Source organism: Eulemur rufifrons, chromosome 2 (assembly GCF_041146395.1).
Source record: "Eulemur rufifrons isolate Redbay chromosome 2, OSU_ERuf_1, whole genome shotgun sequence".
Lineage (NCBI taxonomy): Eukaryota > Metazoa > Chordata > Mammalia > Primates > Lemuridae > Eulemur > Eulemur rufifrons.
Window position 1 is genome coordinate 6,514,675 of NC_090984.1, and position 53,998 is coordinate 6,568,672.

The 53,998-nt window shown below is 50.4% G+C and overlaps 2 protein-coding genes across 9 annotated transcripts; one reads left to right on the forward strand and one right to left on the reverse strand.

The window, feature by feature from the left end:
* Window positions 1-365: 365 nt before the first annotated feature.
* SUGP2 (SURP and G-patch domain containing 2) lies at window positions 366-31,981 on the reverse strand. Of its 8 annotated transcripts, none has more exons than XM_069477100.1 (10): window positions 30,510-30,644; window positions 24,642-26,249; window positions 21,270-21,390; window positions 15,251-15,738; window positions 14,046-14,157; window positions 11,207-11,679; window positions 8,556-8,617; window positions 3,933-4,069; window positions 3,184-3,304; window positions 366-606 (listed from the first exon to the last, which is right to left on the reverse strand). In XM_069477100.1, the coding sequence occupies exons 1-9, from the start codon at window positions 30,628-30,630 to the stop codon at window positions 3,184-3,186; spliced, it is 3,243 nt and encodes a 1,080-aa protein (XP_069333201.1). In that variant the 5' UTR covers window positions 30,631-30,644; the 3' UTR covers window positions 366-606. The 8 variants fall into 8 exon arrangements, with proteins under 8 accessions (XP_069333201.1, XP_069333211.1, XP_069333230.1 ...); XM_069477110.1 differs by lacking the exon at window positions 366-606 and adding an exon at window positions 613-2,176; XM_069477129.1 differs by lacking the exon at window positions 366-606 and adding an exon at window positions 2,186-2,371.
* A 105-nt stretch (window positions 31,982-32,086) lies between these two features.
* On the forward strand, window positions 32,087-52,950 carry ARMC6 (armadillo repeat containing 6). The gene is made up of 8 exons (XM_069494295.1): window positions 32,087-32,424; window positions 41,003-41,129; window positions 42,462-42,544; window positions 46,295-46,868; window positions 48,811-48,956; window positions 49,992-50,123; window positions 50,516-50,653; window positions 51,935-52,950. The coding sequence occupies exons 2-8, from the start codon at window positions 41,009-41,011 to the stop codon at window positions 52,145-52,147; spliced, it is 1,407 nt and encodes a 468-aa protein (XP_069350396.1). The 5' UTR covers window positions 32,087-32,424; window positions 41,003-41,008; the 3' UTR covers window positions 52,148-52,950.
* Window positions 52,951-53,998: the final 1,048 nt, after the last annotated feature.

Genomic DNA, 53,998 nt, shown 5'->3' on the forward strand with positions numbered 1-53,998 from the left:
CTCCTCAGGCAGGGGAGGCCCAGGCGGGCCGCGGCCTTACTCTGGCAGCTGGAATCCCAGCCCTGGGATGGGGTAAGGCCGGGGGGCCACGGGCTCCTTCTTCCTTCCCACCTTCTCAAAGGCAGGCTTCTGACTCGGTGGTACTGTTCCCCTTCCCCAGGACAGGAACTGCCCTCCTCACCGTGCTTGGCTCTGATCGCTGCCTGCTGTCTGGCATCCTCTGGGCCTTCCCAGTGACGCAGGGACTGGGGTGCGCCAGGCAGGAGAGGCGCGCCCTGGGAGGCCGCACGTCTGCACTGCCCCCTACGTGCGCTCGACTGGTCTGATGTTAAAAAGCACATCAAAGGAGACCATGGAAAATTGTGTTTCCTCTACATTTATTGCAACTGCTAAATGATTAACAACATTCACAACTTCTTAGATTTATAAAACAAAACTTCCATTTTGTAACATCACAAATGTCTTCTAGGTTTTACCAGGGACCAAAAACACTAAGATTCTCTAAGTGATTTCCAGTGATGGAAACAAGCCAGAGACAGTAAGCACCCAAAGTGGCGAGTTAGCACTTTCCGGATGCCTGTCGTCCTCACGGAAGAGACCCTGGAACTAGAACGACAGAAAAGATGCTGTGACTTTGACAAGGCTGTGCCACTGCACATCATGCTTGCACGCAACATCTCTGCACGGCGGCCTCTGCGGGCAGCAAGCACAGCCTTGGTTAAGAGAGATGGGGGAGGAGGACATGGAGGGCCAGCAGCATCTTGTCCCCAGCCAACAGCTCCGCCCCCCACTCTGGCTCCCAGGAACACCTTCACTGCCTTGACACTGCATCCACAAGAAAGGCGTCCTCTGAGGGCTTACAGGACTTTCTGGGCTCAAGAAGTAGGTGTTCCCTTTGATACCTGCCACTGGCTCCCAGAAACCATCTCAGCTTAAACCGGGACGTCCCCAGGAGGAACGGCAGGAGGCTGTGGGGGTCGGTGCCCACACATCAGGAATTCCTAAAGTACTTGGCTTTTTCATAAATAGAAGTGGAGAAAGTCAAGAATGAGCATGATGGGACAAGGCGCACACAGCGCTCGGAGCTGTGCTATAGCGGAAGAACTTGACCCTCGCACTGGTGGTATGTGCCCCTCACTCAGTTCTACCCCTTCGCCTGACCCACAGCCAACATGGAAGCTGTTGGAAGGGCTGGGAAAGAAAGAAGATGAACACCTGTACCTGTGGCTCCCCCCGAACCAGTTTCACCCCAGACCACCAGGCTGGCTCGTTTGAGTGGGGTTGCAAACCCCAAACCCATCCGCAGTGCCGGCAAACGCCAGCACCTCCCAGGGCCATCAAGATCTGCTGGTTGCCAAAGCAACAGAAGAGACCAGAAGCAAGCAGAGCCTCGGGGGCTGCGGAGCTGGGCAGGGTCGGGGGTCAGACAGACCAGAGAGAGCCCGAGGAGCTGGGATGACAGCCTGAGAGGTCTGTGGCTTAAAGAAAGCAAAGATTTCTTCACAGCCAACAAAAGTGGCTCTTTCCACTCAGTTCTGTGGCCGACACCCTACCCCCTTGCTGTGTCCCCCAATCCTGGAGTGTCAGCAGGATCCCAAGTCTTCTAGTTTTAGCAGGTATTTAAGACTTCAATGCTGCTGCTTTATGAAGAAGGGATGAGATTTCCACAGCCTAAGAATTTCACATGTAGTTACAAGCAGTGGGGCTCGGGGACTGTGGGAGGCGGCAGCAATCACACGCCTTGAAATAGCGAGCAGCTGCGGAGCCCACCCCAAGAGGAGCCTTTCTCTTCTTTACAAAGGCTGCAATGACACAAGTCTTTACACGGCCACACGTGCAGAAAATGAAGAGTCTTGGAGGGTTTACAACCCCCACCTCTTTGTAGGGAGACTCCATATGTGGTTTTAAAAAAACTCATACTGTAGTTTGCTTACATTGTGGATTCTAAAGAGGCATAAATCTGAGGAAAGTTTAATTTGTTGAACGATTACTCCCACTGAATACAGCTCTACTATACTGTTGCTAAGATTTCATCAAGTCGCTCAGGATGCATTTAAGAGATGAGACACCGTTCACAGGTTCATCCAATCAAGTATCTCTGACCGCTCAGAGAGCTTCGGAGCTCTGGTGCCAGAGTGCAGACCTGGCACTTACTGATGTCTCCCCCGTGCAAGTTCTGGGGAACAACAAGCAAACACCATCTGTAAGCGTTTCCGCACCAGGCTCGCTAACAGCACTTCTGGAGAGCAACGGCCCTCGGACTGGAAAGCTGGCCAGAGGAGCTGGTCCTCGGCACTTACGGGCCAAGGTCCCTGTCGGGGCAGCACCACCTTCTGAAGAGGACCCAAGACAGATCTGGAGGGATCTGCTGCTAAGCATTTGGAAGAGAAAGGAGAGGCAAAAGCATATTGAAAATGGTGCATTCTTTTTCTTTTTCTTTCTTTCTTTTTTTTTTATTTCAGCATATTACGGGGGTACAAATGTTTAGGTTACGTGTATTGCCCTTGCCCCCCGGTGCGTTCTTTTTCTTTAAGAGAAAGAAAAGCCAGCGAAACCTGGGCCCCAGAGACCGCAGAGATGTTTGTTTTCATGTACACACCAAGCCGTACTTGGGCACCAGCTCCGGGCAGGTCCGGGTTGGGGAGGACGTTTTAAGGGTAATTGCTGCTTCAAGGCTTATCTTTCTCACCAGTGATTTTGATCTATTCAGGGAGAGAACAACTCTTCAAAACCGTGAGAAGGGCAACTAAAAAAGGGTAGGAAGATGAGGATATAGGCCCGGGGCCCTTCACAACGAAAAAGGACTTGAAGACCCTCAGAAAGGTGGGCAGCCAATTGCCGTCCTTTGTAGCGGTGGCTTCCGTGTCCACCCTCACGCTGGCACAGATGGCAAGCCCACTCTTGACTAGGGAATGGTCTGTTTGGCCGTCCTACGTGGGAGAAAACTCGAGCAAGAGAGGAGCCAGGTAAAGGGCTGCTGCTGGGGCAGGCTGGGCAGCCGGCACAGATGCGCCCGGCCAGCTGGGGGCTCGCTCCTTCGGCGGACCTGGAAGGTGAGAAGTGGGACACATCCACAGCCAAAGACCCTTCTGTTTCCCTCACACAATCTTGTGATTGTTTTTTTTGGTAGTGTTTTGACGTTTGTTTTTAGGGGAGTGCTCATGCGTGGGCTCGTGAACATACCTATTTGTTGGCCCGTTTGTGCCTGTACATCTGCATCATCCTCTGTCGGAACACGTCGAACGTGTCTTCTTTGTGCTCCTGCCCGTCGGCACCCAAGCCCTCCCCTTCCGAGGCGGTCCCCCTGAGGAGCGAAATGGACAGTCAGTTGTGGACCCGAGTGCAGGGCCTGGCACATCGTGAGATGCAGGGACTCGAGACACACAACACAGACATCCGAGAAAGGGAACAGCAAGACGGGATTCACACGGAAAACAAGGGGTACTCACCGCAGAGAAGCACTGGCTTTCTGAGGGGTGCCCAGGAAGCCAGGATCACGGCAGAATGCCTCACCCGTAAGGGCTAAGCTCAGTTTTAATGACAAGCCTGCTGGATGCTACTAATAGGGTTTCATCAACTCCGGGCCTGTGTTCCCTACCCTGGCCGCCTGCTTATGGATTCCTGGAAAAGGGAAAGTGGTTCTAAGCTAAAACTACCCAGAAATACCACTGGCTTTTATGACGATGATAAACGGGCCGAAATGAGCAGGGCCAAGAAGCTGGCTAAATGGTCTACCCAAGTGCAGAAAGGAGCCGTGTAAACACCTGCATATGTAAACGACCAGCTTCTCATCTGAAGACTCCTTTTGTTAAAAAAACAACCCAATTGCCAGCTTTAAGCCATCTTCAATGTGAGGGGAACCAAGACTCAGGCAGCAGGTCAAAGGACAGGCCAGAACCCGCCCGCCCAGGCCACAAATGCCTGCTGCGTACACGCTGACGGGCTCCCGGATGCCTTTCCCGAGGGAGCCCAGGCCGTGGCCCTCCTTCCAGCCCATCTTCTGCAGCATCTGGAAGCCCAGGTTCTTGTCAGTCAGCTTCTGCTGGGTGAAGTCAAAGTCCTTGGGTTTCTGCGGAGAGAGGAGAGTCCAGGCACACGGGCCGCAAAGAAGTGCCTGGAGCAAGGGTCTGTCCTGGGAGGCACCTGGACAAGACCCCGGCAAATGCCCTCCTTACTTCCCGATGCTCAGGATCCAGCCTTGGTTATTTCCCTGGTTCCCTGAAACATCCCCGGGTCGGGGGGCACGTCTAAAGGTCAGAGGCCCCCAGCCTGAGGTTCACCCCTAAGGCTGGAACCCGACGACTGGCCCTTGGTCCTGCCTCTCAGGTACACTACAGCCCTGCGCTAGGACTGTGAGAAAAACTGGGTATGGACTGGCAGGTCCTGGGGCCAGGGGACCAGTAGGAAGATCCCTGAGCGGAGACTGGATAAAGAAGGATGGCCCTATGACAATCAGAGGGTACAGCCCGGGGCTGGGGACACCAGGGCACAGGCCTGGAGGCAGTATAGCAGAGGGGCCAGACAGACGGTAGGTGAGAATTAGTTGGTAGAGCCCTTCCTGAGCCTTCATTCGTTGCTTCATCCACTCCCTGGCTGCCTTCCATGTCTGTCTGTCTGTCTGTTCCAGAACTGGGTTCTACTTGGTTGCTGGGGTCCGTGTCTAGCACAGAGCAGACCTTGATGAGGCTGCTGTGGCTGAGAAGGGGCCTGCAGGTGGTGGGGAAGCTCAGCACCCTCTGGAGGAGGAGCCTGCACAGCTCCAGCAGAAGGACTGTCCATTCACTTATAAATGTGTATGAGCACCCCCACCCCCCATGTGAGGGAACCTAGCTGGGCAGCCCAGCACCCCGCCCTGTGTTTCTTTCTTTTTCTGGCTCCTCAGGAAGTTTCTCTCTTTCTTTCTCTGTAGAGATGGGGTCTTGCTATGTTGCCCAGGCTGGCCTCGAATTCCTAGGCTCAAACGATCCTCCTGCCTCAGCCTCCTGAGTAGCTGGGACTACAGGTGCACACTACCATGCTGGCTTTTGATATTTTTCTTTGAGACATTAACTAAACTATTTGGGGAGACTGAGAGAGCCTCACATGCTTGTTAGTGTGAGGGAGGGAGGCACTGAGGAGGATCAAGCAAGGCAGCCGATGCTGGGGGTCTGAGCAGGGGACAAGTGTGGGCACAACTAGGAGAGGGCTGGATGACCCTGTGTGCAGGAACCAGGGGGAGGAGGACGTGCTGAGCACTGTGAGCTCAGGGCCTGGGGCGGCCAGCCCTCACCAACTCAGCGACCTGCCCCATCATGTCCTGCAGGCCTCATGAGGCATGATTCAAGCAAAGGACAAGCCTCCCTCCACCTGCATTGAGGTGCCCAGGAAACAGCTTCCCCAACACCAAGGGCACATGGGGGAGGCACTCTGGAGACAAAGGAGCTCAGAGGAGACAAGGCAGAAAAGGCCGGGCCTGGGGGGCCCAGCACCCACCCCTGAGCATGGGACAACAGGGAGAAGGGAGGTGAGCACAGGAACTCATGACAGAGGGAGGGAAGAGGGAGTGAGTGCTCCCACGAGGAGGGTCTGGGCCCCCGAGTTTGCTGCAGCCTCAGTGTCCTCACCCTGGAAAGGGACAAAACAGCCTGGAAAGGTGCTGAGAGTTCACTGACATGAAGTGAGGTGTTAGGGCTCAGAAATCGATACCCCAAAATACAGTGCTTTAACATGTGGGACTCAAGAAGCAGCCTCAAGTTCCCTCTGACACCCACCTCCTGCCTCTCCCCAGGCATGGGGGAGGCTGCTCTCTGAAATTCCCTTGGCTACCTAGAAACAATGCAATCGCCTTCAGGTCCTTCCCTGGGATTTCATTAACCAGAGATTAAAACTCACATCACAGAGGTGGCGGCTGAACATTAACCACCACACCCAGAACCCGGCGTGGCTGCTCTCCCATCCCATTCGATTCTCAGAGAGAATCATTTATAAGACATTTGCCTCCAGGGTCCGTTCCCCTCTCCTAAAATCATTTGCTTCTCCTCTGCAATTGTCCACAGCCCCCACCTGCCCTCTCCCCTACGAAAAGGACAGTTTAGCTTCAACCTTTTTTGAGTTTTCATATTGTTTTATTATTTTTTCTTTTTTATAAAATATATGGCTCAATTCATATTGTTTTATGTGGCTTCTATGCTTATGCACATTAATAATTTTTTTCCTGTTAACCTATTGTCAATTCATTTTGACAGACTTAGACTCTAAGTTTCAGAGAAGAGAAATTCTCTTTGCCCCTTCAGAGGTGTCCAAGGTATAAAGCAGCTGTGTGTCCGTACGGATCTCCGTGTACATGTGCATCTGTGCGCATGCACCTGTGCACACATGTGCAGCTGTGTGTGTATGCATCTGTGTGTATCTGTGTGTCTGCATCTCTGTGTGTACGTGTGCATCTGTGTGTGCATGCAGGAATTACTCAACACAGGCAGCCCCTTCACAGTGGCACGTGGTGGGCTTGCCAAGGTGGTATGGGCAGAGGAGGGGAGGCAGACAGCAATTCAAAGACATCTTGGCAGGCCAGGGGAACACCAGACAGGAGCTGCCACAATGGGAGGCCCCTTACCAACAGAAGTGGCCTGGAGAACAGAGGAGGCAGAACCCACGAACTGAGATGAAAAATGGCGATCTGTCAGGCCGTCCTGGGAGATACACACGGCCTGGGCCCCGCGATGGAGGGTGGGGAAGGTAGGGGAATGGCTGGCCATTGGGGGCCAGGGGTCCCCAAACAGCAGGCCTGTACCCCTTCCCCTTCAGGAAGGTTGCTTGGGGATGCAGTGGGAGGAACATGGCCCGACTTGGCCTGGAAGGATTTTTGTGAACGTTTGATTTGTGTTTAACAATATTGATGTCTGGAGGAAAGCAGTGCCCCACGTGTCAGGGTGAGGTGTACACAGAGGAGAGCTGCAGCCACCACGGCCTCCTCCCTACCTGCAGTCCCCTTGCAAAACAGGACAGGTGCAGAGCCCCAAGGAAAGAACAGTGTTTGTGGGACACCAGCCAGGACCTGGGTTCAGTTTAATCTCACAGTACCTCCTACCTGCAGGGTAGGTGTGGCACCCCACTTTACACACGAAAACCTGTGGCTCAGGAGTTACACGCCAAGCTTATAAAACTGCTAGGTGGCAAGGCTGAGCTTGAATCCATTTGTGAATGACTCCAAGGCCCAGCTGCCCCCTCACCTGGCTATGCCCTTACCCAGGCTACACAAAAGGGTATTGGGTGCCGGCTCAGCTTAAACCCAGCACACCAGTCAAGATCATGAGCTTTTGACTCAGGAAGGTCACTCCTACCTGCTGTGACTGGGGTCAGAATGACCTCTTCTGAGGGGCACTTGGAAGGGGTCTGAAACACCACAGCACTGCCCAATACCAGCAGAGAAACCTCTCCTGGCTCCCCACCCTTCTCCCTGACCGCTAAGGACTGCAAAGTCTCTCTACATGTGTCCCAGGTCACCTTGCCCAGCCTCAACTGCCCCGCTACCCACCAATGTATGCCCCTGTTCATCTGGAGTGCACCCGTCCCCTTCCGATTACCTGCCCCCATGTCAGCAAACCGTAGCTCTGTCCTCTAACTGCCCAGGCTGATGACCCTGGGGCCGCCTGGACTCTTGGTGTTCACTCTTCCACACTCAGCCCACCAGTGAGTTCCACGGACTTCACCTTCAGCCCTTCTCGTTGCCTCCCCATGCCCTGGTCCAACTGCCCCAAGTCTGAGCCTCTTCCTGGTCCCCTGCTCTGCTTGGACCCCACCCCACAGGCTGCTCTCCACCAGAGTGGCCACATCTTCGGCCCAAACCCCTGCCATGGGTCCCTGAGGACCTCCCTAGGAGATGGGGCTGACTTCTGTCTAGTCCCTCCAATTCCATTCTTGTCACAAAGGCCTCTTGCTGTCCCGGGCCTCTGCCCAGGCCATGCCTTCCCCAGATCCCCATACAGCTCTTTCTCACCTCTTCCAGGCCTGTGTCAACATCACTTGCCAGGGAGACCTTCCTTCGCCTCAGCGGCACCCCCACTCCGCCTCTCCCCCGCTCCCCTTGCTTTGCTTCTTTGCCCACAGCACCCCCATGACCGAGTCACACCCTTTTCTTCTCGCTGTCAGCCCTGCTCACTGCTGCCTCCTGGTGGGCAGCTGGGGCCTGGCGCATAGGCGGTGCTGATGGATGAATGAACACACACCATGCTCTGCTTGCTAGCAGATTAGTACACACCCTTAACCACAATTAGGGGCCGCTAAGCTTGAACTTCTTAATGGCCAAGACATTATCTCGTTCATCTCTCAAACCCCACTGCACACATCAGCCCACAATTTTGTGTTTAATGGACTAATCACTACCCTCCTATGTTCTGGACAAGGGCCAATTTTAAAAAGTCCCCTGAGGGAAAAGTCTCTGCTTACTGCATTTTGTACATTAAACCTCAGTTTGAAATACAAGTATAGCTTAATCATATGCTGCAGCATCCTTTAAAACTCCAACAAATTCTGACCAACTATATCCTGAGTGAGGGCTTACAAATGATTAAGCTCACCTTCTTTTTGGACATGGGACGACCCCGAGGCCTGTCATAAGCGATTCGAACTGGTTCATGGACTGGAAGACAAAAGAAAGGTATACGCGTACAGACACACATTCCCCAGATTGTTCAGAGAGAGACTGGAGGCGCTGCAGAGTTGTGGCTAACAGTCTCTCTGATGGCAGAAGGTGCCCTGCGCCCTGCACAGCAGCCATTGGGCCACGGCTCCTCTCATGAATGGCTGTGACCTACGGAGCAAGCAGAGAGGCTAGACATGCCCAGACTAGGTAGCTTGGGCCACGGTGAAGGGCTCACTGAGGTGTGCCTTGCTTTGGGAAAGCCCATCCAAACCTAAGACTTGCCACATTTATAACAAACCACAGGCCGGGCGCGGTGGCTCACGCCTGTAAGCCCAACACTCTGGGAGGCCGAGGCAGGAGGATCACTCGAGGTCAGCAGTTCGAGACCAGCCTAAGCAAGAGTGAGACTCCGTCTCTACTAAAAAATAGAAAGAAATTAACCAGACAACTAAAAATATATAGAAAAAGTTAGCCGGGCATGGTGGCACATGCCTGTAGTCTCACCTACTCAGGAGGCTGAGACAGGAGGATCGCTTGAGCCCAGGAGTTTCAGGTTGCTGTGAGCTAGGCCGATGCCACAGCACTCTAGCCCGGGCAACAGAGTGAGACTCTGTCTCAAAAAAAAAAAAAAAAAAAAAATATATATATATATATATATATATATATATAAATAAAACAAAGGACCCAATACACAGATTAATTTCCATGACCACAAGAATATATTTTGTTTCAACAAATGAACTACTTACAATGCCTCACCCTCCTAGTTTATCTGTAGCTAATTCACTGGTAAAGAATTAAAGTCCATCCAGATCTTTCTTTTTATTTTATTTTTTTGAGACAGGGTCTCGCTCTGTCGTCCGGGCTAGAGAGCCGTAGTGTCATCATAGCTCACTGCAGCCTCAAACTCCTGGGCTCAAAGGATCCTCCTGCCTCAGCCTCCCAAGTAGCTAGGACTTTAGGTGCCACCACCCCTGGCTAATTTTTCTAATTTTTGTAGAGATGTGGTCTTGCTACGTTGCTCAGGCTGGCGAACTTTCTCATAAAAAACCATGCTTCCCATACAGAGTACTGAATCACATTATTATTGATATTATTTTTTTGTTTTGATGAAGGGGGAGATCAGCAGGGCTTATTTTTGTCTCATCAACCACCCAATCAAAGAACTGGGAGCTTCCAACATAGAAATAAAGAAATCCACTTCCCCCGAAGGACATATGTGACAAGCACTTGATAAGCCATCTGCCGTTTAGGAGAAGTTCTGAAGGACGGAAGGGTTACGGCAGGACAGTCAGCAATTCATTGCAGCCCCAAGGTTTCTAAACACCAATCCCGAGGACCACTCCAAAGCAGGAGAAACTATAAGGACATTGTTGCCTGTGAATATGAGCGTCTTAGTGACGGAGAACACACAGGTGACTATTTAATGCAGTCCTATCACGGGCGCCGTTCACTCCAACAACTTCATACACACATTTGCAGCAGCAGCATATGAGAAGCACAGCCTGGGCCTGACCTTGTGGAGACACGCTGGTTGGACGGGGGGCACAAGGAGCAACCTGGGCCATGGCCAGCCCATCAAGAGGCTGCATGCGGTACGATTCCACCACATTTGCTAGGAAAAGCAGAAACTCAGGCCTAGAAAACAGTCAGTGGTTGCCAGGGCTGGATGGGGGCAGGGGACCGCAAAGAGACAAGAGAAATTTTCTGGGAGTGGGCTTTAGCTCTGCTGGACTGGGAGGTTCCTGCTTACGCACATTTGCCAAAATGCCTCAGACTGGCCACTTGAAAAGGGTGCATTTCACTGCTGGTAAATTGTACCTTAAGAACGCTGATTCTTCCCATAAGAGAGCTGGGGACGGCCTCCATAGTCAAGGCAGGCAGAGCACAGAGCCCACAGGTCCCACTGACAGCTGCCTGCGACCACCCCCTCTGTGTCCCCCCGCCTCACTGTCGTGACATGAAGCAGGTGTCACTATCCTGGGCCTTTCAGGGGCTCAGAAGGCTGCCTGTCCCACAAGGTGGCGGCAGGAAACAGCCGAGATGACCCAGGTCTACCCACTCCAAGGTTAGGGCCTTCCGGAATCTGGGCAGTAAGAGGAATGCCTAACAGCATGTGGAGACTACAGGCCACAGACTACCCAAGAAGCATCTCCTTAGTGCAATGATTTCAGATCAACTAGACACGTGAGTCTTACACTGACATTTTGGAGCGGTGTGCAAAACTATTTTAGAACTATTTAAGATTAAACCACAAGACCAGAGAACCCCATGCTGTTTTGGCCACTCTGGGGACACACCCACCCACAGACTCCTGGGGGTATGGTTCTTGGTTGGTGGGCCATGGAAAGTAGTAAAGGGATTTTGGGGAGGTGTCATCCTACCAGAACACTGAGGTCACCTACACGGCTGGTGGGTGTGATGAGAGGCAGGAAGGATGACCAGGGCACAGGGTCAATCGTGTGGCTGAGCTAGGGCCAAGGGCAGGTGCATTCTTCATCTGGTCAGGCCATGTCTCACTACCTTCCATGGCCCACCAACCAAGAAGCTTGCTGGGGGTGGCTGTGCTGACAGGCGGCCACTCACCTTTTGGCTCCTGGATGAGACACACTCTCTTGGGAGCTGGAATCATGCCAACCTTCAATGACTTGCTGCTGATCCTCTTCCGGGGGAAGCAGATGCCTGAGGAGGCCTGTGACAAGGCAGGCACTCCAGCTGGGTCGTCCTCGGCAGCCTCGCCGGGGAGGCCATCGGCCGGGGGGCTGCCCTTGGACTTGCCGGCCCCTCCGTGAAGAGGGCCCTCCTCTGCCCCGTCCCCGTCATCGTCGTCGTCGTCCTCCTCAGGCATCGGGCTCTCCAGCTCAACCTGCTGCTGAGCGGCCTCATCCTCAAATTCTGCTTCCCCTTCCATGTGGCCCAAGGGGCTCTCCTGAGAATCTGCACTCTCGCCGCCGGCATGGAGGTTGAGTGGAGATGACGTGAAACGGATTGATGGGCACAGTTCAAACACTTTCTTCCGGTAGAATTTGAAAGCAGCACTATTTTGGTCATGGAGAAACCTGGGAAGTAGACAAAATACACTGATTAACCAGAGGGAATCTCTAAACATGTTTTTTTTGCTGAAACTGCGTGGGATGGCTCTAATGAGGCTGGGGGTGAAAGAGTAAAATGAATAACCTGATCTCTTTCTGCACAGCTATGGTGTGATGGTGCAGCTTCTCAACGAGATAGTATGTTTGAGGAGCAACTTAACAAGGAATTGGAACAGAAGAGGCCTAACTGCTTTTCTGGTGGAGAGAGGTGGAGGAATAAGGTATACAGGATAACCCGGGAACATGCTGGAACAGAGATCTGGCCTGGGCCCCACCTCACCGCTTCTGGTTACTTCACTGGCCTATGGGCCTCCATGTGCCCATTTTGGTTCCCTGGTTCGTTGTACACTCCCAGGGGTGAGACACATGGAGGCAGTGCACAGCTACTGCTGGAACCCTAGCCCCGAGGAGCAGTGAGGCACCCCCAGAGGCATGCAAGGTAGCTCACTGCCTGCTGCTACATGAAGGCGGCAGTGAGGCCTCTCTGTCCCTCAGGATTCTGGTGACCTCCTTGACTCCTAACCACAGCTGTGGGGCTGTGGCTGGTCTGAGAAACTAAAACTCTCCTGAAGTCCCAAGTCCACCTGGACCAAAGGAAAGACGGCCCTTGTTCTTGGATAGGGCAACTCAACCTCATATGGGTGCCAATTCCTCCCTAATTAGCATATAAACATAATTATTTATTAGCAATAAAAGCAATTTTTTCTGGATTAGGACAAGATGATTCTGAAGTTTATTAAAAAAAATAAATATACGTGAGTATTTGGGAAAACTCAGGTGCCATAAAGCCTCTAGAGTTAAACAGCGTAGTGGTCCATAAGGCAGACCAAGAGAATGGAACAGAAACACCAGAAACACTGCATTTGATGATGGTGGCTTCTTAAATCACTGCAAAAAAGGTGGTGTTTTGGGGGAATGGTATTGGAACAACTGGACAGCTTTTTAGAAAAATAAATGAGATCAGGCCATACCTTCTGCACCTCAATTAACCCTTACATAGACTATGGGTCTAAATGTACAAAGCAAAACCATACACGTTCTAGAAGAAAATATGTAAATCTCTTTATAAACTGAGTTTGTGGAAATTCTAACTATTACTCAATATCCAGGTGCAATAAAAGAACAAAATGATAAATGTAACTACATAAAATATTTCTGTACTGCAAAACACACCAAAAGCAAGTGAAAGATAAATGACAAAGTAGAAGGAAATATAGGCAACCACGTTACAGATAAGAGCTCCTAAAAATCAAGGAAGAAAAAGTCCAAAAACCCAACAGAGAAAAGGTCAAAGATTATAAACTTCTGCCTTCCAAAAGACATTGCTATAATGAGAAGTCACAGGCTGGGAGAAAATATAAATCACACATCTCTAAAGGACGAGAATATGTACTAAACTCTCAAAATTAATTAATGAGTAAATAAAAGACCCAATAATAAAACTGAGAAAGACCTGACTAGACAGTTCATTAAAGAAATACAGAAAGCACACAAACACATGCAAAGATGGTCAGCGCCATTAGACCTCAGAGAAACACAGATGAAGGCCACAGTGAGGATCCTCGCCCACCCGCCAAACATACACACTGGGATGGCTACAGAGGAGGACAGTGCTCAGCTCACACAGTCAGGTCCCAAATGCTCCATCATTTCCCATAAATGCTCAGAAATGTAAGTTTTCAACTATATTTTTAATTAGACTAAAGTACAACTCTCCAGCAAGTTGGGAACAGCACACGGAGTCCAGAGGCCCCCAGCAGGGCTATGGCTCAGTAACAGGAACACATGGGCCCCCAGGCAGCCTCTCTCTGAGGGGGCACTTCCACGTCACCCTTGGGAAGAACCCCAGGGACAGAGCTGGCTCCCAGCCCCGGTTCTCTTGTCTACAGGCTACATGCTGACACCCCCACTCATTGGAGGAGTGGAAAGGGCAAGGGTGTCCCCTCCCAGCATGAGGCCGCCACACCACCACTGTGTGGAAGTACCTGCTGTCCAGACCTAGGCAAGGACCGATTATCGCCACATGAGCAACAAATCCTCATCTCTTTCTCTTCCCCTGGACAACTCTGACTGGGCCTTTGGATGTAGATGAAATGTCCCTCTAGGGAGGCTTTTCCTGATGCCCCAGATGAGGGCAGGTCCCCCCTGGTCCCTCAGAACAGACGCTTCTCCCTCACAGCCCTGGCTCAGCTGAAGTGAAGCTGTGACTTATCCCTGGTGTCCTCCCGAGGCAGGAGTGCATGGGCCAGGCCGCCCTGCAGGCTCTCAGGACATGCCTGTGGGGTGAATACACTCAAATCAAAAGGGTGTGATGAGACCCAGGGGGTACGTACCACAGTTCGGGGTTATCGATGCTGTTTTCTATGCTGAATTGTTCTATCTCTGGTCCCACCTGAGCAACAAATCTGGCCAGTTTCTCTGCAGTCTCCACCGTTTTCATGTCAACTACAAAACATAAAGCATCTGTCATGCATCACTTCTGAGCTGCTGCTTCTTGCATGAATGTTGTGGGGCTGTGGAGACTGACTGTAAAGATGGCCCTGAGTGTCTCCCCCCTGCAGCCTCACCCAACACCGTGTGACTCTGCAGCTCTGTCCAGCAAGAGGTGGACTCTGTTTGCCCCCTTGAATCAGGGCTGGCCATGGAACTTGAACTGGCCATAGAATGTGGTGGAAGCGCCAGTTGCCAGTTCGAAGCCTGGGCCTCAGTGGCCTCAAGCACCTCGACTGCCTTTTCCAGAGCCCCAACCCCGACCCTGACCGTCAGGTGAACAACCCTGGGGTGACTGCTGTGGGTGGAGACAGGCTCATGGCTCAGCCACCCCCATTACCTCAGCTGACAGACCCAGAGAACCTGCCACGGCCCACAGACACATGTGCGGCCCAGATCAGCAGATGCCCCCGCCGTCAGCAGGCTCAGAGCAGTACCAGACACCTCCTGTTTTAAGCCTCGGCTTGGAGTGGCTTGCGACACAGCAACAGCTAGAGAATGCAGCCACTGTGGAGATTTCTTTGCCGTCTCCATTCCCACCTAGTACTGAGTGGGAAGGGCTGGTCAGAGGTCAGAGGGCAGGCCTACTGTACCGAGGGAAGGTAATGGCTAAGGTGACCAGGAGAAACGGAAGGGGTAAGTCAGTTCAGAAGAAGTGGTGCAGGTCAACTAACCCTGAAGAGACCTTGGGGCAGAGGAGGTAGAACCTGAGAAATGTCAAGGGAGGCAAAGCCAAGGTGAGACATGGGATCCCAAGCACAGGCACAAGGCATGACTGTCCCAGCACCAGGACCCTGTCCGGGAGCACAGAGGCTGGGGGCAGCACCTCATGCCAGCTTCACGCACAAGAGAGGAGGAAGGCACAGCAGGACTCACATGTGACCCTCTCAAGGAGGGAAGAGAGAAAGTGTCTCCACATGCACCTATCCTGGCCAGGTCCCTGTAGCTGCTGCCTCACCCAGACTGCTGAGCCCTGGGCTTCTGGAGAGACCCTGGACACAGGAGAGTTGGGACTGGGGCCCAGAGCGGGGCAGGAGTGAGCACCCACCGTCAGCAGATGGGCAGGGAGAGGAGGTCCGAGGGGCTTCAGAGATGTCCACTCCTGCTGGCTTGGGGGATGGGCCTGAGGTTTCTGGGGTGGGGTCACAAGGAGAGGGTCTGGCAGGGTCTGGTGGGCAATCCTTCACAGCTTCGTTCCTGTCTGACAGTGACGGCTTTGCACGCAAGGGGCCTGGAGCCTGCCGGCTGTGGTGCTTCAGCCTTGTGCCCAAGGACAAAGGGGTCTGGGTCCCGGTGCTCGTTCTCCTTGCCTTCCACCCCCGGAGACCTTGAGCACGGAGGAGCCCCCGACGCTGCCACGGAAGCAGTCTCTTCTTGAGGCTGCGGACTGCCCGGGCATACAGCATGGCCCGCACTGCACACTCCGCTGAGGTTGGCTTCCGATCGACTCCTGGTAAGGCCTGGCTTATCCGCTGCATTTCTGCCAATTTCAGCTTGTAATATTTATACTCCAGACTATTTTCATCAGACAAAAACCTATGTGACAAAATAGGCATAACAGGACATTTGTGAAAATTACTACCGTGTACCAAGTCGTTACTGCAATCACAAAGCCGTTCTAAGTGGTGGTCTCCCCACTGTCCTCTGCTGCCCACTGAGGACCCAGAACGCCCACCTTGCCGAGAGTGGCTGCAGTGCAATCAGGAGTTCTGACTGAGCAGTACTTGAGTTCCTCCTTGATTTCCATCAGCAGCAGCCATGAGGGAATGTACAGCTCAGCTCATGGTCACCTCGTAGCACAAACCAGTCACCTTGGAGCCACAGCACTCTGGCATGCAGAAATGACGCCCTTCAAACGGCCCAGTCAGGCGGAGCACTTGGTGAGCTTTCAACTGCTTCATTGAGGCAGGTGTGATGGGACCCATAAGACAATGGTAACCGAGGAGCCTGTGCCCAGGCATGAAATCTTATGACAGAGTCGTCATGATGAGAACCATACAGAAAAGAGAAGGTTGAGCTGTGTCTCCTGATGTAAAAAATCCATAATATAGCCAGAGAAAACAGCAAGCAAGGAGACCTACATTGATATGTATCATCTGAAACTGCTCTGTGTACACACCCACTCCAGGTATATTTGCTTTTTTCACATAGATTGACAGAAAATAAGGCAAACTTAATAATTAGCTGTGGAGAATGGAATAGAAAGAGGTGTGGAGGGAGATTTTCATGTTATTTATATAGGTGTATACATTTTTTCTCAAACAACATTAGTTACTTTGTTTTTAATTTTATTAACATCTTCTTTTATCTGTTAATCCTTCCCCTTCTTGTGTCTTTGAACTTCTGTCATCATTTTTCTTCTACCTTCCAGAGTTGAATGCTTTTTACCTCCATTCTATTTCTAATAAATGCACCTAACTCACTTTTCCTCCTAAGTGTTGTTACAGAGGCATCTGGTATGTAGTGTTCTCCCTCCTACTTCCCTCTAAATTGTTTCTAATTTCAGCTCTAATTACCTTTCACGCAAAAGTTATTTATTAGAAGCGCCTTTTATTTTGGTTGTTGCTGGTTTCTAGTTTGTTGCATTGCACAATGTGGCCCCAATCGGGGATGTGCTATGATTTTCTCTGTGTTTTTACACATAACAGACTTTTGTGAATGTTTCATTTCAGTTTGTTAAAGAAGGACTATTGTTTGGTGAGTATGGCAGTATTTCAGGTGGGTGATGTTAAGTGACCACATATTAGGTATTAAATGAGCTTCCAGATTACAAATGACACCGAAGCCGAATGGAACGAGGTGGCCATGTGTTGCAGGGTGCTGGCAGCGCTGTGTGATGCTGGTGTCCCTGGCAGGCAGCTCCATACTAAAGCTCCTGCTGACATTATCAAGATCTGGCTGAACCTGAGAAAATGGGATGTGGCTGGCTCCACGGCTGCCCTGGCCACTCTGTTAGACTGACAGCAGCCTCCTGCAAGATTGCACCCAAACAAGCAATAGTTCCTGATTAAGAGAATGCTGATCAACATTGGTGCTCTGGTTCTCAAGTCAAGTGCAGGCCCAGCTAGGGCCAGCAAACTTCTCATCAAGGGCAGACAGCAGAGTCAGTGCCAGGTGACCTCACATCCCCAGTCACCCATGGCTCTGACAGATTCCTTCTCCCCTGGATGGCTCTGATGCTAAATGCAGTCTGAGAATGTCAGCCTCAAATCTATGTCCCCAAGTTCTAGTGGAATATAACATCACAAGAACACTCACAAGCCAGCCGGCTGGGTTCAAATCTCAGCATAGCCACTTAAGCTGTGAACCTGTCTGTGCCTCAGTTTCTTCATCTGTAAGATGCAGAGGATGACAAGAAGCAGCTACTTCATCATGTTGTTGTGAGACTTGAGTTATATGCTTTCACCACGAGGCAAATGCTGTGAACACTTCCTAGCAGTCATTAATTGTTCAACAAATATTAGCACGTTATCTCTGTTTATGCTCTTTCACTGTGTCATTAAATCCTCCACAGCCTTATTTGGATTACATCATCTATCCATTCCAGAGAAACACTCACATCTCCTACTATGGTAATGGACTCATCTGTTCTTCTTTGCATGGTTTTTGGATTTAAACTATTTCTAAACGTTGTTTATCTACATAGTTCTAAAATGTGAAGTGCAAGCATCAAGAGTCATTATTTATGTTTGTGATGACTTTTTCTTTTATCAAAAACCTCTTTTGCCCGTTTTAATGCTTTTCTCCTTGATGTCTATTTTGTGTGAACTAGTATTTCTTTTTTTTTGAGACAGAGTCTCGCTCTGTTGCCCTGGCTAGAGTGCCATGGTGTCATCATAGCTCACTACAACCTCAAACTCCGGGGTTCAAGCGATTTTCCTGCCTCAGCCTCTTGAGTAGCTGGGACTACAGGTATATGCCACTGCACCTGGTGAATTTTTCTATTTTTAGTAGAGACAGAGTCTCACTCTTATTCAGGCCAGTCTTGAACTCCTGAGCTCAAGCAATCCTCTCACCTCAGCCTTCCAGAGTGCTAGGATTATAGGCATGAGCTACCACACCTGGCCTGAACTAATATTTCTCTATCTCCTTTCTTTTTGGTAGCATTCACCTGCTATGTAATTTACAAGGATTCAGCCAGCCAGTGCTTAAATGAGTAACATGCTAAGAATACTACCAAGTACACAGAAAGCATAAATATTTGTTAAATTAAAAGTATTCAATAAATGATGCTGGCACAATTAGGTTATCTGGGGGATTTTTAACTTTTAAGTTATATGTCTACCTCATTTAATATGTGAAAATTATCCAGATAAACTCAAGAATTTTGTAAAAATAAGCCGGGCGAGGTGGCTCACGCCTGTAATCCTAGCACTCTGGGAGGCCGAAGCGGGCAGATGGTTTGAGCTCAGGAGTTCGAGACCAGCCTGAGCAAGAGCAAGATCCCATCTCTACTAAAAATAGAAAGAAATTAGCCAGACAACTAAAAATATATAGAAAAAATTAGCTGGGCACGGTGGTGCATGCCTGTAGTCCCAGCTACTCGGGAGGCTGAGGCAGGAGGATTGCTTGAGCCCAGGAGTTTGAGGTTGCTGTGAGCTAGGCTGACGCCACAGCACTCGAGCCCGGGCAACAGAGTGAGACTCTGTCTCAAAAAAAAAAAAAGAATTTTGTAAAAATAAAACTATAACAAACTCTAACCCTCCCCCTGGTAAATCACATTGGGTAGGAATAAAGCTCTGCTACTTTTACATGGATATTTATGCCTTTCAAGCATCTTTAGTAATTATTAACAGCAAAACTACTGAATCCACTATGGGTACAATTTTGAACCTGCTGAGTGGCAGCAAGAGTGTCAATTGGTACAAATTACCCATGGAAAATATCTGATGGTAAAGATCAACAGTCTCGGCCAGGTGCGGTGGCTCATGCATGTAATTATAGAACTTTGGGAGACAAAGGCGGGAGGATCACTTGAGGTTAGGAGTTGAGACCAGCCTGAGCAAGACCCTGTGTCTACAAAAAAATAGAAAAATTAGCTGGGCATGGTGGTCTGTGCCTGTAGGCCCAGCTACTTGGGAGGCTGAAGCAGGAGGATCCCTTGAGCCCAGGAGTTTGAGCTTGCAGTGAGCTATGATTGATGCCATTGTACTCTAGCTGGGGCAACAAAGTAAGACTTGGTTTCTAAAAAAAAAAAAAGAGATCAATGGTCCCACTGGGGGCAACGCTGAGCCCCCTAGGGGACATCAGGCAATGGCTGGAGGTATTTCTGGTTGTTACAAGTAGAGGAGTCTACTAGCATCTGATGGATAGAAGCCAGGGATGCTGCTACACAGCCTATGTCCAGGATGGCTATGCCATGACAGAGAGTGATCCAGTCCCAAATATCAATAATGCTGCAGCTGAGAAATACTGATGCAGATCAAAAGCCTCTAATAAGAGCTTTAACCCACCAATTTCAATCCCAGATATTACCCTAATAAACCACCAGAAATGTGGACAGAAATACAAGCAAAACATTGATCATCATAATGTGATTTATAGTAGGGAAAAACTGGATATGACCTAGGAATCCACGAATGGGCAATGGTTGAGTAAGGTATGGTACCTGTATACAATGGAATATTATGCAACCATTGATAATAAAGACAATTATAATAAATGACAATCACAGGACACAACTCTAAAGTACACACTGTGGGGGGAAATGGCAGAGCTCTGAGTGATTACATCTTTGCCTTTTTACTTTCCTCTATTTTTACAAAGGGCACATGCCACTTTTATAATTTAAAAAAGTTAAATTTTTAATTTTCCACTCCTGGCCATCTAATCTAGAGATAATCCTAAACATGCAAGAAAATGTGATGCATTAAGCTATTTACTGATGCAGTTTAAAACAGCATACAATTAAAAACATTCTAAAAGTCTAGCAAGAGAGAAATGGATAAGTAAACTGACCACCTACCCTATGGACTAGTGTTTGTGGCTGTCTAAAATTACGTTTACAAAGAGTAAGTAATACAAGCATTTCCTCACATTACTAAAAAGAGTAGGATCTTTTATATCATAGTATAATCACAATTATGTTAAAAACAAAAAACCAGGATGAGCGCAGTGGCTCATGCCTGTAATCCTTGCACTTTGGGAGGCCAACGCAGGAGGATTGCTTAAAGCCAGGAGATCAAAACCAGCCCGGGGAACATAGAGAGACCCCATCTCTACAAAAAATTGTTAAAATTAGCTGGGCGTGGTGGTGTGCACCTATAGTCCCAGCTACTCAGAAGGCTAAGGGGAGAGGATCCCTTGAGCCCAGGAGTTCAAGGCTTCAGTGAGCTATGATCACACCACTACACTCCAGCCTGGGTAATAGAGCAAGACTCTATCTCTAAAAAAGGGAAAAAATCCAAACAGCCCATGGTGAGCAGGAAGACTAGAAGCAAATACATGAAACTGTCAGCAGACGTCAGCAAACAGGAGAGTTCCTTTACTTTCTGTTCTTCTTTACATGCTCTAATAATCAGGTATTATATTTAGGATGTCAACAGTAATTTTAAAAAGTTGTTCTATTCACAGGAAGAGGTAGTAAAGCAAAAGACAACAGTTTAACAATATTAGACATAAACACCAAACGGCGGTGACGCATTACTTATCTTATTCCTCTCACTCCCTGCTCTTTGCATGCACATTTCATTGCACCTTAAAATAGCACAGTAGGGACTCTGAGACACATTTTCACCGGAGAGAGCTGGCCTGCCACTGGTCTGCAGCAGAAATTTATGGAAATTTATAGAAATTATCTAGAAATTTACCAAAAAAAATTTCTAATTAAAGAAAAAAGGTCCATAGTCCCAAGTTAGGTGTTCACAGAAAATATCTGCTGAATATATAAAAAGAAAAGATTGACCTGAACTCAGGCAAATCTGACCCACCCTTTTGTTCTTCCTGCCAGAAAACACTACTACTCCAAATAAATATCCCACCCTCTGCTCTCAACAGCATCAGTACAACCCACACTTCCCCACATGCTCTGTGGGAGGGGTTTGTGGATTGGACATTTAAAGACCTACCAGTAAGCAGGGTCCTCCTTGAGAATGGCTCTCTCTTTGGGAGACAGGCTGCCTTCGACGACACGTGTGACAAGCTGGTCAATGGTGTCCACCACCTTGTGATCCGCTCGCTGGGGGATCGCTGGAACACATGGAATGGCTTTACTGAAAAACATGCCAAACTCGGGTCCTGGGAAGACCAGAACAGTGCGTTCGGGGCTTAGCACTGAACCCAACCAGGCGCCAACAGCTGAAATCCTCATTCGCAAGACACCAGTGTTGAAAAGAGGAAAACGATATTTTATTCTAGAAACAAATATGCAAAATCTCCTCCTAAAAAATATAATGGCATGACCACAGGACAAACAGTCACAGCTTATAACTGGATAGAGCAATTTATGTATATATTCTAGAAAAGGAAATGATATATAGCAATTTGATATCATTTTCATGTATCACTGTATGTAATAACCTGAATGTTCATAGTATTAAAGTGGAAAATATAAAGGTATAAAATGTATCTAGATATAAATACATTAAAAAAGTATCTGGATTATTACTCTCAATATAAAGGTGGGAAGACAAGATACATAAATGCAGATACATAGAAAAAAAAAATTAGAAGAACACATACCACAATGGTAACAGAGTTTATCTATAGGAGATAGATTTAATCATGGATTTCATTCTCTTTGTGCTTTATCTTTAAAAAATAAACATACATGTGTTTTATAATCAGAAAATATATATATATATGCCAGGCACAGTGGCTCATGCCTGTAATCCTAGTGCTTTGGGAGGCTGAGGTAGGAGGATTGCTTGAGGCCAGGAGTTTGAGACCAGTCTGAGCAAGAGCAAGACCCTGTCTGTCCAAAAAAAAAAAGAAAGAAAGAAAAATTAGCCAGGTGTGCTAGTGCACACCTGTAGTCCTAGCTACTTGGGTGGCCACTGCAACTCCAGTCCAAGTGACAGAACAAGACCCTGCCTCCAAAAAAAAAAAGGAGGAAATTACCAAAAAATTTTTCTCATTAAAAAAAAAAAAAAGTCAATAGTCCCAAGTTAGGAGTTCACAGAAAATATCTGTTGAATACATAAAAAGAAAAACCCCTCCAATATGACTGTTTAAATTTATATTACCAGCAACACAAAGAGCATGTTTCCTCAAGTGATAAGATTATTTAGTTTCCTGATATTTGCTAGTTTTAATAGCACAGAATGGTCTATTTGTTCAGTCACTCAATTAAAATTATCGTTGAAGAGACTCTCCGTTGAAGTGAAGAGATTCTCCAGTTTGTTCTGTGAATGACTGCGTGATCCCGTCCCGGCCCATGTCTGCGATGCAGCATTGAGCTTATTTTAAACACCAGCGTGAGCTCCTCCCACAGGGTAAGTCAATCCTTCGTCTGTCATGTTATTACAAGTATGTGCCCTATGAAATCGCCGTTTTTTTCCCCTTGGGTCTCTTTTTATACACCTGCTAGTCTTACACAATTATACAAAAGAATCTAAGTTTCAAAGTTAGATGCGTTCCAAGATAATGAAATTTGGGGATCCCTGCAAATTTGGTCATTTCTAGCTAGGATGACCAAAAGTAAGGACCAAAAATGGTCACAGCTTCGGCCCAGCAAGTCTACTCTTGAGGCTATATCCTTTAAAGGAGAATTTTAAAAGAAAAAATAAAACTAACGGTAATAACCAATAGACTCAACCAAAGACATCGACCGTCCTAGTGTCTCTAACAGGAATGGCAGCAGTGGTGGGGGGGAGGGAGACAGCCCCATGAGATGCGGGCCCTGTTGCAAGCTAACCAGACACAGAGCCGAGGCCTGTAGATGCCAATTACGTGTGAACCCAGCTCTGTTTGGCTTCAGAAGCCTCTTGTAAAAGGCAGCATGAGTCCAACATCAAGGGAAAGGTGAGGTAATTTATGTTAGGGCGCTATCATAATGTAGCAAATGCTGTAGAAACCCAGAAGAGGGACTCTGGACAATCATCTAAAAGAACAGACGGTAGCATTTTCAGTCTAGCACACCAGGATCTGCAGGAACATCTGGGAACATCACAAGATTGTGGGAGGGTGGGGAGCCACTTTAGGTTAGGGGTGATGTTTTCCTCCACCATACAACATTCTTCAGCACCCTATCACTTTGCAGGGTGTAGGGAGGAGGGTCCTAAAGCCCTGAGCCTGCTTCTGGAAGGAACCCTCTCTGAGAAGAGGTGTGCCCACCCGTATGCAATGGGACCTATCCAGTGCCTGGTGTAGTCGGGGCTCCATGAGGGTGGTGAATGAGCCAAGAACGTCAGAGATAAATGAGCTTCCCCACCGGGCTGGGGGCAAACTAAAAACCATGCTGGGGGAAATCAAGTAAGAGAGACGGAACATGGCTACTGTGTGCTCATGAGCTCTGGGATATCTGGGCTGTGAGAGCATCCATTCTGGGAGCTAAGGGGGAGGAAAAAGGGAAACCAAACAGCCCATTGTTTCTAGTCCTCTTCCTTGGCCTTTTCTCTTCTCCAGAAAGTCCACAAAATGTACCTAAGTAATCTGTCGACTTTAGCCAATCTAGACAAGTAAGTGGTCCCAAGTCAGTGTAAAGGGAAGAGGAAAAAAAAAAAGAAAAGAAAAGTAAGTGGGGTGAAAAGGTGCCTCCACCTCCTGGAATGACCTGGCTGGTCCCTGCACATCCTCAGCACAACTCAAACATGGCCTCCCCAACTCCCTAGGCTTGGCTGGGGCCTCCCAGTGTCCCCCTGATTCTAGCACAGGGTCGACTGTTTTGTTTTTAAGAGACAGGGTCTTACTATGTTGCCCAGGCTGAGGTGCAGTGGCTACTCACAGGCACCATTAGAGCACACCACAGCCCAAACTTCTAGCCTGGAGGGATCCTCCTGAGTCTGTCTCCCGAGCACCTGGGCTCATAGGCACGCACCGCCACACTTAGCTCAGGAATGACTGGTTTTTGTGATTTCTTTCGGATGCTGAAGACTGCTCAGAGAGTGTCCAGTGTTTCTTCTCCCTTGTAATGGCTTGGGGACATGTTGGAACAGGGGTTCTTAACCTTGGCTGCAGGAAGGCACAGCCCCCCAAGAAAATGGAGGTAAAATTGTACACGAAGATATGTGCATTTTTCCTGGCAAAGGCCACAGCTTTCTGTCAGATTCCCTAAGGGGTCTGTAACGTCAAAGTGTCTAAAGACTTCTGTGGTAAACAGAAGATTCCTAATATACACTCACAAAATGAATGGCAGACATACATACTGGCCAATGTGAGTTTTCTACTAAAATCCTGACTTGTTCCAAATTGGCTAAAGAACCTCTATGTAAAAAATCTCAAATAGGAGACATTACCAACAAACACGAAAAACAAATAGAAACTTTTGCTGCTTTCCTTACCTTCACTCAGACCACTCAGAGGCTTGGCCTGAATTTCTAGTTTCACAGGAGGAATCATTTTCGCTTCGTCTCGTGTGGGCCCTGGTTCGGCTTTCTTGACCTGGAGGGGACACCCGCTGCTAACCAGCCAGGCCTTCAGGTGATCTATGTATTCTCTACCAAACAAAGTGGAGTCCTCAAAGTTTGGAAAAGCGGCAGGAGAGGGAGCTATATCTTGGAGGCCGACGGCTTCTAAGATTTTCTCTTGCCTGAATGAAGAGGCCAAGGAGAATGTCTGTCCCAAAAGGGCCAAAGACTTCCGGCAGAGAGAATTGGTGGTCTCTAGGGCAATAGCCAAGTCCAGGGGGTTACTGAGGGTCTTCATCTTGACACTCAGCTCATAGGCATTGCAGGCCATGAGCAGAGGAGTGACACTCTTCAGAAGACGGTCTTGAAGTCTCATTATATACTTATCAAAGGGCTTTATGATTTCAAAAAAGCAATTTTTGGTCTTCACAGCACCTTTGTCTAGAAGCATGTTTAAAAATTCATTATCAACTCTGGGTGTTTTCAAAGCAGAGTGCTTTAAAAATTTGATAGTAAAAAAGCAAAAATCTCTGTGCTCTGGTTTTAAGGAGCATTTGAACGAGGCAAGCATTTTAGCACAAGTTTCAGTTTCAAGTTCAAAGAGAGTCTGGAAAAGCTGGGAAAACTTAACATCATCTTTTATGGTATGAAATCCTGCCCATTTGATTATTTCTATACCAAATCTTGAAAAAACATCAGACTTATCTATGAGGTCAAAGCTCATCTTTCTTCTGGGGAGGCGAAGATTCTTCAGATCCAGCCCCAAAGGGATCTTCTGAATGGGAAACTGGATGTCTTCGGTCCCTGGATTTGTCCCCAGGGTCACATCAGGACTTGGGGTGGTTTTCTGGATTTGGTTAGTGCCCTGAGTTTTGGGAGTAATACGATTTATAGCAGGTACTTTTTTTGTGCTCACACTTCTCAGTGTGACAAGTTTCCCGACACCGCCCTTAGCTGTGAGCAGGCCCTGAGTCTCCCCCTTTCCTAGGAGGGCACCTTCCTGATCAACGATGTTTAGAGCTCGGCCTCTGGCCTGGACTTGACCACTGCCCCTGAGCACAGAGTCACCCTCCCCTGGATGGTCCACGTCATAATCCCGACTCTCCTTCTCCAAACACTCTTTCTCAATCAGCCTGGAGGAGCCAAAGTCCCCCAATACTGCAGAAGGGCCAAAGCTATATTCCTGTGACCAAGAGGACTCTTGAGAAACTGACTGGCCAAAGTCTTGCTCCCAAGAGCCACGGAGCACAAATTTCCAGTCCTGAGAACGGAAATGTCCCAATTTCCGGTGGCCAATAACCTGGTCCCGGGAGTCAGGGTGGGAAAATTCTAGATCCCGGCCACATTCTTTGCGAAAGTAGTTGTCATCGCTGATGGAAGGGTTGCTCGATCTGAAGGAAGGCCCTGGAAATACATCACCTCTCAAGCTTTCTCTCCCCGTGTCTCGAGAGTGAGCTACAGATCCGCTGAGGGAGTATCTGCTGTCGCTGTGAACGTCGTCATACATATCTGCTCTGGATCTTGGGACCACCCTTAAGAGATCTGAAATAAACCATCCAAAAAAAAAAAAAACATATAAAAGGTACTTTAAGTCAGTGGTTGCAAACAGCTGGTCCATGAACTATCAGCCAGCAGAAATGCTTTATATGCCTGAGTGCTTTTTGCCAATTCGTATTTGTTGCCAACATTTAAAATGTGTGTACTGTCACTTAAAAATCTGGATTGACTTCTTATTAAAACTGAAGACTGGATGGGCGCAGTGGCTCACACCTGTAATCCCAGCACTCTGGGAGATGGAGGGGGAGGATCATTTGAGGCCAAGAATTAGAAACCAGCCTGGGCAACATAGCAAAGCCCCATCTCTATAAAAAAAAAATTTAAAAATGGACCAGGCGTGGTGGCACGTGCCTGGTGTCATAGCTACTTAGGAATTGGAAGCAGAGGATCATGTGAGCTCCTCTCTTTAAAAAAAAAAAGAAAACAAACAAGCAGAACTATAAGCACTGGGCCTACCTTTGCCCTGATTGACAGTCCACCCAAGCTGGGCAACGGCTGCCCTAACAGGTGAGACATGCACTCTCCAACTTGTCACCAGTGTCCCTCACCCATTCAGATCCCCTACCCTGACTTTACAGCCATCTGAGTTTACAATTCTTTTCTTTTTTTTAGAGACAGGGTCTCACTGTAGCCCAGGCTGGAGGGCAGTGGCACAATCATAGCTCACAGCAGCCTCGAACTCCTGGGCTCAAACAATCCTGTCTCAGCCTCCTGAATAGCTGAGACTACAAGCATGCACCACCATGCCTGGCTAATTATTTTGTTATTTTTTGTAGAGATGGAGGCTCGCTATGTTGCCCAGTCTGGTATTGAATTCCTGGCCTCAAGCGATCCTCTTCCCTCAGCTTCCCAAAGTGGTGGGATTATAGGTGTGAGCCACCGCACCTGGCCTATAATCCCTTTGTTAGACTGAGGGAAAGGTGTGTTTGGTCCCCAAATAACCTGGACTTTACTGCAACTGGAATCCTTCTATGTTTCTACTTCTATCTCACAGTAGACAGGTTTTACGCAGGCTGTCACCTCCAACTCCCTGCCCACAGTGCCTCCATGAGGCTGGAGCCACGCTGACAGTACTCACCACAGCAGACCCCCTCTCTGGAGCTGAAAAAACAGAGACTCAGGCAGACAGGAGGGAAGGCAGGAGCTAAAGAAACCATATCAAGGGAGGCCATGATGGAAATTGAACAGTGTCTACTTTTGTCATTGGTGTAGAAAACGGGAAACATACTTGCATTTGCTTATTTACATACAAAAAAAAATGTAAGAAGCTAGAAACAGAACTGAAGTATGGGCCTATGGGAGCAGTAGGCCTCAGGGAGACTTCTCATGGAGTGCCCTTCTAACTTTCTAGCTTCTGAATCAGAATCTATGACCCAGTTAAAAAAAATCAAATAAAAAGGGAAAGAGGCCGGGCGCGGTGGCTCACGCCTGTAATCCTAGCACTCTGGGAGGCCGAGGTGGGCGGATCGTTTGAGCTCAGGAGTTCGAGACCAGCCTGAGCAAGAGCGAGACCCCACCTCTACTAAAAAAATAGAAAGAAATTATATGGACAGCTAAAAATATATATAGAAAAAATTAGCCGGGCATGGTGGCGCATGCCTGTAGTCCCAGCTACTCGGGAGGCTGAGACAGGAGGATCGCTTGAGCTCAGGAGTTTGAGGTTGCTGTGAGCTAGGCTGATGCCACGGCACTCACTCTAGCCTGGGCAACAGAGTGAGACTCTGTCTCAAAAAAAAAAAAAAAAAAAAAAAAGGGAAAGAGAGGTGCCAGGAGGCAGTAATGGGTTAGGAGGCCAAAGGAAACCAACGTCCTGTGCAAATGCAAGTTCATTTCTTCAACAAGTACTTACTGAGCACGTACTTTGTGCAGGCAACTTTAGACACTAGGCAATGAAATTACAGCAAGGAAAGGAGACCTCTCCCAGACTTCTCAGTTGAGGGAGACAGATATAAAAATATATCAGGTGCAAGTAAGTGCCAAGAAGAAAATTCAAGCAGGTGGAAATGTGAGATGGGAATGTCATTTTTTTATTTTTTAGAGAGACAGGGTCTCACTATGGTGCCCAGGCTGAAGTGCAGTGGCTATTCACAAGCATGATCATACCACACTGCAACCTCGAACTCCTAGGCTCAAGTGATCCTCCTGAGTCAGCCTCCTGTAGCTGCGATTACAGGCACGCACCACCGCGTGTACCACTGCACCCAGCTGATGCCAATTTTAGACAGACTGGTCAAGGACAGTAGCTCTGACAATATGGCAGCAGCAGCCTGATGTGAGGGGCCAGACCATGTGGTTGTGGGGGGAAGCCTTCCAGGCAGAGAGGACATGAAGACAAGGCCCTCAATTAGGACCAGGAGGTGGCCAATGTGGCCAGAAGGGAACAGAAGGAACGAGAAGCAAAATGGTAGGAAGGTGGCTCCCAAACTCTGTTACTGGAGTCCCCAGGGGACCCTCTCCCCAGACTTTATCAATTAATTAGGATGGAGAGTGACCTGGACATCAGGATTTCAAAGAGGTATTGAAACTCTCCTGTCCTGGCCCTTGGACGATGCTACTGCGCATTCTGGGTGAGACAGAAAGCCACTGAAGGGTTCTGAGCAGAGGGATGACCTCACTGGCTACAGTGTAGGGAACAGATTGCAGGAAGGAGAGTGGATGTGGATGTTCCAGCAAGGAATCCACTGTGATAATCCAGGTATTGATTATTGGCACTGATGGTATAATTAGGGTGGGAGCATTAGAGACAGACAGTGGTGGCTGGATTCTGCACAACAGAATTTTCCAATACCCTGGTTTAAGAGGAAAAGGGAAAGTTCAAAGTGGATCAGACACAGAAAAAGGCTGACCAATAGACCATGCAGCTTTGTGACAAAGAGATGTTCTACAATCACCTAGCTTCCTGCTAGGTTTCTAGTTCCCCATTCCTTCCCCCTAATCTTTCTTGAGGTAACTAAGATATGTTACCTCTTGAGTCTCTAGGTAAAGTTAAACCAAGATTTAAATCTTCATCTACATAAACACCTAAGTATTCCGAATTATGCAAATGCATCATAAAAGAACTGAAAAATGCACAAAACACCACAGATACAGTTACCTCTGAGGGATAAGAAAGCAATTAAGACAACTTTTAATTTCCTCTTCTTAATTGTTTCGATCTTTTATAATGAGAATGTTTACATGTGGTATTCGGGTAATTTTTGAAAACTCAAAATCTAGAGACAACTTCTGAGCTTTGGTTTCTCCAGGTCCAAGGTATGTTTATTATTCCTACTCCAAAAACTTAGACTTACTCAGCTAACACTGAGGAAATCTCTACCCCAAGGCTGGTGCAGCTGGGAGCAGCACTGCATAGAGGAGGCAGGCCCAGGACAGAGAAGTAAATGGTATACAGTGTACTTCCCTGGAGTGGGGAAGTGCAATTAAATCAACCTCAAGGTCTGCTGAGGCTTCCTAGGGAAAGGCACTTGTGAGTCTGAGTCTTGGCACCTGAGAGAATTAACCAGGCAGAGCTGGGACAGGAGGGATTCAAAACACAGACAACAGGCAGCACAGTAGTACTGAAAGGTGAGTCCCAAGGCAGGAGGTAAGGGACCTTCACGTCATCCTGCAATCTGCATAGGCATCGTTTTTGATTCTGCTGGCATGGTGTGTCAAAACTTTCCAAAGAGAATGTTTGCAGGCAGCACCTACGCTCAGCAGCTGTACAGGCTCCCCATGCCCTTCTGTCTTGCACATACCCTATGACCTGGCTGCTCCTGTACTCATCTAAGGATGTAACCCTGCAATGGGGAGCTCCAAGAACCCAAGAAGGGCAGTGGCCCAGTGAGGTTGGCACTAATAAATCTGGAGAGCAACTATATGAAGGGCAGATTTGAGGGCAATGAAGCCAGAAGCAGAGAGACCCTGCAGGAGGAAATTGTTGCAATAATCCAGGCGAGAACTGGTAAGAGTTTAATACTGCACAGTAGTGGTGGGATGGAGCCAGGAGAGCAATTCAAGAATCTCTCTTTAGGTGGGGAGGATGCCTGGCTAGGAGACGCTCCAGATAATGACAATACCACATTCTATACCACGATGTGACAGACAGGTGGGCCCAGAGAAAACATTATTACAAAATCCTTATTACAAATAAGGAAAGTAAGGATCAGAGGAGGATCAGAGGAGTTGCATAGTTTGCCCAAGGTATTGAACTCCTCCTGCCCTGGCCCCTAAACATCCTCCCCTCCCTCTGAAAAAAAATTTTACCTTGAGCTTTAAACTGAAGAGTTTCACCTATAGCCTCACCACTGGGGTCTATGTGATATCGTTTAGCTTTTTCTTGTAAAACAGAATCAAAAGTCTCCTGAGCAATTCGCCTTGCTGCCATGTTTCTTTGACCTGTAGTTAGAGAAAAAACAGACAGACAAACAAACACACACCACACTAAGAATTACAACTCATGCTCATAGAGCCCGATCACTCTATTTTACCTAGTCCTCAAAGTAACAAGGCAGTCATCCATATCCTGGCAAGGTACTTCAGAGGCAAGCTGACTCTTTTAAGGGGGCCTCTGCCCACATGAAGTTCACAGGTGTGTTGGCTGAGAAGGAGCAAGACAAACCTCTGAGTCCGTGTCCTCAGAATCCATTAAAAGAGGCCCCGTAAAAGCAATCCTGAGCCAACACACAGTAACTGAGCGTAATAGCAAAGGAAGAGTGGGAGCACAATCCTCGCAAATGGTGGGTAGGAAAGACATGATCATTCTTTTCCCATTTCACAGACTGGGCAAAGAGGCTCTAAAAAGGGAGGGAAGCCTCTTGACCAGTGAGTGGAGGAATCCCAGACCAGTGACAGAGCCCACTCTGCGCTAGGTCCTTGCATGATCTCCTTTGCTTCTTGCAACACCCCCCTGAAAAGGGGGATCCTATTATGAATGACATTATACAAAAGAGGAAAAAGGGAGACTCAGGATAAGTGAGCCACCCAAGGTCAGACAGTCTGGACTTGAACCTGGCGACAAGGCACTGGTAGTGGAGACAAAGCCCTGAAGAATGAGTAGGAAAAGACTACGAAGCAACATTTAGGAGTCCAGTGGCCTGTCACCTCCAACTTCAAGATGCAGGCCTGTCCCCACCTTACAGTCATGCCCTATAACCATCTCCCCCATCAGCCCTTTTCCCGGGGCGCCCCCTTGTTCTCTGCTGGCGAAGGGCAGGGTCTCCGAGTCAGGTGACCCGGGTTCAAATCAAATGACCTAACCTTTCTGCGCCTCTGTTCCCCACCTAAGGAATGGGAAGCTAACAGTGGGGACTGAACCAGTTCCTAAGAGGTAAAGGGCCCGATGCGGCCGTTATCACCCCAAGAGCGGAGGCCGCTCGGGGCTGAGGCCGAATGAATGAACAGGTGAACCAATGAGCCCTTTGCGGATGTGGCTCGCCTTCTCTCGGCCTCCGAGGACGAAGAAATGGGGGTGCCGGGCCCTGGAGGCCGCAGCCCGCCCCTCAGGCCAGCCCAGCCGGGACGCGTCCGTCGCCGCAGCCTGAGGGCCGAGTCCGCGACGCCATCACCAAGCCCGGGGCACCCAGGGCTGAGCCCGAGCCCCCACCCCAGGGCTCACCCGCCGACGACGCCAGCTCCCGAGCCTCACCCCGAGCCCACCGCGCGCGGAGCCGCCCCCGCCGCCACCTCAGGCTCCTCACCCGCTGTCGCTGTCGCTGTCGCCGCCGCCGCCGCCGCCGCCGCCGCCGCGCGAGGCGGGGACATGGAAATGAGCCAACGGTCTCCGCAGCGCCGCGTCGCGCAGGCGCAAGCCGCCGCCGAGCCCTGGTGCGCAGGCGCAAGCCGCCGCTGCCGAGCTCTCTTGCGCAGGCGTGCTGCCGGCTTCTTCTGGGCAGACGCTCCCAAGGCGAAAAATTTCCCTGCTGGGGGTGGCGACAACAGTGAGAGGTCCGGAAAGGGCGGCAAAAAATGCCTCCGACGCGCACCAGGTGGCTCTCTTGGCTTTACTTGTGTTCGCGGTCACCCTTGGTTGCCCACGGAGCCGTCCGGGGCCGCTGAGGGAAGCCGAGACGAGGAGACGCCACGGCGCTTGCGCGCGTACGGCGGCCGGTAGGGGTGAGCGGCCGCGCCGGGGGTGACAGCCGCGAACCCCACCCTTTCCTCACGTGGCCGCGGAGACTCGGTGAGCAGCGGCGGCCACCGAGCCCCGTCGCACGCGGAGAGGGGAGTGGACACCGCGGGGTCGGGGTGGTGGCTGTGGCGCGACCCAAGGGGACTTGGTTTTGGGGAATGAAAGAATCTTACAGAAGCCGCCCGGGAACAAAAATCACCCGCTTCCTGGGCCTCCGCTTTCATTTTATTCATTCGTTCAATACCTGTGTGCTGAGCGCCTGCTGCATGTTGGGCCCGTCCTAGGCAGTGGAGGCAAGGAGGCTAGACGATACAAATAAGTAAACGACGTAAGAGAGTGATGGGATTGGAGCGCAGGGGCTGCGTTAGCCTGAGTGGTGTCGAAGGGTGTTCCTTGGGTAGCTGGGGAGGATGGGGATGAGGCAGGGAAGCACAGGTGGGAAAGTCTACATAGGGAAAGTGCTGGAAAGGAGACTGGGTTTTGTTCTGAGTGGGTTAGGAAGCCACTGCACGGTTTTGAGCAGGCGAGTGAGGTGGTGTCTGCGGGTTTTCAAGGCTGCTGTGTGGGAAATGGAGGTGCAGGGTGCGACAGGGAGGAGGCTGGTGCATGAACCAGAGTGGGTGTGGCTGGTAAAGGGAGATGAGGTCATTAATTCAGGGTCCCCGCATGTCATGTCACTGTTTTGTTAATGAGCAGAACTGTGGCTTAGGGAGGGAAACTGGCTGCCAGCTGGGGGTCTTGCTAATCTTTCATCTTACCCCCAGCACACCCTGGATGCATTCTGGGGACTGATAATGCGGTTTCCCCCCCTCTCCTGGCCTGGGCTGTTCCCCAGGTGGGTCCCACGTGACCATCCCCAGGTACCATCTTTCTCATATGTTCCAGATCTGTACTTTCCTCTTCCCACCCAGCCCTGTGCCGAACATAGGAGGATTCTCTTCAGGGGTGATTACAGAGCCGGACCTCCCCAACTCAGTGAGCTCAACACTGGGCAAAGAGAGGTTTGTGGGGCGGAGCTGGGGCCAGAGAGCATGGGATGGCTCTGTCTGAGTGATCAGGGAAGGTAGCAGCCTGGAAGGGCTGGTGGAAGCTCCTCAGAGGACCCAGGACAGGGATGATGTTACTGAGGCTGTACAGAGTGATGAGGTCCTGGGCTTCAGATTCTTCATCAGTAAAGTAGGTGTGATGACATTCCGCTGTAGTGTTATAGTCCAACAGCGTTGTGTTGCGTGCTGCACAGAGAAGAGCCGCTACACTGAGACAGCCAGAGTTGCAGCAGAGAACAAGGTTAATATCACAGAGCACCAAGTGAGGAGATGGGAAGAATTTCTCAAATCTGTCTCCCTGAGAATTTGGGAGGAAGGGTTTTTGAAGATAGTTTGCTGGGCAAAGGGCTAGGCCATTAGGTCTGCTGATTGGCTGGGTTCGGGGTGGAACCATAGGTGTGTAGAAATTCTCTTTGCTGAGTTGTTTCTTGAGCAGGGGGCAGGGGGTTGCAATACCAGTTGAGTCAGTTCATTGTTATAGGCCACTGGTCTGGGTGGGTCAGCTGTAATGCAAGGCCTGGAGGGTATCTCAAAAGCTAGCCTTAGGTTTCACAAAGGCGATGATGATCTATGGAGAGAGTTAAGAATCCTTATGACCGTCAGCTATGTGACTCCTGAGGAGCAATTATAGGCCAGCAAACTAGGGGACAGTGGTTGGTTGTTATTATTTTTAACTATGCCTGTGCCTTTGTAGAATTTAGGCCCCTACCACAAATCTCACCTTGCACCCCATTATTAATGGGCAGTTTCAGTCACCCCTGGGCTTGATTCCACCTCATCCCTGAGGTGTGGGCTAATTGTGTGGAAAAGAGCAGAGACCAGTCTGGCTTCTTTCTGCTAAGAGAACAAGGGGCATAGTTGGGGTTGAGGCCAGGGTGAGAGGAATGAAGCCATTTTGTAGTTGTCTGCAAGTATTCATGGGTGCTGGGTTTCAGATCTAAAATTTGCATGACAAGAACATTAGTACTTTCATTTACAGTGTTAGTGCAGTACTTAAGTGAACGGGGACGATAAGATAGATAATGAGCCTTAGGATAAGAAGTGAGAGTCCTGGCTTCTGGGGTCCCTGCAGAACTGATCTGAAGTTCTGAGGAATCCAAGTGAATAATCCCAAAAACCGGTCAGGTGTGGTGTCACTAGTAGAGACCTGTTATAGCCACACAGCTTGTTGGGAAGTTTTTCTATTCCGGTTTCAACTTCTGAGGTATTTGTATAGTTACAACAGGTAGTGTTTAACACTGTACAGACTCTCCCTTGTTTAGCCAACAGGAAGTCTAGTGCTGCCCGATTATCTAGGACTGCCTGAGCTAGCAAGTTGAGGGAGCTTTGTTGAGCCCTAAGGCTTTTTGTAGTTTCTTCTGTGATCAGTCATAGAGTCGCAGACAGACAGACTTCTAATCAGGTCTCTGTTGGCATGTACTCTGTAAATAGGGACCAGTATTCCCAGTAGGCTTTGCCACCAGGGGTCCTGGTATCCTCTGACAGCCCTCTCTTAAGTCTGTGGGGCAGGGGGAAGAGACTCTGATTGTTAGGGAGGGTAGTAAAAGGGCTTGTGAAGTGACCTAGCAGGCAAGAGCCTCTGTGCAGGCTGTCTGCATAACAGTGGGCCCACCCCAGTGACGGAGGGTCAGACCCCATGCCACAGACAAAAATGTATCCCAGGCCCGCGCATGTAATGTCTCCGAGGGAGTATTCATTTATGGGTTTATTTATAGAGAGTTTAGCCAGCACAGAATCAAACCAAGGGTCATGATATTCATAAGCTTTCTAAAATCTATCTACATGTTATTTCAGGGGTATTCCCTGTTGGCATAAAGCTGACAATTCCCTGTCCAATCTCGGTTACATTTGTTAGTCTAATAAGCTGAGGATCGAGGCGGTCCCGTGGACCACTGTTCTCTGTCGATCTTGAGGAGTTGGGACAAGTCAAAACATAGAGGTAGGGATATCCTGATGGGTGACCAACTGAACTTGAAAAGTAGTTAAGGACAGAGGAAGATCTAAGTGGATGGTCAGGTCAGGGACGTCTACAGAGTCAATCATAGGGGTCACTGATGGCAGATGTTTGTCTTGGTTGGATTTGGGAAGATGCCAACAAATCCAACAATCAGATTTCCCCCTGTGCGATATTTTGGGATAGTTTAATTACTGTGTTGTCGTGCCATTCTAGGCCATGTGACAAAAGAAGGAGGGATAAAAAGGTGGCTAAGGTCGCAGCCCCAAAAGGTGGCATCCTTGATAAGCCTAAGTGTTCAGGATGTCTAAGCAAAGGTAAGCAGGGAACCATTACGGCGTGGCATAGACTAACCCACATACAGATAATCCCCATAATAATGATAATTAGGGTGACAATAAAATAACCGTATGAATTGATCATCTTTTTCTCGGGATTCAAGCAGCACAGGCTTTTTTCCATCATTACCTACTGAATCATAACTTTACACCTTTTCTGCATTGACTTATTTTGCCAGAGTAACATAAAACACTGCACATAGCGGATCTCATCCCATTTTTCTTCCCTTCTGCAGTATAAATCTAACTGTTCTCCTGATCCCAGCAAGGAGTGTGGCCAGTGTTGCAAAGAAAAACTGTTTGCGGGGCAATGGGGAAAAGCTGAAGCACTTCCAGCTTTTGAGAAGGCGTCCTAGCGGGCTACCTTCTGGCATGGCGGGTGCCTGGTTCCCCATACTGTTGTTCTGGTACAAATTCGTCTCCAGCTCTCAAAAGGGAGTCTCCAGTAGTTTGTAGGGGCACCCAATCTGCTGGATTGGACCCAAATCAGACTTTCAATTTTCTTGGCCTCATAGGAAGCCCAAAGTGGCAGAGAGAAAACAGTACCATAGGCAGAAGTGCAGCCCCGCAAGATGGATCAAGGCGCCCCGCTCCTGCTGAGTAATGCCACGAGATAATGCTTGCCAAAGCAAAGCTCAGTGGCATTTTAGAACCCATGCTCCCACTGTGATACAGAGTCCTGTGATCCCTGCATAGACCCCTTCGCTGTCCAGCAGTTGTGAAAAGGCTGAGGTGACCTGGGAGCAAAGGTGCACTTCACTCAACCCTTTACGTTTGAGCTGAGCAAGCCCAGACAGCCTCCGCTATAGTGGAAACGGGGCCTATGGGGGTTCCACTGGTCTCCCGGTGGTATAGAACGAACACTGCCACAGTTTCCCAAGCCCTTCCCCTCAGCTCTGGAGGGGTGAGTGGGAAGATACCCAAGATGAAGTGCAGGGGAGGTGCAAGGACACAGAAGGGAGCCACGATCAAAGTAAAGTGGGTATCACACACGCACACACACACCCGTCAAAAGTTCAAGACTGTTCTTCTAGACAGAACTCCTATGAAATGAGACTCTTCCAATAATATAGGGACAGCCAGCCAAGACCTGCAAAGGAGCCAAAGTGCCTCCAGCGAAGCCAGTATTCAGGAGAATGAAGGGGGTGCAGGATGTATTTCCAACACCCACCAGAGACATCTTCTCGTTCCAGAAACTATTTCTCCACTGCAAACAGTTCCAAGCACTGTGGGTCAACAATGTCCCACTGGTAGGGACGGTGCCAGAGATGGCCTTCAGTCCAAGAGAACTGAGCGGCCACTAAGGCGCATCTCTAAATCTGTGCCACTGGTGAGAGGCTGCTAAACCATGGGAAAGTGCCCACAAGGGCTATCCCAGATGAGGCCCCAGTGTTTTACAGCCCAACCGGGTTGTATTGCCCGCTGCACAGAGAAGAGCCAGTACGCTGAGACAGCTGGGGTTGCAGCAGAGAAAGAGTTTTACGTAGCAGAGTGCCAAGCGAGGAGACAGGAGGAATTTCTCAAATCTGTCTCCATGAGAATTTGGCTGGGTTTGGGGTGGAACCATAGGTATATAGAAATTGAGTCGGTTCTTGGGTGGCGGGTGCAAGACCAGTTGAGTCAGTTCCTTGGTGTGGGGCCACTGGTCTGGGTGGGTCAGCAGTTCCACTGGCATTCAGGGCCTGGCAGCTATCTCAAAATCTAGCCTTAGGTTTCACAAGGGTCATGTTATCTGTGGGAGCAATGAAGAAAGCTAAGAATCTTTGTGACTCCTAAGGTGTAAGCAATTATACGAAAGTAAGCTAGGGAACAGTGGCTGGTTATAGATATATTTTCCCTACCAGAGTTCTTACCTTGTGTCCCTGTATTAATTTTATAAAGGGCCGTTTCACCAGGACATAATTAATTAAGAGGTAATTTGGCCAGTTTATGCAAGGGGGTTAGGGCACCAAACCCCACACCTCAATCTTTTGCAGATAGGTCCTCTCCTCTCTGCCCCTGAAGAACAGGGAGCCCTTTAAGGGTTGCTAAGGATTTCAAGGTCAAAGGTCAGGGAAAAGAGTAACAGAATTTCGGCTGGGCCCCGTTGCTCATGCTTGTAATCCCAGCACTTTGGGAGGCTAAGGCAGGAGGATTGCTTGAGGTCAGGAGTTCAAGAGCAGCCTGGGCAACATAGCAAAACTATCTCTACAGATATAAAAATTTAAAAAATTTCTCAGTGGGGTGCTCAGGGTGGTACTGGGAGGGGTGCCCTGGCCAGGTCTGAAGGGCAGGAGCTTCTTCTGGGCTGGGTGCTACAGGACGAACTCTACTCCCACCACCCGGGCCAGGCTTCCACTCAAGTGTGTGAATGGGGAGTGGCCGCCCTGTCACAGCGGCACAGTCCTACTGAAACCGCCCTTTATAAATTAATAACGAGGTGCAAGGTGAGAACCGTGGTAGGGGCCTAAACTCTACAAAGGCACAGGCATAGCTAAAAATAATAACCAGCCACGGTCCCCTAGTTTGCTGGCCTATAATTGCTCCTCAGGAGTCACATAGCTGACGGTCATAAAGATTCTTAACTCTCTCCATAGATACCATCACCTTGTGACACCTAAGGCCAGTTTTTGAGATATGCTCCAGGGCCTGCATTCCGGTGGAACAGCTGACCCACCCAGATCAGTGGTCCCACACCGAGGAACTGACTCAACTGGTCTTGTGACCCTTCCGTAAGAACCAACTCAGCAAAGAGAATTTCTACACACCTATGGTTCCACCCCGAACCAGTTAGCAGACCCAGTTGCCTAGTCCTTTGCCTACCAAACTATCTTTAAAAACTCTTCCTCCCAAATTCTCGGGGAGATGGATTTGATAACTTCCTTTTGTCCCCTCGAGTGGCGGCTGCAATATTAACCTCTCTCTCTGCCGTAACGCCTGCTGTCTCAGTGTATTGGCTTCCTCTTGAGCAGCAGGCCTGGGCGGTGAACCTGGCTGGGCGGTCACGCTGGTATTACTGAATTACCTCTTAAGCAGTAAAGGAAAGGAACAAAGAGCTAATGTTTACTGAACTCCTGCTCTGTGCAAATCCTGTTCTAAAGGCTTTATGGGAGTTAGTTGAATTTTCACTAGTGTGTGAGATGGGTTCTGTGTTTTTAGCCGTTTCCCGCATGAGGGAATTGAGGAAGAGTGGAGGGCCTGGGACTGGAGATCCGCAGGCTGGCCGGGGCGCCGGTCCTGCCCGCCCAGGGCGGTGTGCGGTGCAGTGTGTGCCGAGTGTCTGCGGGGACACCGGTGGAATGCTCTCCACGGCCTGTGCTGCCTCCCGCCAAGAGAAGCGTGGGCTAGAGTGCCCTGTTTTCCACGTGGCCCAAACTTACCCTGGGGGTTTTATGTTTTTGTTATTTTTTTTTTTTTTTTTTTTTTTTGAGACAGAGTCTCGCTTTGTTGCCTGGGCTACAGTGAGTGCCGTGGCATCAGCCTAGCTCACAGCAACCTCAAACTCCTGGGCTTAAGCGATCCTACTGCCTCAGCCTCCCAAGTAGCTGGGACTACAGGCATGTGCCACCATGCCCGGCTAATTTTTTCTATATATATTTTAGTTGTCCAGATAATTTCTTTCTATTTTTAGTAGAGACGGGGTCTCGCTGTTGGTCAGGCTGGTCTCGAACCCCTGACCTTGAGCAATCCACCCGCCTCGGCCTCCCAGAGTGCTAGGATTACAGGCGTGAGCCACCGCGCCCGGCCTGTTTTTGTTATTTTTAATTTTTAAATTTTGTTGGAGATGGGGCGTCACCACATTGCGCAGGCTGGAGTGCAGTGGTTGTTCACAGGTACAGTCCTTGAGCACTGCAGCCTCAAACTTCTGGGCTCAAGCGATGCTCCCACCTCAATTTCCCAGGTACACACTGGGATTTTGCCAGATCCCTGTACCACTGTCCTAGTGCTCCCTGTGCCTTTTTCTACCCTCCTCCATACTTTTCATGTGATAGGTGATTCTAGAATGGATAAAGGACAATATTAAGACAAATGAGAAAGTTGATCATGGACCGTATGTTGGGACTGTTTATTGTCTCAGTGTTAAATTCCATTTATGTTATGGTTGTGTAAAAGACTGTCCTTTTCATGGGAGATTCATGCTGACGTCTTTAGGAAAGAAGGGGTCCAGTGCCTGGAACACACTCAGAGGGCACACATGCACACACACACCCCCACAGATAAATGCGGCCAAGTGTTAACAGTTGATGATGCTAGGTGACGGGGCATACCGGTGTTCTTGCAACTTTACTGTGCATCTACAAAGTGATGTATTTTCAGCCGGGTGCAGTGGCTTACACCTGCAGTCCCAGCTACTCAGGAGGCAGAGGTGGGAGGATCACTTGAGGCCAGGAGTTCTAGTCTAGCCTGGGCAACATAGTTAGGGCCCATCTCAAAGCAAAACAAAAAAAAAGTGACATATTTTAAATGGAAACTTGATATCAATTCCAGAATGGAAGTTTGGTATTACTGTAATAAACATTGTAGATATAATAAAACAATTAAAATGAAAAAAGTTGTTAACCTTTGTTAGGCTCTGGGCCTGAGGCCTGTTTCTCCCTTTGTTACAAAGGAAGGTTGGCAAACTTTAGGTGTTAGTGACCCGCTTGCACCCTGTAGGACCTTCCCGTTGAGATCCTATACACCGTGGAAAGGGAATTGCTGTTTTTACTGAGGGCTTTGTCTTGTTTAACATGACCTGTCCCCAACCCTCCAGAAGGGAAGGCTCTACCCAAAGTTAATGGGCCATCTAATTACTGCAACCCTTTGCCTGGTTTCCAGAGTTTGCCTTTACTGCATACTGGGTTTTATTTGCTTCTTTTTTATGAAGTTTTTTTTTTTTTTTATGTGTGTGTATACACACATACACACACACACACACATATTTTTTTTAGAGATGGGGTCTTGCTATGGGCTAGACTCGAACTTTTGGGTTCAAGTGATCCTCCCGCCTCAGCCTCCTGAGTAGGTAGGACTATAAGTGCACACCACCGCGCCCCGCTAATTTTTTTATGTTTTGTGCAGACAAGATCTCCCTATGTTTCCCAGGCTGGTCTTGAACTCTTGGCCTCAAGTGGTCCTCCTACCTCGGCCTCCCAAAGTGCTAGGATTACAGGCGTGAGCCACCGTGCCTGGTCCCTTCTGTACTTTTGGAAGCTCTAAGGATATTGGGATGTCACACTTTCCTGTGATCTAGGTGGTGAGAATTTTCCAGAGTGGTCACAAATTTTCAGTTCCTGGTAGATGCATCCTAAGTGGTGTTTTCATCTCCGCAGGGGACGATGGCCTCCAGGTGTATCACCCAGGAGACCTTTGACACAGCTGTGCTTGAGAACATTGAGGAGTTTGCGATGGGGCCCGACGAGGCAGTGAAAGAAGCCGTGGAGCAGTTTGAATCACAAGGTAGGGTGGTGTGACTGTCACCTGCCATGCCTGGCTCTTAGATGCAGGAGAGAGGGGGCCCTCCCTCCCTGGTGGGGCCTGCCACAGCCCTGCCGTGCCTGGCATGGCAGCCGGGCACTTGCTGGTCCCCACCCCCTGCCCACACTGCCCCAGGCAGACCTGCCACCCTGCTCCCACCTCATTCCCACCCCCTCTTTGCTGTCACCTCACCCAGGTATTTATGGGGCTGGAGCCTTCCTGTGGGTCTCATTTTATCTGTGACTTCCTTGGAGAAGCTTTCCCTGACCCTGGCTTGGGAAGCAGGACCACCTGCCTCCCTGCCCCAGCTGCACCCCACCTTGGGCTTACGGAGGCAAAAGGGAGTGTCAGTCACCAGCCGGTGGAAATAGGTGGCATCCCCACACCGGGCCATGGAGGAGAGTGGTCACGAGGAGGCTGTTTGCAATGGTGTGTGCAGGGTTAGGAGACCCCCGCTGGCCACAATAGGGACCCCAAGGGCCATGGCAGAGAGCAGGAGCTCTGAGCAAGGGTTACCTGACAGGTGACAGCCCCTCAAGTAGAGGCAGGGAGCAGGGAACAGACACCCACATTCCCCTCCTTCTGTCTCCGATCTCAAGTCCAGCTCCCCACTGCAAAAGCCCGATAGCCAGAGAGCAAGGGTGTCAGGGGTCAGAAGTCAGAGGTCAGCCTGCCAGGCACAGAATGGGATGTAGGCCCTGGACAGGGGCTGGTGGGGTGACCGGAAGCGTCCAGCATAGTGGGGGCTTCCCGTGGGGGGTCCCAGCAGGGGCAAGAATGCAGCCAGGACCAGGAGGGATATAGTTCCAAGGGAGAAGGCTATGGGATCCCCTCCCCGCTCTCAGCCCACCAGGCTGAATGTGCCGCCTCACCACACAGACATGGCATGTGATGATGCAGCCTTGGTTGGCAATGGCCTCATTACCACTCTGTTCCTGTTGGCTGGCCCAGTGACTCACGCCTGTAATCCTAACACTCTGGGAGGCCAAGGCAGAAGGCTTGCTTAAGGCCAAGAGTTCGAGACCAGCCTGAACAAGAGCAGTAGCACATGTCTGTAATCCTAACTATTTGGGAGGCTGAGGCAGGAGGATCGCTTGAGCCCAGGAGTTTGAGGTTTCAGTGAGCTGTGATGACACCATTGCACTCTAGCCCCGACAATAGAGCAAGACTCCATCTCAAAAAAAAAAAAAAAATGGGCTTCCAGAGTAAAGTGTTCCCAGCAGAAGGGACATGAGTCGTGACTCCAGCAAGCCCACAAGGTTGACAATTGTCACTTGTTTTCTGACCACCCCCCTGCCCCCTGACCCCTGACAGGGGTTGATCTGAGGAACATTGTAAAGATGGCACCTAAAGTCTCCGCTGACGGACTCCAGCAGCCCACGCACGACATCCTGCAGGTAGGAGCGGGTAGCCCGTGCAGCAAGTCCTGTGTCACCACTTAACAGTCTGTGTGGGGGCACCTCTTCCCTGTTTCCCAGATGACAGAACCCAGGCTCCGAAGGTCAGAGGACAGCCCGGCATGCACAGGCAAGCTTAAGTTTGCAGCCAGGTCTTCCTGAGTCCATGCGTGAGGGCAGCACACCTTGCGGGGCGTGGTTGGGGGGAGCGCCGAGCTCCATGTGCCGCATACATTCTGAGATGGGAGTGGGCGGCATGCTCTTGGTTGTCCCCGGCACTGGGAGTCTGGGGTCAAGGGCACCATAGAGAAGCCTCTCGGGCCTCCCAGAGAGAGAGGAATCCCAGGAAGAGAGAGTGGATTGCAGTAAAGCGTCACGTATTGAGGGCTAGCTGTTCACTGGCACTTGGTAGCGGGTTAGTTAACATTAAACTCACCTGACTTAGTGGTGCAGAAATGGAGGCCGGGAGCTGGTCACCTCTCCAGTGACCCAAACAAGGGAGGTACAGCTCGCAGAAGTTCAGTGCTTTCCTTACGGTCATCCACCAAACTTGGTCATGTGGTGGGAGGCTCTAGCACTTGTTGAGAACTGACTGTGGGCCCAGTTCTGCGTAGGCACTTTGTTCCCGCCATCTCAGTCATTCTCCAAACATCGCCTACAAGGTTGGGATTATGATTCTCATTTTACATATGGGGAAATTGAGATCCTAAGAGAAAAAAATGACTCCCCTGGGAACTAGGGAGTATAGCATAGAAGAGGAAGTTGGAGGAGGCAGCCCTGAGCATGAACCCAACTCTGCCTATGGTGAGGAGCTTACTACTCCCTGCCTTGAAGAGGTCTTAGGAAAATTGCCAGGCCGGGCGCGGTGGCTCACGCCTGTAATCCTAGCACTCTGGGAGGCCGAGGTGGGCGGATCGTTTGAGCTCAGGAGTTCGAGACCAGCCTGAGCAAGAGCGAGACCCCACCTCTACTAAAAATAGAAAGAAATTATATGGACAGCTAAAAATATATATATAGAAAAAATTAGCCGGGCATGGTGGCGCATGCCTGTAGTCCCAGCTACTCGGGAGGCTGAGACAGGAGGATCGCTTGAGCTCAGGAGTTTGAGGTTGCTGTGAGCTAGGCTGACGCCACGGCACTCACTCTAGCCTGGGCAACAGAGTGAGATTCTGTCTCAAAAAAAAAAAAAAAAGGAAAATTGCCTCCTTAGGGTTAGGGTTTTTTGAGGGTTTTTTTGTTGCTGTTGTTGTTTTTGCTTTTCTTTGCGTGTAAGGATGAATGTATTTTAAAATGAATTTGTCTTCTCGTCCTTTTGTATTGGGTTATTCATCTTTTCCCTATTGATTTGTAGATGAACTTTATATGTGAAGGATCTCAATAACATAGTCTCTCATGCTCATCGCATAAGTACTTAAGTGCTCAGCATTGTGCTAAATTCTTAAAATGTGTTCTGTCAATCTGTGATTAACTCGTTTTGCTGATGAGGAATCTGAGACTTCCCAAGGATCAGTGACTCACCAAAGGTCACAGTCAGAGATCTAGGTCCCAAGGAAGCCACGTGTTGAAGGACTATGCCATATTCTACCAGTAGTACAAGAAAGTCCTTGTTTGTTTACAACCTTTGCTCTTTTTTCTTACTAATTCTACTTTTTATTTATTTTTTATTTTTTGAGATAGAGCCTCACTCTGTTGCCCAGGCTAGAGTGCCGTGGCGTCAGCCTAGCTCACAGCAACCTCAAACTCCTGGGCTAATTTCTTTCTATTTTTAGTAGAGACGCGGTCTCGCTCTTGCTCAGGCTGGTCTTGAACTCCTGAGCTCAAACGATCTTCCCACCTCGGCCTCCCAGAGTGCTAGGATTACAGGTGTGAGCCCAGCCTGCATTTTTAAATGTGGACTTTAGTGGCATTAAGAGCATTCACACTGTTGCGCAGCCATCACCACCATCCGTCTCCAGAACTCTTTTCATCTTGCAGAACTGAATCTAACTTACAATTCTTCTTCCCCTCAGCCCCTGGCACCCACCATTCTATTTTCTGTCTCCATAAATTTGACTACTCCAGGGTGGAATCTTACAGTATTTGTCCTTTTCTGACTGGTTTATTTCACTTAGTATAATGTCCTCGAGGTTCATCCGTGTTGTACCATATGTCTGAATTTACTTCCTTTTTAAGGCCGAATAATATTCCATTGTGTGGATGGACCACATTTTGTTTATCCATTCATTTTGTTGATGGATACTTGGGTTACTTCTACCTTTTGGCTATTATGAATAATGCTGCTATGAATGTGGGTGCACAAATATCTCTTTGAGACTCTGCTTTCAATTCTTTTGGGTATATACCCAGAAGTGGAACTGCTGAATCACATGGTAATTCTACGTTTAATGTTTTTTAGAGATGGGGGTCTCACTGTATTACCCAGGCTGGTCTCAAACTCCTAGACTCAGGCTATCCTCCCGCCTTAGCCTCCCAAGTAGCTAGAACGACAGGCACACACTACTGCACCCAGCAATTCGATATTTAATTGAGGAACCTCCAAACTATTTTCGACAGCAGCTCCAGCATTTTACATTCCTACCAATAGTGCACAAGGGTTCCAATTTTTCTGTATCCTTTGCCAACAGACTTGTTATTTCCTGATTTTTTGACAGTGGCCACCTTAATGGTTGTGAGATAGTATCTTGCTATAGTTTTGATATGCATTTTCCTAATGACTAATGACCTTGAACATTTTTTGTTTAGTGGCCATTTGTATGTCTTCTTTGGAGAAATGTTTATTCAAGTCACCGTGCTCTGGTGTTAACTTGTTTTTTTTTTGTTTTTTTTTTTTGAGACAGAGTCTCACTTTGTTGCCCAGGCTAGAGTGAGTGCCGTGGCATTAACTTGTTTTTTGATATTCTGTTGCATCATAACATATGCTTGGTTAAGTCCACAAATCTGAGCTCAGCGAGGGTTGGCCAACAGGCACCTTTGTTTTTCATGGCAGTCTAGGCCAAATCAAAGCTCTTTGGGCTGATGGTTTGTGCGGAACCACCCTTACGGGAGCTGGGTGCAAGTGATTTCATAAGCTCCGGGCATGCGGATTCATCTTTGGCTCACGCCAAGGCACATCCTAAGGTCATGTAGGTGAATGGCAGCTAAACTGGTCTGCCCTGTTCAAATTGTTTTCTCTCATTATTTTTTCCTCTAGAGCTTAGAGTTGAATTTAGGTAAATCAGCTGTGTGTATAGTATAGTTTTATTTGGAGGATGCTCAGAAAATATTTGTGGAATGAATTAGGGAGACAAAAAGGAGACATCCAGGATGAGCAGGTCTGGTGAAGGTGGCTTTTCTTTCCCTGGTTTTGCCTGTTAGTTTCGGCTGCATAACAAACCGCTTAAAACAATGGCTGTTTTGTTTCCTATGATTCTGCCTAGTTGACTGGGCTCAGCTGAATGGTTCTTCTGTTGGTTTCACTTGGGGCCTCTTGATAGCAGATAGGGCTGGAATGTTTCATATGTCTGCACTTGTGTATGCAGCTCCTTGGCAAGGACACTGAGACGGCTGGGTCTCTCTCTCTCTCTCTCTCTGTGGCCTCTAAAGTTCAAGGCTTCTAGAAGCACAGCTGTGGAAGCTGCCAGGGATGGAACGGGCCCCACATCACTTCCACCACAGGCCTAGGTCCCAGGGGAGGGAAGCCCAAAGGGGTGCAGATGCTGTCATCAAAGCCCTGGGCTGAGCTGACACTGAGGTTTCTCTTGTGTCTCCCAGGCCTTGGATGACCTTCAGGAGTCCGTGGATTGCTCTCGCCCCCAGGAGGTATTGGCACACCTCATCCGCTTCTGTGACCAATGCAAGCACGACAAGGCCTGCCGCTTCCTGGCGGCCCAGAAGGGCGCCTACCCCATCATCCTCTCCGCTTGGAAGCTTGCTGCAGCGGGTGACCAGGGCCTCCTGCTCCAGGCCCTCAATGCCCTGTCAGCACTAACCGATGGCCAGCCAGACCTCCTGGATACCCAGGGCCTACAGTTGCTGGTAGCCACACTGGCCCAGAACACCAGTGCAGCCAATCTGACCTGCTCTGGGATCCGCTGCGTGCGTCACGCCTGCCTGAAACATGAACAGAATCGGCAGGGCCTGGTGAAGGCCGGTGTGCTGCCCTTACTGACTGGCGCCATCACCCAGCACGGCCGCCACGCCGATGTGGTCAGGGAGGCTTGCTGGGCTTTGCGCATCATGACCTTTGACGATGACATCCGTGTGCCCTTTGGCCATGCCCACGACCATGCCAAGATGATTGTGCAGGAGAACAGAGGCTTGAAGGTGCTCATTGAGGCCACTAAAGGTAGGAGCTGGGGGCCAACATGAGCTCGTGAAAGTAAAGTGGGCAGACAAGCTGTGGCAAGAGTGAGAGTTGGGGCCTAGGACTGCTTCAGGTATGGCTGGCTCCAGGCTCCACTTGCAGTCCCACCTACGTAGCAGCTCTATTGGAAAAGCATCCTGATGCTCCCCACTGGCTCCAGGAGAGTTCCAGGCCAGCACTCATTGGCCAGGAACAGGTCCCATTCCTATCTCTGGAGCTGTTTGGGGAAGGTTCTCATTGTGTCCAACCACACAGAGTGAGAGTGTGGCAGGGAGAACTCCTCAAAGGGAAATAAGAGGAACGGGGGAGTTTGGCTTGTACTCACCAAAGCAATCTTCCATGGAGGTTTACACTTTTGATCACATTCAGCTACAAATGCTTGTGCATGTACATGCGCCTGGCTCCAGGGTGACCACCGTTAGCCATCCAAGGGAGATCACACCCTGACCCTTGGACCCTAAAGCCTCTGTCCCTACCCCCACCCTGTCCATTGCACCCACCAGAAAAGGTCTGCCTGAGTTTCAGCACACAAAAGGTGCTAAAAGAATGAGTTCCCCTTCCTGCCTGTAGCTCTTGCTCCATGGCCAGGCCTGTGTGTGGGATGCCAGCTCTGTCTGCCAGGGAGGTGGGCCTGCCTCAGTCTCCCTTCCATACCTCCAGAGAAGCTGGAAGTGGGGCCCAGCTATCTTCAAAGTCAGGCTGCTTTTCTGGGAGGCAGTTTGCATCTTTCCTATTTATTTATAGGCGCTCCAAGAGCTAGGGTTTCACTAGAGAGACAGGATATGTATATATGAAGGGACTTTTTTGTTTTGTTTTGTTGTTTTGTTTTTTTTTTTAAGAGACAGGGTCTCACTCTGTCACCCAGGCTGGACGCAGTGGCGTGACCATAGCTCACTATGACCCCAAACTCCTGCGCTTGAATGATCCTCCCACCTCAGCCTCCGAAGTAGCTAGGACTACAGGCCTGTGCCACCGTACCCAACTAATTTTTTTATTTTTTTGAGAGACGGAGTCTCGCTATGTTGCCCAGGCTGGTCTCTAACTCCTGGCCTCAAGTGATCCTCCCTCTGTGGGCTCCCAAAGTACTGGGATTATAGGTGTGAGCCACTGTACCCGGCCTCGAAGGGATTTTTTTGTAAGGAATGGGCTCATGCGGTTGTGGGCAGGCAAGACTACAATCTACAGAGCAGGCTGGAAACTCCTGGGCAGTCCCAGGTGGAGTTTCTTTCTCAGGGAAACCTCTGTTTCCTGCTAAGCCTTGAGCTGAGTGGGTGAGTCCCCCACATTGTTCAGGGTCATCTCTTTTACTGAAGGACAGCTGGCTGTGGACACACAGACAGAACACCTCCCTGGCAGCACCCAGATGAGCACTGGGTGGAATTGCAGAAGGCCGCAGCCCAGCCAAGTGGACACATGAACTGACCATCACAGGGCTCTGTATAAATTATGGATATTTGCTTAGTTGGTTTCAGCGCAGGCATCTACTTCCTGGTGCAGTGCCTCTGAGCTCCGTCTGTTATTCCTGTATTCAGTTTTGCCCACGTCAACCCGGTCCATATGTTTCAGAGTTTCCTGTTGCCCTTAGAAAAGCCATTCCTACCCCAGATCATAAAAATAGTCTTGGATGTTTTATTTTGGTGCTATTACGGTTCTCTTTTTTTAGGTGCAACCATCAGTTGGTCTGGAATTTATTTGGGGCATGTTGGAGGAGGGAGGGCACATTGTCCGGTCTTCCCCAGCAACCAGCAGGGGGCACCACAGGCCCAGGCAGTGCTCCCTGGTTCCTGGTGCAGGTGCAGAGGGCTGGACTCCCCCAGTGCAGCAGGATCCACATGAAACCCAAGGGTGCTGGGCTGGGTCTCTCCACTCTCCCTGCTCTCCGGGTCCCCCTCACCCTTGACTGTGCACTTCCTCCCGCCCGCAGCCTTCCCTGACAACCCCAGCGTCCTCAGCGAGCTCTGCAGCACCCTGTCCCGCCTGGCTGTCCGCAACGAGTTCTGCCAGGAGATTGTCGACCTTGGGGGCCTGAGTGTCCTGGTGACCCTGCTGGCCAACTGCAATGACCACCAGGTGGGGGTCGAGAGCCGTCTTTGGGTGCAAAGCCCCCCTGGCCCTATGTACTCTGCCCCCTGGGTCCCGGCCAGCAGGACAAGTCGCAGGCTGAACAAGCTGGCCCTGTCTGCCAAGCCCAGAACCAAAGTACAGTCTTCTCACTGACCCGTGTACAGGAACCAAAGTTGAGAGGAAAGCAAACCCACCCACCCTGCCGTAGTGTCTTTCTGTACTAGGAGTGGGAGGAACAGGGCTAGGGGTGTCGGCCAGCTCTGGGCCCTGACCCTGGCACATAATGCATGGGTGAGGCCCCACCCTACCCTGCCTCAGTTTCCCCATCTGCAGAACAGGGTGAGGTCCTCTACTTAGCTCCTTCATTTAGCAGCCACTTATCAAACTCCTCTCCATGTACCCTGCTCAGGGCAGGCAACAAGCCAACACATACCTGTGCAGGTGTGACTGCAGGAAAGGCCCCCGGGGGCACCATGGTCTTCTGCCCCCAAGCCCAGCCATGGACACCAGCCAGGGGCCTGTGCAGGTGGCAGGGAGCTGAATTTGAACTGGCTTCAGCAAATGGGGGAATGATTTTGCTTGCAGTCCTGGACAGTTGGGGGTGTGGGCCTCAGTTTCCTTCCCTCCCTCTGCTCTGCCCCCGACTGGGGTGGTCAGCAGTTCCAGCAGCATCTCCTTGGGTGTCCCCAGTTCAGGCCAGTCCGTGCCCACCCTGAGCCTGCAGCCATAGACAGGGGCCCCTGTGCTCTGATGCTTGCCCGAGTCACATGTCCCCTCTGTCCCTACAGCAGATGGGGGTCAGGTCGCCCAAATGGCACATCCTAGACAAAGGCGGCCTGAACTACAGGCATCTACCTCTCCTTCCTTCTCTGCGCAATGGGTAGCAACTCTGCAGTCACACCTCACCTGTGGGTCAAACAGCACAGCAGCCCCAGGCCCTTCCTCTGACCCCTACCACAGTCCAGGAGACAAGTGGCCTGTGCCCAGCACAGCACGGGAAAGAAACGCTGGCTGGGGTGACCATGCTTTGCCTTCATGCAGGACCTCGTGAAGCAAGTGCTGGGCACCTTGCGTGCCATCGCAGGCAACGATGACGTGAAGGATGCCATCGTCCGTGCTGGTGGGCCAGAGTCCATCGTGGCCACCATGACCCAGCACCTGGCCAGCCCCCAGGTAACCACCTCAGGGGCCACACAGGGTGGAGGATGGCTGGAGTCCAGGCTCAGTTTCCATCTCTGCATGAAGCTCTGTTCTCAGGGCCAGGAGGTGGGCGAGGTGCCTGCACCGGCTCCCAGATGCCGACCCTGCGTGTGCGTAACCCTGGTGTCCTGCAGTTATCGCCAACACCTAGCAAAGATCTGACCAGGACCGGTGCCTTCAGCACCCCTAAGAGTTCGGTCAATGTTTTTGTCACCCAGCTGTCATGCTGTTACTACACATGAGCTGACAGAGACCCATTGAAGGGAAGTCACAGGGCACTCACCAGGGGATGGTGGCCACAGCAGGCTGACGGGATGTGGGGGTCGTCTACTGCAACTCAGCTGTCCCGTGACTGACCCCTGCAGGTGTGTGAGCAGAGCTGTGCGGCCCTGTGTGTCCTGGCCCTGCGCAAGCCGGAGAACAGCCGGGTGATCATGGAGGCCGGCGGGGCCCTGGCAGCCCTGCGGGCCATGAAGGCGCACCCGCTGGAGGCCGGCGTGCAGGTGCGCAGGGGACGGACTGGGGGCAGGTGGGAAAAGGGTGGGGCATGCGGGCAGGGGGCAGGGCACAGGCTCTCCCTGTCCCTGTGCCTGCCTGAGCCTCATGGGGCCTCCTTCCTTCCCATCTTCCAAAATGTGCTGAATGCTGCCGGCACTGTCCCCTGTTCTGTTCCTCTGCTCTTTCTGTGTCTAATGTTCTCCTTAATTGTCCCTCCTCCTTGGGCTGCTAGTCTGAGTTCTGGGCATGGGACGTGCCATCCTCACCTCAATGGCTGTGTGTGCCTCCCTGAGCCCAGACTCCGCCCTGCCTCCCCCTTCCCAGCACAGGGTCCTTAGACACACCAGGCTGGGACCCCAGAAGCCTTTGCTCTCGCTGCTCCCTACTCTGCAACACCATCCCCTTGACTGGCCTGTCGCCTTGTCTGCTCCTGAGCACCCTGGCCAGCAGCTCCTCACTGCACACCTGCTTCTCATCTGCTCTCTGCTGGTGGTGGGAGCCATGTGGGACGCCCTTTTTTTTGAGACAGAGTCTCACTCTGTTGCCTGAGCTAGGGTGCTGTGGCATCAGCCTAGCTCACAGCAACCTCAAACTCCTGGGCTCAAGTAATCCAACTGCCTCAGCCTCCCGGGTAGCTGGGACTACAGGCATGTGCCACCATGCTCGGCTAATTTTTCTATATATATTATTTTTAGCTGTCTATATAATTTCTTTGTATTTTTAATAGAGAAGGGGTCTCACTCTTGCTCAGTCTGGTCTCGAACTCCTGAGCTCAAACCTGATCCTCCCACCTTGGCTTCCCAGAGCATTAGGATTACAGGTGTGAGCCAACGCGCCCAGCCCCATGTGGGACGCTTTAAGGCAGCATCCTGCACCCACCCCCAGCAGAGGCACAGGGCACAGATGTCCACCAAACTAGTAACCTGTTGACAAATGGACCCCATGCACAACCACCCTCTTGCCACAGGCTGGCTAACCCCTCCCCTAGCTCTGTGCCAGCCTTGGGGGACCTAAGGTTGCCACTTGCCAACTTGGAGGCTGAGAGTTCCACACTCATGGGATCAGTCCCAGATGCTGCCCCCCGTGACTGTTTCTCGCCTGGGAGATGAGGGCTTTGGCTCTGCCTCCCAGGGCTGCAGAGAGGGTAAAGTAGATGGGTCTAGACTGGCACAGCATAGGCACCGCGGAATGCCAGCCACAGTCATCCTCATCTTATGATAAGGACCCCAAGGTCAGAGTGGACCCCAAGGCCCTATCTGCTAGCTCACAGCTGCTCTTTGCTCCAGAAACAGGCTTGCATGCTGATCCGCAACCTGGTGGCTCGCAGCCAGGCCTTCTCGCAGCCTATTCTGGAGCTGGGGGCCGAGGCGCTCATCACACAGGCCCGAGCAGCCCACCGCGACTGTGAGGACGTGGCCAAGGCTGCCCTGCGAGACCTGGGCTGCCGCGTCGAGCTACAAGAGCTGTGGACAGGCCAGAAGGGTGACCTGGCACCATGACCCCAGGCCCAGTCTGGGCCGTGACTCTGGGTGAGTCGTGTGACTCAGCAATTGGGGGACAGATCCATATTCTGCTACTCTCCCCCGCCAGGTCTGTCCCTGCCACAGCAAGAGATCTTTTCTGACAGGCCCTAGGTAAATGCTGGGGGGAGGGGAGCTGAGGGAGGGGGTATCTGTAAGGCAGAAAGCAACCCCTGGGCCCTGGCCTCCCCTGGGTGCAGGCCTTCCCTTGCCAGCCGGCAGCATTGACATCATTGTCCTGCCCTTCCTCCCTGACCTGAGTCCCTTTCCTGCCACAAGGGGTGAAGGGCACACCCCACTGCCCACTGCCCTATCTGAAATTTGGGAGCTACTGTGGGCCAGTCTTGGAGCAGGGCAGGACATCCTGGCAGAGTTGGGATCCCTGGTGCCTGCTCCTACAAGTTCAGGCCTCTGTTTCTCATTTTTCTTACCTGTAAAATGGGTCTCAGATGCCTTGCTTAGCTGGGCAAGGGCCAGAGACCACGGCTCATCTGTCCCCAGGTCCCAGGCCAGCCGTGGTGCCTGATAATAAAAGATCATTGGATGAACATTGGAGGGGTCTCTTCTGTAGCTCGGCTGGACGTCAGGCTGTGGCCAGTGGCCTTAGAGGACAGGGAGGGATGGACATATGGGGAGGCCGTTGGGTCACTGAGGACAGCAAAGGGGTTATATGATTGTGTAGCTAGGATATGTGATCTGCTGCCACCCTCAGAGAAGCACGCTGCCGAGGCCACGCTTGGGGTCGCTGTTTCCGAGGGTGCATCCATCTTTGGGGGGCCAGAGAGCTCAGCATCCAATCCCCAATCAGCCCTGTGGCCTTGAGCAAGTGACTTAAGCTCTCTGAGCCTCAGTCTGATCCTCTTAAGATGGGGAGTAGGGCAGTGACGGATCCCTCTCTGAGAGGTGATGGAGCCGGGCTGGGCACAGGAGGGACACCTGATTGTCTGGCACCCTGTCTGAGCCTTATTTTCCCATCTGTAGGATGCACATCACCATCGCTCCCCTCATGCCCACCACACCCCCAAGTGTTCTGTGGGTTCCCAAGCAGCTGTGGCACTACAGACCCCAGCTCTCCTGCGCTGAAGTCACACTCAGAGGTCACACCATGGTCACCAGGTGGCTTGTGCACCTTGTGTGGCCCAGCTGGGTGGGGTGAGGGCAGCCTCAGAACCCTTGGTGGTGCCTGAACATCAAGGGCCTCTCCTCTCTCTGACCCCCACGCCCCCACCGCTTGTCACATGCCTCCTTGAAGCCCAGGACAGCCTGAGCTCAGTCCTTGACCTTGGTGAAATCTCTTTCCCAGAAGGCTTCTTGTTTCTATGGTAATTGGCTGATACAAATAGCTGGGCTGTGGCGGGGGGCATCGCCCTGGTTTCACCTCCCTGTAGCGTCCCCCTCTCCCCCACATCCCGCAGGGAGGGGTCTGCTGGCTCAGCAAGGCCAATGTGAACCTGTGATCCAGTCACTAGGGACTCCCCAAGATGTGGGAGAAGGATCTGGAGCCTGCCCCAGACTGCCCTGGCTTGACTTCTGGGTCAGCCACATGTGTGTGACCTTGGGCAGTCCCATGACCTCAAGCATGTGTTCCTCTGTCATGTGGCAGAGTGGATACTATTGGCAGCGCTGTTGTTCCTGCCCCAGCCTTGCTCTCAATCTGCCCATGGCTCCTCATTGCTCGCCATGTAAAACCAAACCACACTTCATGCCCCACGGGCCCAGCATGGCCAGGGCCCTGCCCACCTCCCACCCTCATCTTCCTGACTGCTCCTCACTTGCCATTCTAGCCACGCTGGCCTCCTCACCCAGGGCCTTTGGACACATGCGCCCTCC

Excerpts from the sequence above, each read along its gene's own strand:
- SUGP2 (XM_069477137.1), bottom strand. The coding sequence starts at position 30,630 with ATGGCAGCAAGGCGAATTGCTCAGGAGACTTTTGATTCTGTTTTACAA. Across the intron at positions 26,250-30,509 it reads TCTTCAGTTTAAAGCTCAAG|ATCTCTTAAGGGTGGTCCCA; the intron begins GTAAAATTTTTT and ends GGTTTATTTCAG. Across the intron at positions 4,070-8,555 it reads GTCCCATGTCCAAAAAGAAG|AAACCCAAGGACTTTGACTT; the intron begins GTGAGCTTAATC and ends CTCTCTCCGCAG.
- ARMC6 (XM_069494295.1), top strand. The coding sequence starts at position 41,009 with ATGGCCTCCAGGTGTATCACCCAGGAGACCTTTGACACAGCTGTGCTT. Across the intron at positions 41,130-42,461 it reads GGAGCAGTTTGAATCACAAG|GGGTTGATCTGAGGAACATT; the intron begins GTAGGGTGGTGT and ends GACCCCTGACAG. Across the intron at positions 50,654-51,934 it reads CGCTGGAGGCCGGCGTGCAG|AAACAGGCTTGCATGCTGAT; the intron begins GTGCGCAGGGGA and ends TCTTTGCTCCAG.